Consider the following 60,948-nt stretch of genomic DNA (forward strand, 5'->3'; position numbering starts at 1 on the left):
TTACATTGATTGATTTTCATATATTGAAACCTCTTTCCAATCCTGGAATAAATCCTCTATGGTAATAGTTTATAATTAGGTTAATATGCTTATAGATCTGGTTTGTTAGCATTTTCTTACTTTTGCTGTAGGTAATATTCAAGAGGAGATAGTAGTCTGGTTTCATTTCTTGATGTTTTTGTCTGTCTTTTCTTCCTCCTTCTTTGTAAAATAAAGATTATAAAGTGTCGTCTCCCACATAGTCCACAGAATTTTGTTTTTAAGTAGCAAATAAAGAAAAGTACATAAAACAACTTGCTAACAGGTTACGATTTTGAGGTTACTCAGTGCAATTTTTGGATGTTTTCTTAATGATGGTAATGCTGACTTCACAGAATGAGTTAGAAAGTGTTTCTTAGTATTACATATGTTCAAAAAATGTCTTTAGGGAAATATAAAGTCAGTTTTATTTGAAATCACCAAACAGTGGAAGGGACACAAATATTCATTAACAGAAAAATGAAAACAGAAGATATAAAGTGCATATGATAGAGTATAATTTCACAATAAAAAGATATCACACACATACAGGTATCAATGAAAATAAATCTCAAATGCATTTTTTTCTAAATTCAAGATGCCAGAACAAAAGACATATTCTGAGATTCTAGTTATAAAAAATTACTGCAAATCTAAAATTATATGGACAAAAAGAGCTGAGAGCTTAGTGCTTGCTAGGTGCCAAGGCTGGGAGATGGGCGTGATCACAAATAAACTTGAGAAAAATTTATTACAGGGGATCAGGGTAGTGGTAACATGGATATGCATTGGACTACACTTTTAGAGCCATGTACTAAACAATGCACACATTATTATTTGTAAATTGCACATTAATTAGAAGTGAAAAAAGAAATGACAAGTACCAATTAAAAAAAAAGAAATGACAAGTGACAAAAATAGATATGGCTACACTCAAAATATCCAGCTGAGTCCCAACAGGAAGTGTAATTGCTTCTTCCTGAGGAAAGTGGGATGAGGATGCCTCCTGGGGAACACCCCCAGGGAGCTCATGTCTCTGTAATTCCCCTCTGGGTCAGGAGCATTGCCCTCTGAAGTCCAGCAGGAACCCTGGTGATTTCATTTTAAAAGGATCAGACTGCACAGTGGTCAGCTTTGGTCATCACTTATTCATATGAATGTTCATATTTGTTAGTGCAGGAAGGTCTTCTTTTGACCTGAAGATTCAGTGGGAATCTGCCACATCATCAAAGAAAATGTCCAAAATAAAAATCGCACTGAGTGACCTCAAAATAATAACCTGTTAGCACGTTGTTTTGTGTACTTTCCTTTATTTGCTACTTGCAAACACAACTCTGTGGACTATGTGGGAGACGACATTTTATAATCTTATTTTACAAATAAGGAGAAAGCAATTGAGTCCTCTAAGAACACAAAGAGAATGTGTGGTAAATCGATGGCCTGAAACCATACGTATGTCTTTGTCCTGTTTTTTTGCTGTCTTGAAAAACTTTGGAACCTCTTGATTGCTATTTGCAATAGAGCTTCTCCAACAGTATCTGTGCATTACTCAAAGGAAGAATTTCTGATTTCAAACACACTATTCAGAACTGACTGCCTCTCATATTCAAGGAACGAGGTAAGCTTCTATATTCAATATATACTTTTAGTGAAAACTATAGTCCATACAAAAGTAATAGTAACATAAATCCTGAATTTTTTGAGCACAAAGATAAGGGTTTTGAATGTTTTTCTAAAGCACTTTAGTGAAAATGTTATATATATTAATATTCCATTACTGGGGAGTTTAATGAGATTTATGAAACATTAGCATGCTGCCATCTAAAAATATTAACAATAAATTATATAGATGAGGCTTTGGATAGGTGGGCCTTTAAATTTGTTTATCATCAGGTAGCCTCTTATATAAGGCAATAAATGAACAGAGCAAAAAGACCTTTCTTTAAACTAAATGGGCATCTTTGGTCACCAATGTTAATATTTTTCATGTATGCAGGTCTTTTTCTGACCTGAAGATTTGATAGGAATCGCAACCATGGTCGAGGAAAACCCCCAAGATAAAAATTGTAAGACTTTTAGCAAGATTAGAATTTCATTTTAACATCCCCCAATCCCATAATCTGATTTTTATATTATTGGCCCATCTGCCCATGTAGACAGTGATGCAGGTAAAAGGAATGGCTTCTGATTAGGAATGAAACAGGGTTTAAATATCAAATCTTGAATCTTCTCCAGACTAGCTTTGAAATTATAGAATATCACTGACTTCATAAATAATCCATTGCCTTCATTGGCAAATAATAAATTATAAAAATACCTACTTTACACACACACACACACACACACACAGAGTCACATGCATATTTATATACAAAGCTCTTTTCATATGTTGTGATACTAGAAGTGGTTTGGCAAACATTAGCCCTTATGGTCTAGGTTTGTCAGGTGTAATTGTGCATGAAGCAGGAGGAGAATAATGGGAAATAGAAGTTGGCAGAGGATGGAGATACTTCTAAAGGCTCAAAATTCAAATAAAAAGATTTAAAAGTACTCTTGCTATTTTATAAAACATTCAAATAAAAATCTTCAAGCATAGACTTTCCACCAAAACACAACTTCAGGCTAAAGGAAATCCAAAAACTATGAATTCTTGGCTCTCAAAATGTGCAGTTTAATCATGACATGGCAGAAATGAGAAAGAGAAAGACTCAGGCTGGAATACAGATTTCAAGGAAAAAGAAGAGCTCACATGGAATCAACAGAGCAGCCAATCAGAAAGCCAGACCACCAAGGGAGTGCCTCTTACTGGAGGGTGCATAAAATCCATGAGGTTTTGAGACTTTAGACTGTGTCCAAAGGTGAAGCCCCATGTGTTGCCACCCTCATTTCTCAAACCACACACAGGCCAGTGTTCCTTCTGCACAAGAATAGTACAGCTAGCAGCTGGCCAGCTGTGCCAAACACATCACATTTCACTCATTTTTTTAAAAAATGGATTATTTCACTATAACATCTTGAAGGAGGACTAATGTGTGTGTGTGTGTGTGTGTGTGTGTGTGTGTGTGTGTGTAGATAATGAAAATCTGTCTCAGGAAAGTTAGGTTAGTACCAGGATTCTGAGCTTGTAAATGTAGGTGGGACACATGCCTCTGTACCAGGCTCTGTACCTGATGCTATGTCCTCCCCTGCCAGAATCATCAATGCTGCTTATACACACCTCTGTGGCCCCAGATATCTCGTGACATCCACTACATATATTGCTTATTTAATTCATAGTGAAATTCCAAATTCTAAGCTTGCAGCAATGGAAACATAGAATCATTGTAAATTGCAACTTAATTTTATATGAATTAACTGGATAAACATTCTGTCAGAGTCTAAAATTGGTTTGAAAATTAATACTTCTATAAATATGAAGGTATTACCCTATCTCTGGTGTGTCACAATCTAAATAAAAGTAACAACTATTCAACTTAATAAACTTGTGGAGAAATCAGGGAATATAGATGTAAAAGCATCTGGAGCAATTACTGGCACATTAGCTGCACAGCAGTCTATGAATTTACTAGGACAAGAAAAGATAAACTGGTTAAATTAATAATTTCAGAATTGTCATGTTGGCTAATTCATTGAATTTACAAAATTTCAGTTTATATATATATAAGATTTTTTAGATGGAGAGATGATTTCTGGTGACCCTTAATTCAACATCTTGAAGCTCTATAGACAGTGGATACACATAATATATTTTAAAACAACTAATAAATTTAATGGTAAAGTTCATGCTTTAGATATGGAGAATGTTGTAAAAAATATTATTGTGATGTGTAATTCCTATAGTACAAAAACAGGTCAATCTCACTGAAATCTCTACTGCATTTTATGCTCTGTTCCTTCATTCTTCTTGCTTCAGGGTGTCCCCTGATTCTCAAAGAACTCTGATGGAGAACAGGACAGAAGTGACCGAGTTCATCCTCCTAGGACTCACCAATGCCCCAGAACTACAGGTGGCCCTCTTTATCATGATCACCCTCATCTACCTCATCAATGTGTCTGGGAACCTGGGCATGATCCTGCTGATCCTCCTGGACTCCCGTCTCCACACTCCCATGTACTTTTTCCTGGGTAACCTGTCTCTGGTGGACATCTGCTACTCTTCAGCTGTCACTCCCACGGTCTTGGCTGGGCTCCTTCTAGGAGACACAGTCATCTCCTACAATGCGTGTGCAGCTCAGATGTTCTTGTTTGCTGCCTTTGTCACTGCAGAAAATTTCCTCTTGGCCTCGATGGCCTATGACAGCTATGCTGCAGTGTGCAAGCCCCTGCACTACACCACCACCATGACGACAAGTGTGTGTGTGTGTGTCTGACTACAGCCTGCTACCTTGGAGGTTTCCTAAATTCCTCCATCCACACTGGGGACACGTTCAGTCTCTCCTTCTGTAAGTCCAATGTGGTCCATGATTTTTTCTGTGATGTTCCAGCAGTCATGGTTCTCTCTTGCTCTGATAGACACATTAGTGAGATGGTACTTGTTTATGGAGCCAGCCTGGTGATCTCTTCTGCTCTCCTTGTTATCTTGATATCTTACATGTTCATTTTTCTCACCATTCTAAAGATGCGCTCAGGCGCAGGATACCAGAAGGCTCTGTCCACTTGTGTTTCTCACTTCACTGCAGTCTCCATTTTCTATGGGACTCTTGTCTTCATGTACTTGCAGCCCAGCTCCAGACACTCTCTGGACACAGACAAAATCGTATCTGTGTTTTATACCATGGTCATCCCCATGTTGAACCCTGTGGTCTACAGCCTCAGGAACAAAGAAGTGAAGAGTGCATTCAAGAAAGTCGTGGAGAAGGTGAAATATTCCCTAGGACTGTGAGCTGAACCTGGTAGCATGCATGGTAACCTAGCTCCAATCCTCTCTGATGTTCTCCAGGCACCCAGTGAGGTTGTAAAGCCCACACTCAGGTTAAATTCCAGATCTGATACCCTTCACTCTCAATCCTTTGTTTTTAAGAGAAAGGAAACAAATGTTGGAAATATAATACCTGAATGAGGTTGGCTAAAAGGAAATATACAATGTTTTTGTTATGCTTGTTAAAATGATGATTAAGGAGAATTGACTTATTTACTTTCCATATTCATCTCCTCTGTCATATTCCTCTACTAAAATACATAAAAAACAGGGCAAAACAACCCAATAACACAAGTGCCTCATGCAACTCATCTTGGCAGATACACATGAGAGTAAACTGTTATCTAGAGGTAACTGGTTGCTAGTGTTTACTTCAAATAATTTAATTACTTGGGATATTAAAATATCAACTTATGACTAATGTTACTTTCTTGATTAGTTGAGTAACTGTTTCAATGTAAATATGTGCTCATCTTATATTTTATTGAGAGACACAGAGCTAAAATATCTTAAATGAATTAATATTTCTGCCTTGACTGAGTCATCTTATAGAACCTATAGTTTTTCATAACACCTTTCAAAGGGATAAAGTATTCAGACTATAAAATAAAAGTAGAAAAAATACAAGTATTTAAAATGTATAATATGACTCCCAACATCCACATTGTTTTATAAATGCTTTGAGGTATTGATGATGTTAGGTCTTTTTCTCTCTGTAAGTGCTTTGGGATGCTGCTCATTAACTCTTAATTCAGTGGAGTCACATCAATGCCTGTCACTCTCACTCTTTGTCCCCAGGTCATTTACAGAGTCTCCTTGATATTTCTCCACCACCCCTGGCATGCTCACCTCAGGGTACTTGGGCTTGCTCTTCCCACTGTGTAGAAGTTCCCTTCACTACATTTGGGTCTCTGCCTAATTCCTGCATTATTCTTCCTAGTCCACACCACACTTTCCTATTGTAGAAGCAGAAGCATATAATTCAAGGAGAATGAAACACATAAGAGGTAAGGGTATAAAAATAAGCAAGAAGAAAAAATATAGAAATAATAAATTCATTTGTGGCATTGAAACCTTAAAAGAAATACATGTAATTGGAATGTGATATCAAATGATGGTGGTAACCTATCCAATCAACACAGAGAATAATGCCATGATGCCATGGATATTATAGCAAAATTGATGTTAGGGAGCCTTAAATTATTCTTGCCAAGCTAGTTGAGATGGAGGTATTTCTTAACAGGCATTCTCTATCCCTCTCTGCTCCATTATTCACATCTCTGGGTTTGTCCAAAGTCTCTCTGTCCACCATTGAACCCCAACCTTCTCCCATGGTCACTCATCTCAATGAGCAGCTACATTTCAGCTGTTTTAGGTCTTTCTTGTAGAGATGCCAGTGGGTCCTGGGTGCTCCTTGTATACCATCTTTGACATTTTTCCAAATATTTTTGATCCAGTTTTTTAAATCTGTAGATATGGAACCCACAGATACATAGGGCTGAAAGTATACTTTAATAATATAATTCAATAGCAAGAAAACAACCCAATTAAAAAGTGGGTAAAAAAATTAACTACAAACTTCTCATGAGAAGAGAAATGATCAATAGGTGCATAAAATATGCTCAACATAAGTAGCTATCAGGGAAATACAAGTCCAAAATCACAGTGAGATACCACCTTACTCCTGTTAAAATGGCTTTGTGCAAAAAGACAAAAGATAACAAGTTCTTGAGAGGAAGTGAAGAAGGTTGGCCTTTGTGTACTGATGGTAGGAATGTAGCTTAGCACAGCCATTATGGAAAACAGTATAAATAAGTCCTCAGAAAACTACAAAAAGAACTACCACATGATTTAAGAATACCATTACAGGAGATAAAGAAAAAAAATATCCATCAGTATGCTAAGGAGACATCTGTACTCCCATGTTTCCTGTATCAATATTCACAACAGCCAAAACAGGGAATAACCTATGTGTCCCTCAACAGATGAATGGATAAAGGAAATATGTTGTATACACATGATGGTATCCTATTAAGCCACAAAATGGAAGGAAATCCTTCCTTTGTGACATAGATGAACCTGGAGAACATGATGGTAAGTGAAATGAGTCAGACACAGAAAAGCAAATACTGCGAGATTTGCTCACCTGTCAAATAGCAGGCAGTTAATTCCACAGAAGTTGAGACTTGACTAGTGGCTCCAGGGGCTTTGGAAGCATGAGGCAAGGACAGGTTGGGGGTGACTGGCAAACAAGTCTTATCTATAGTTAGATAAGAGGAGTAAGTTCTAATTTCTAATGCACAGTAGGGTGACTATAATTAACAGCAACATAGCCCATTAAAAAAAAAAAAGCTAGATGAGCATTTTGCCACAAATAAATGATCAGTGTTTAAAGTGATAGAAATGTTAATTACACTGATCTGAGCATTACACAATACTGCAATATCACATTTTACACCATAAAAAGTATACAATTATTATGTGTCAATCAAATATAAAGGTTTTTAAAAAATGTGAATTGGAATTCTCAAACTCAAAAAAGAAAAGACAAGTAGGAATCTTTTAAATTATAATTTTAACTGTGCATTACAGGAAACACTATATTAATTTGACATGTGTATACAATGTACAAAGATCAAATCACAAATGAGAAAACATGCTTTTCCCTTTCTCCTTGCCTTCCAAGATCTGAAAATTTTAAATATTTGCGTTTAATGTCATACTCAGTCTTGAAATCTCTTTTCTTTTCTTTCTTTCCTTCTTTTTTTGGTTTCTTTTTCCCCCTTTTTGGCCTGACCATGATATTTCCCTCTTCAAATGAGAAATTCTTTCTTCTGCTTGATCTAACCTATTATGAGGTTCTCAACTGTATTTTAAATTTGATTTATTGAGTTCCTCATTTCCAAGGTTATGTTTGATTCTTTTTCATGATCTCGATCTCTCTTAAATTTCCTATTTATCATGAATTGCTTTCCTAGTTTGGTCACATTTTCTCTGTATTCTCTTGTATGTCATTGAATTTCCTTAAAGTCGTTCTTTTGAATCCTTTATCGGACACTTCACCAATGTCCTTTCCTTGGGGCTGTGGATGGAGAGCTATCATATTCCTTGGAAGGCATCATGTCACCTTGCTTTTTAAAATACTTTTTGTGCCCTTATATTGCTATTTGCACATGTGGCAGATCATCAGTCTCTACCAGTTTTATACAGTGACCTTGGTAGCAGGCTTTCTCCTGAAGATGTGTCTTAGGGTGTCTGTCAGTTTGGAAGAATCCATGGGCTTTGCCTCAGGTGAATGCCATGGTACGGTCTCCCTATAGTTTTCCTCTGCTGTAGCTGTTGGATTTGGGTGCAGTGCACTGGTAGTGAGGACTCCAGCAGCCCAAGTGCAAGTGGGTGTGAAGCATCACCCATGAGTAGCTAGCCATGTGGGGAGGCATCACTGGTGGAGCCTGTGATACCCACCCTCAGTGCCATTGGTGGTATGGATACACCCACAGGTGGACAGCCCTGGGGAGAGCGCAGCACCCTCTCTCAGACACAGCGCCTGCGTGTGCTTAGGTTTAGAGATGGGGAAAGGGCCACTGAATCTCTTTTAACTATCACTTGGTAAAAAACAAAAGAATAATGACGTTTTAATCTATCAAAATATTTGAAGTCATTGAAATGACTACATCAGAAAGGAAACTTCAAAATCATATGAAATCTATACCACTGTTTTGCACATACAAAGAAATAATTTAGTTCTTTCTAGGTGCTATTTTTTAGTTATATACAGGCTTTATTTCCATGCTTAAATTATGAGCTTTTATATCTACTAAAGTTTAGTGTAAGCTCACAAATAATTGCCCAAAGAATTGACCAAGGTTAGTTTTTTAGAATCAAAACAGAGAGCAGAAATAATACAAATGGGTTTGATATCATGGAATTGTGTTTGTTACTTACACAATTTCTCCCTGTCTGGTGTTGGAGATGGAAGCACACTTGGGGAAGCAGTTGGGGAGGGAGTGGGATTTAAAATGGGAGAGGGCACCGGAAGAGCTGCCCAGGACAGAGGAAAACTGCCAGTTTTTGTTGCTCTGCTCTTGTAGTAGGGGCAGCCTTGTAACTGAATATGAAATGAACTTGACCAGGATAACAGAGAAGTGAATGGTAGATCTGGGGGAGAGTAAATCCAGCTCAGGTGCTGTCTTGTGTCAAGAGGTGAGCTATAAAAATGATTGTTACTGTAATTCTCCCTCCAAACCTCCCATAAAAATTTTGTAGCCCTTCCCAACAGGAACATGGACAAAAGGAAATCCAGGAAATGTCACTGTGAGCTGAGCGGACTTACAAAACCACTCCAGTGAGTTCCCATTCCAGATGAATTAGAAAAATTTTAAATTAAAAAAAATGAAAAGAGAAAAAATGATTTGTAGGAAAAAAAAAAGATTTATTGAATGAACAAATGGATTAATACTCATGTTTCCAGGCTAGTCACACAGCCAAATTTAATTCTAACGAAGCGCTTCCAAAATATTTTTAAAGAAAAACCAACTCCAGATTTGGAAAAGGAGAAGTTTCATTTAAAGGACTATGGAAAGAAGGAGCAAGGAACAATTATAACAGGGAGAGGGAGACCATTCCTATAAGATGTCTCAGAACAGGACATCTGTATAATGTCTGAAAGGTGAGGAAGAAAGGGTCATTTTTGTATACAGAAAGGAATACACACATTTATGGATAGGCCTCTTCAAATTAAGAATTTGTGCAAGTCACTGCTGGTTCAGGGTGAAGGTGTGTCAAAGTTTAGCTGAACTGAAGTTAGGTCAAGTTGGCTCAAACACTTTGTTCTGGATGGATCAGCGAGGATGAGCAGCTCAGTTAACCATGTATGAGGGTTAGGATGGCAGTGTGAACAGGATCAGAGGACATTTTACCTTCAGTTGAAGTTGAACCTATTCTTGGCAGGGGCTGTTAGAGAAGGTTGTATACTGACTCAGCCAGGGAGAAGGAGAGAAATTTGGCCAAAGTCTGGTTATTAAGTAGATTTCTTCTCCTCTATCATTGAGGACTAGCAGGTCAATACATCATTTATAAGGCAAAGTGTTCCTGTTTAGCCTGTCCTTGGTACAGGACATCTGGAGTCCTCTCCAAGTCAGACAGGGAAGGATGGGTTCTCTCAGTGGGCCATTTCCAGAGCACAAAGGTCATAGTGGAATTTTTTTAACCACTAGGGTTTTGCTGAATCATAGGGCTTGAGTAAAGTTCAACACTGTGGGTCTCTCAGAGAATCACATCTGTTGAATTACACTTTGATCTTAGCCTTTTGGCCTACCTTGGACTTGGCTCTGTGGATATTCTTACATAATGATATAAAGGGTGTTGTTTGAGGATTTTATCTATTGCATCAAGGATTCCTGTTAAGGGTGACTTTGTTCAGAATTACTTGAAACCAAAACAACCCAAGTGTCCTTTAATAGGTTAATTGATAAACTCATGCACTCACTCAACAAACTATTATTCAGCAATAAAAAGGAATGAGTTATACAACTTAGATTTGCAAAATGTAAGAAACCAGTCTCAAAAAGTTACATGCTAAATAATTCCATTTATTTGACATCTGTCAGAGGAAAACTACAGAATCAGTAATCAGGTTAGTATTTGCTTGACACTGAAAGTCAGAGAAGGCAATGGCAGAGGAACACGTGGACTTTGGGGGAGGGTTGATAATGGTCTGCATCATTATTATGGTACCAGCCACATGGATATTACACATTTATCAATACTCATAAAATTGACCACCTAAAGTTGATGATTTTTTTTGTATATTTGCTGTGAGATGATTCAAGAATACCCTCTTGAATCCTTCCAAGAATTGTGTTATGTAAAACTGAACGTTTGACCAGAATTGCAGATTGAATGAAACTAACCATTAATGTTTGTTTTCCTGAATAAGTATGTGCCTTATTTAAAAAAAAAAACAAATATTAGGCATATGTTTCTTCTTTGAAATTAATAATAGATCAACTCTTAGTATGTCAAACCTCAAAGGATTATGTATAATTTTAGTTGATACAGAAATTTTGTTTTAGAAAGGGATAAATGATCTTTTATCGTTGAAGTATTTTCATTTTTTTCATAATAGTATTTGTTGCAAAGGGAGTAGAAAATTATCAGGGATAGAGAACGTTCTTTTTTTAGATGTTAATTCATCAAGAAGAAAGAAAAACTGCTCTGATGTACACACATACCAATACAGAATCAAGTTACATGAGATATAAACTATGTAATTCAAAGGAAAAAATAGATAAACCCATATGTATAGTTAAAGACTTCTGTACTCTTCTAACTTAGAGAGTAGTTGGAAAAATGAGTAGCTGGAGACCCAAGCAAGACCGTGAATCAACTTGACTAACATTTGAAGAGTATTTTCCTCAACAACAGCAGAACACAGATTCTGCTGAAGTGCAGATGGAACATAGCTAAGACAGGCCATAATCTTCAAATTTTTAAGGAACTGGAATCATATGAGGTGTGTTCTTAAACAAGAACGAAATTAATTTTTAAAACTCCAAATGTATCTGGAAACTCCCCAAAACCGCCATGCTTCAAAGCCAAAAGGAAAACTTAAACAATGTTTGAATGGAATGACAATGAAAATGCAAACTATCCAAATGCGTGGGATGGAACTAACACAGGGTGAATCTGGAAATTCATAGCATTGAGCGCTTATACCAGAAAAAAGGAACAGTCTCAGATCAATGCTCTTTGTTTCTGCTTAAGAATTAGGAAAGCCACAGTAACTTATTCCCAAAGTGAACACAATAAAAGAAACCCTTAAAAAGAGAAGAAATCAATGAATGTGTGCCACAGTCTGGCTGGGCACAAATCACGAGCCACTCAAGCAGACACAAACTTTATTTCTGAACTCCACCAGCACACTCCACACACGCTCCCCGGGAACCCTTCCGAACGCCACTGCGGCTCCTCCAGGAACCACCAACCAGAAAATCCCTCCTCCAGCACTTCCCCAACCAATGCGAACTCTTCAGGAATCCCCTCGAGAGCTCAAGCGGAACTCAACGGGAACTCCTCGAGAACTCAAAAGTCATCATCTTAATGGCTCGCTGGCGTCACCTCCCAACCACTACTTCTGGCAAAAATGCCATGCGTCATCCTGACTCAGCTGTGGCCCTCAATAAATGCGAGTAGAGAAAAATAAAGAAAATCAATGTATGAAAAATCTGGTTCTTTGAAAAGAAAGATCAACAACATCAATAAACTTGTAATCAAATTGGCCATGAAATAAAAAAGAGAAGACCTAGTTTACCATACCAGGAAGGAAAGAGAGGACATTACTGCAAAGCCAGTAGGCACTAAAAGCATGAAAAGAACAAACTATCGTCAACACTGAACTCATAAATTTCACAATTCATCCTGTGACAAGTCTTAGTGACCAAAGGACCCTAAAGAAGAGTTTGCAACCTGCGTTGTCCTTTTTCAATGAAATTGTCCAATTTCAAAGAAATTCATTTTTTTAACATAAAGCTTTCCAACGAGAGAAACTCCTTCCCCAGATGGCTTCACTAACCTTTTCTACAACACACGGAAGGAGGAAATATTAACAATTTTACACCAGCTCCTTCAGAATTGAGAGGAAGAGGTAACACTTCCTAGCTTATTTATGAGATTAGAATGACACTGATATCAAAACGAGATGTAGACATTACATGAAGGATGTCATGGGAAGACACAGGAATGTCACAGGTCCTTCAGTTCTTGTATTCCCATCAGGCAGGATTAATGTTGGTTCACTCATGCACATATGTGCATGCGCACCTACACACGCTCATGCACACACACACACACACACACACACACACACACAAACTGCTACACACATCAAGGTTTATGGAAAACAAAAGTACCTTGGGAATGGACACCCATCTCTTATGTCCTGTCTTCCCTGGGAGTCCTGTCTGTATACCCCATTAGTTCTTGATTTTATTAGGCCTGATGACCTAATTGAGAATAACCAAAGTGTTGTGGTGTGTTGATGGGTCCCTTTTTGCACACTCCATTGGCATGGGGGTATCTGCTGATGGGTTTATGTTTTAAGGTATGTTCTGCAGGTGGAGAGGATGGGAGTAGTGGATCTTGTGCTGCCCTTGTGGTTTGTAGGCTGCCCTGTGATCAAGGGTAAGACATTCTGTTCTCTTGATACAGCTGATTCCACATCCTACTTTCTTAAGAAAGCTGATTTTATTCCCTGCTGTGATTATTTCCCTGTGACCTCCCCTCTCATCATTCCTGCTCACCCCATCTATCCTACTTGTCAAAAACTATAGAACTATACCTTATATGGATGCAGATCCAAAAAAATTCTCAGAAAAACACTATCAAGTCAAATCCAGTAATATGTAAAAAGAATGATACAGTATAAGCAAGAAGGATTTATCTTGCAAATGCAAGGCAGGATAACATTCACACATTCATCGAAATAATTCATCATATGTCAACAATTTAAAGAAGAAAAACTATATGATCTCTTCTACATGGGTGAAGAAAATGTGCTTGACAAAACATAATATTTCTGATAAACATAAAACTCTCAGCAAGCTAGCAACAGAAGGGAATATCTTTAACCTGTTGGAAAGTTTATTGGAAATGTCTACACCTAACATCACACTAAAGAGCAAAGACTGAATTTGCCCTGCATGATGGACATCAAGGCAAGATATTCACACTTACCATTCCTATTCAATATGGTAATCCATGTCCTTATCCGTACAAAAAGCAAGAAAAAGAAATACATACTAGAAAGAAAGAAAAAAAAATGGAGTTTATTCACAGATGGTAGATTGTCTAACATAGAAATTCATAAATCTATAGAAAAGTCTTCCAGATGCAATAAAGTAAGTTTAGAAAGGTAACAGAATTCAAGGTAAATATCCAAAGTACAAAATCTAATTGTATTTATATAAACAGTAATGAACTTGGAACTCAAATTGAAAAAAACAAACAAAAAAAAACAAAACAGTACCATTGATCATAGTTCTCTTCCCCCAACAAAGACCGCCTCTTTAGGGTTAGAATCCTGTCAGCTAGTGTTTTCCCTTGTTAATGATTCATCTGGACTCCTCAGGGCAACATGAGGATGGTGTAACTAGTAGTTATGACACTGATCACACTGATGGGAAATCTGGTAGGAATGGATCATATTCTAACTTTTGTTATTTTTCCTGGTTTTCTGACACCCTGTATGAGGATCCTTCATGGATCAAGCCATAAGAGATTCATGTAACCCTAGTTACTGATCCTTCTGACTGAGGTGTTGTGGCCCAGGTGTGAAGGAAGTAGGGTGCAGAGACAGACTTCTCTGACCCAACAAATTCCCTGTTTGTTGGGTAACATAGCAAAAGTCCAATGACTCTCATTCTCAGCATTCTTGCATGTAAAATGAATAAAACCAGAAAAGTCAACATTTTGGTGTACATTCCCATTCAATCCCCACTAATGTCTCAGGTGAAATAAAGATTTGTACATCATGACCTGAAGGAGAGCCCATGAACATCCCCACTTATGGGGTACTGAATACAGGGTTATCCACATCACTACTACTTCACTCGATTTATAGTGGCATGTATATATGATAGAAAAATATATATGCATGGGTATATGATAGAAAAATCTTTCTGTGGCAGTTGACTTTTGACCCAGAAATTTTCCTGCTAAAATTTATAAGTCACTATTCAAATATTTATAAAAAGAAAGTTTCTTCAAGGATCACCTTAAGTTAGAAAGTCTGAAAAAAAACCTGAAATGACCAATAATAAGAGGCAGGAAAAATGAATAGGCCTTTCCAGATAATGCAGGAATGAAGCATGATTATATAGATTTGGACTTGTTGCCAAACACATAATGCCCATACTATAGAGAATATGAGAAAAATAGATGTTACACTAATATTAGTTAATTTCATTGTTTATAAAAATGCATATATAAAGAGAGAAAATGGAACAAAACAATATAATGCTAAATTCTACAAGTGAGAGTAGATAATTTTTAATTCATTAAATTTTATTTATCTGGATATTTAACCATATATATAATATTTTTCATGTTTAGATCCCCAAAATCTACTTCCATCTGGTGTAATGAAATAGAACCCAAAGACTGAACTAGATGCCCTATTAGTTACTTGCCCTCATTTAGTAGAAACAAGCCTTGTCTTGGTTGAACACAAGGCATTTTGCCATCCCTTTGTATTGAGCTGAACTTCCCACTTTGTTTAAGTGCCATAGGTTCATCGACTGCCTTTCACAGAAGCCTGATCAAGTTCAAGGCTTGAATCAGGTCACAAGGTAGATAAGTACCTTGATTTTAATCAAGGTATGATTGTCCGTCCCCTAGAAGCAGGTATCGTTCCAAATGTGGAATGGATATGCTTCTGTGTTCATATCTTCCAGGTGCCTAGTATGTGTCTGGAAATAGAAAAGACCCAGGGAAACAAATTAATCAGTGATGACAAGTCTCTGTCCTTAAGAAGCTCTGTCTGGAGGAGAACCCAGATTGGCAAATAGGTCCCAACAGGGTGTAAAAATGTGCAAGAAAATACAAACACATTTATGTTTTAAGTGGTGGTTCTTATTTGAAGAGAATGCATGTTCTCATTTTATAGATTTTGCTTTAAGGTAACAGAAAGGGCACTGGCAGAGAGATGGTTAAAGCTAGCGATGTCAAAGAATGGAAAGAAAATCAGAGACTCTTTCTAGAGATGTCAGAGAATGGAAAGAAAATCAGAGAATCTTTCCAGTAGGTTTCCCCAAAACCGGATTTTGAATAAATAATTCTTGACAAACTGACAAGAGCTGGGGACACTTCTAGCCAATAATACAACAGTGAAAAATATGTGATGGTAAAGGTAAAGAACATTAGGTAAATGTAACTGTTAATCCTCACATGATAACCATTTGGCTATTTATATATATCCTGTAACGTCACATTGTAAATCATAAATACATATAATAAAGTATCAAAAATGGAATACAAAATGCAGATATTTTAAGAAATAGGGGAGTGTGATAAGTGGTAGTCAGTGGGACACCTCCTAATTATTGCAATTGGCTGTCTCAGGGTGGTCATCCATCATTGTACCATTGTATTGACTGTCATGTAAAATAACACACTTCAAGCTCTGCAGCCTTATCACATAAACTCATCTTCTTTAATAGAGCTGAGGTTAATGAAACAGTCTTACATTTTCTTCAGTCAACTGATGGAAATTTGTACCATTGCAACCACATCAAAATGTACATGGGTCACCTGGGTTTGATGCCCAGCACTGCCAAAATAATAATAATAATAATAATAATAATAATAATAATAATAATATACATGGGTTAACACCATTTAAAATCAGTAAGATTCAAAATGGGACCTATACTTTTAAAAACAGGAAAACTATTTCTTCCTCTCCTAATTTAGTTCCCTGGTAAGATAGAGGTAACTTACTGCAATATTTTAATCTATGCTTGTAAGATACATTACATGTGTTAAGCCATCTGGCTATATTTTGGTAATGTTATAACATAATTTTCTTTCTTGAATAAGATATTCAAGTTAAGTCAAAATCTTGTTTATGACTGTCACTGAAGCAATATCCAATAATGTGTAATAAGCTAGTTAGGGTGACCACCTTGAGTCAACATAAATGAAAAATTTCATGAGAGTGTTTACAGGAACCGTACGCATGGATTGGTAGAGGCCTGTTGAGTAGGACAATGTGTCTTCTTTTTGACATTGTTCTCTCTGTTGTGTCTTATTAGTATCAGAATGGGCTTGATCCAGATCAATAAGGAAATAGTATTGAGAGACTCTGTTTTAGTCAGCTTTATTTCATTGCTGAGACCAAAACAACTGAAAAGAACACTGTGTAAGAGGAAAAGTGTATTTAAGGCTCATAGTTTCAAAGGTCTCAGTCCATAGATGGCCAAATCCATTGTTCTGTTCCCAAGTGGGGCAAAACATCAGGGCAGAAGAGTGTGGCAGAGAAGAGCAGCTCAGGACATGACAATCAGGGAGCAGAGAGAGACTAAGTTAGGTTCACGGGGGACAAGTGTATATTCCCCAAAGGCAAGCCTCCAGCAACCCACCCACTCCAGCTACACACTATCTGCCTACACTTACCACCTAGTTAATCCCTGTCAGTGGATTAGTGCACTGATTAAGTTAAGACTCTCTAAATACAATCATTTCATCTCTAAACCTTCTTGCATTGTCTCAAACATGAGCTTTTTTGGCACACCTCATATCTAAACCATAACAGACATATTTACATGTATGAAACTTTCCTAAATCAGGGTCATGTTTGTTTTGTCTCATTTAAGAAACATTGATATGTATTTTCTATTTTTCAGGTACTAAACAAAGTATTCCACATATGTTAACCTGTCTAACCTTAAAAAAAATCTTAATATTAACATAAAATAACAACCTACCTTTAAAGGAAAAAGAAACAATTTATTCTGAACCAAATATGAGTGATCACATCCCTGGAACACAGACTCGAGTTACCCTGAATGATGTGTTCTACAGATTATATAATTTTTTATAGCCAAAGAACAAAGTAAGTCAAATCAATATATTCAATAAACACAATGGTGGGTGTGTTAGGTAGGCAGGTTATAGAAAGGTGAGGAAATCTCTTCTATGGGTTTCAGACGTGGTCTTAGCATTCTTAGCTTTAGGGTTGGTGGAGTCTAGTGATCTGGCAGATGTAAATAAGCATTGTAATATATTCTGCAAGGTTGATTTAATTATCATGAAAATTTTAGATCACATATAAAGGTTAAAAATAAATGGCTATTTTTCTGAAAGGCCTAGGATATCCCAAGTTCATTTTGGCTCTGGACATGTAATATTCTGTGTCTCTATGATTGCAATGTTCTTTTTACTTGACCAAGATCAAATAGTCTGCAGGATTTTTAATACAGTTGTGGCTCCTTCAGGGAATTTCAGATTCATACTAGCAATAGTTGATACCATTATTTACCCAACGACAGAGGAGAAAACTGCAGTACAGAGAGATTAGATGTGGTAGTTCTGCATGTAAGGCTGAGAATTTGATCTGAGAGTCCATGTGCAGGGTACTCTGCTGAGCCACCTCTATCAATTCCTGTCTGCACCACAGCTCTGCCTGAGGACAATGGTTTTTCTGAGACTGAGAGCTCTTACAGTAGAGAAGTTGAAGCTTCCCTGAGATACCTATACCTGTTTGAGTCTAAAACCAAATAGTGATGGAAGTTCTACTTTCATTATTTATCTCATTTTCCATAGGAACAAAAATAATCATAGAATCAAAGCATGTCAGAGCGAGAAAAACATTTTAAAGATTGAGACGTTGTCAGACACAAAAATCTCTTCTCAGAGATGGGGAGCCACCCTGGAGAAGTTAAATGATTTGTTCAACACAAAAGGGAGGTAGACTCCTGAATCCAGATCTTCATACAGCAAGCCCAGAGGAGTTTCCTCCAATTTATAATGGAGCATGGCAAGTGTGGGGAGGATTAGTGAAGAAGCAGTGGTCAGATGTCCCAGATCAGGAAAATAAGAGAATCTCAGCCTATTGCAGAGAATCAGCCCTTTGTGTGGCAGAAGCTCTGACAAAGCAAGTGAATTCTAGTGGAAGCACTGTCTCACAGTTCTTTTTCTTAGGAAAAAAAAAAGTTAATTTATAGCAAGCTGTAAGTTTAAGAGTTAATGTTTCAGAGCAGGAATAGGAAAATAATTTTTTAAGATTTAGGTGGTAAATATTTTAGGCTTATAAATAAATCAAAGTGTCTCGGTGAGAAGCAACCACATCTACAATATGTAACTAAGTAGTGTGGCTATTTTCCAGGAAACTTTCATTTGTGGAAATATACTGCCCTTTTGCTGACCACTGTTATAGAACTCCGGCTGTATGGGACTATGGAAAAAACCCTCTGGAATGTTGTGCCCAGCTATTGTATGTGGGCACAATGGAGCTTGCTAGGTCTCTCTTCTTCTAATAAAATATCTCTTTGGGGGCTGGGGATGTGGCTCAAGCGGTAGCGCGCTCCCCTGGCATGTGTGCGGTCCGGGTTCGATCCTCAGCACCACATACAAACAAAGATGGTGTCCTCCGAAAACTAAAAAAAATAAATATTAAAACTCTCTCTCTCTCTCTCTCTCTCTCTCTCTCTTAAAAAAAAAAGAATATAATTTCTCATCTGTCAGGCTGTGGGTCACTGATAGCAATACTAATTTAGTAATCTGACCTCCCAACTTTAAGATAAAAGTATACAGACTTGGTGGCTTTAAAAAAAATATATCTCATTAATCCCAAAAGAGATTATTAACTGCTTTAGAAAACAAAACAAAAAAAGAATTGGCACATTGAAAGATAACGACAGTGACACACCTCCCCTCTTGCTTATTTTTGAGCAAAAGATTTGGAATTGAAATCCTGTTCCATGAACTCATCTATTCCAGGTAAGAAAGTGCATTCTTGTTTCAGGATAGTGTGAGTGTAGGGAGTGCTTTGGATGAAAGTGCTCTGAGATCAAGTCTTCTCTCTACCATTCAGTACTTTATGTGTCCAACAGGGAGGCATTGGACCTCTCTGAGCTGCACTTTCCTTGGTATTAACATGTGACTGAAAATTGCCTATGGTGAATCACTGTTGTGATATTTAATTGAATAACCAAAAGGCCCAGGGAGAGCACAGTTTTTGGAAATGATGGAGAAACCTTCAGGCAGTCCATATTAGCAGGTTTCCTGCTCTACATATGTATAAATAAGGAGCTTTGGTTTTATGCAAATAATTTCCCCCAATGCCTCTGGTTCCCATCTTGCTTCTGTGGCTGGAAAAAGAAAAGGAAGGAATGAGAAAAGGTGTGTCACCTTACAATCCCATCTTTCTTCCAGTCCCTGGCCTGCTGGTCTTCTGGAAGCAGAACAGAGAAAACTGATGTTCTGGAAAGAAAGGCTGAGAGACCTACAGTCAGCCTACTAAATTTGCATCATCAGCTCCCTGAACAGAAGACCTATGGGGAAGAGCCAATGCTCCTGAATCCCACACCAACCAACATTTTGTTTTTTCAATTTAGAAGAACAAAGTCCACAAAAAATCTTCAGGTTAGCAATTTCGTTCCTGAGAATCGTGCTGTGTAGACTCTGCTTTCCAGGTAAGGATTCAGCTAACAAGGAAAAGCTGCTGCTCTCCAGTTTCTTACTTCAGGGTTGTGCAACTTTTACTTCCTAAGTTAGGCTTATTTCTAGGTCCTTTACACTTGTGTGACTACTGTGATTGGGATGACTTTCCTGATTTCTTTCTCAGAGAGTTCAGTACTGGTACATAGAAAAGTTACTGAGTTTTGAATGTTGATTTTTGTATCCTGCTACTTTACTGAATTTGCTTATCAGTTCTAAGTTACTTATTTATTTTCATGGAATCTTTAGGATTTTCTATGTATAGAATCACATAATTAACAAACATAATTAACTGGGATACTTTGGTGTCCTTCTTCTTTATATCCCTTTTCTTTCTTTCTCTTGCCTAATTGCTCTGGCTAGAATTTCTAGAACTATATTGAATAAGAGTAGTGAGAGTAGACAGCTTTGTCTCAGTTCTGATCTTAGAAGAAATGCTGTTTTCTTCCACTCAGTATGATATAGGCTATGGGTTTGTCTTATTTAGCATTCACTATACCTAATCCTTCTATACTTAATTTATGTAGGGCTTTTATCATAAAGAGGTGTTGAATTTTACCAAAGACCATTTCTACATGTATTGAGATGATTATGCAACTTTTTATCCTTGTTTCTATTTACCTGCAGTGTTATGTTTATTGATTCGCATTTGTCTAACATCTTTGCATTCCCGTCATGAAAGCAACTTGATCATGGTATATGATCTTTTTATTATGTTGTTGAATTCACTTGCAAGTATTTTATTGAGAGTTTTTGCATCACTGTTCCTCAGGGACATTGGCCTACTGTTTTTTGTTGTATCTTGAACAGATTCTGGTAATTTAATGCTGGGTTTGAATGAGTTTTGAAGGGTTCCTTTAATTTCTTTTTAATAGCTCGGAGAAGGATTGGTGTTAATTCTTGAAAAGTCTGGTAAAATTAGCAGTGAATCCATTCAGTCCTCAATTTTAATTGTTTGGACACTTTTTTTTTTACTGTTTCAATCTCATGACTTGTTGACAAATTTAGGTTTTTCATATCCTTTTGGTTAAATTTTGGTAGGTCCTATATGTCCAGAAATTTGTTCATTTCTTCCAAATTTTACAATTCATTGGCATATGGTTTGTCAAAATATTCCCTAATTATCCTTTGAATTTCAGTGGTTTCTATTTCTCTCTTCATCTATTATTTTATTTATCTGACTCTACTCTCTCTTCAAGCTAGTTTAGCTGTTGAGAGCCAAGGCCAGGTCAAGATGGTGCCTGGCATTTTGCCAGAAGGGGCGGTTCCTGCTGCCTCCGGTGCCCGCTATTTTTGAGTTCTCACGGAGTTCCCATTGAGTTCCTGGAAAGTTCGCGTGGGTGGCTTTCGTGTGAGTTCGAAAATAAAGCTTGTTCCTGCTTGAATCTACAAGTGGCTCAACCTCCCCGGTTATTGGTGCCCAGCCAGACTGTGGCATTTAGCTAAGAGTTTGTCAATTTTATCTTTCAAAGAACCAACTCTTTGTTTCATTGACTCTTTGTGTTATTCTTTTAATCACTATTTTTTTAAATTTATGCTCTATTATTATGTTTTTCTTCTGCAGATTTTGGCTCAGGTTCTACTGATTTCTTGTTTTTCTAAGATCTTGAGATGCATAATTAGATTATTTGCTTGAGATGTCTTTCTCTCTCCCTTTCTCCTGCCTGCCTGACCCCCCACCTCTCTCTCCCTTCTCTCTCTCTCTCTCTCTCTCTCTCTCTCTCTCTCTCTCTCTCTCTCTGGTGTAGCCATCATTGCTACAGTACTACTTTTGCTGTGTCCTGCAGTTTGACTCAAGGAATTTTTGTTTCCCTTCTGATTTCCTCAGTGACCCATTGTTCATTCAGTAGTGTCTTGATCCATACCCATGTGTCTATGTAAATTCTGAGATTTATTCTTGCTGTAGATTCATAGTTTCATTCCACTGTGATCAGATAAAAGAAATTACTTCATAGTTTTCAATTTGATAAAACTTGCTTTGTGGCCTAATATATGGTCTATTGGGGCAAAAACTCCATGTACTGATGAAAAGAATGTGTATCTGCAGCTGTCAGATGGGATGTTCTGTAGATGTCTATTGAGTTGATCTAATCTACCATATAATTTAACTCATATATTTCTTGGTTGACTTTTTGTTCTGATGCTATCTATTGGTAATAGTAGGGTATTGAAGTTTTACACTATTAGTGTATTGGGGCCTGTTAGAGTCTGTAAACAAGTCAGGATGGCGCCTGCCAAATGTTAGAGTCTGTAAACAAGTCAGGATGGCACCTGGCAAATGTTAGAGTCTGTAAACAAGTCTGGATGGTGCCTGGCAAAATGCTAGAGGGAGTGGTTTGTGAAGTAACTCCAGCAAGCCATTAAGTGTGGAGATTCCTTATTAGTTGACTGCTGTATCTATTTTATGTTAATTAAGACAAGCTGTGTGGAATGTATAAATATCGTTCCTGTCCTACAATAAAAGGCTCCTACTCCTGCTGTATCAATCTACACAAGTTGTTCGTCACCCCCTGGCTATTTTGCTGCAGCCGGACTGCGGCAGGGGCCTATCTCCCTTCATATCTAATAGTATTTGTTTTGTAAAATTGGATACATACACACATGCAAATATACAAGTATATGAATATATGTGTGTGCGTATATAGTGGTTTGTGCATATATATGTATGATCACTGTATTTCTTGATAAATTGTTCTCTCAATGAATACATGGTACCTTCTTTGTCTCTTCTGATTTTTGCCTGAAAGTCTATTTTGTCAGAAATAATAACCTCTCCTGCTTGCTTTGAATTCCACTTGCTTGGAATACTGATTTCAGTCCTCTCACTTGTACTCTTGTGTTATGGTTTGGATATCAGGCAACCCCCCCCCAAAGCTCCTGTGTTAATGAGAAAAGTTTGGAGGTGAAATGATTGGATTGTGGGAGCTGGAACCTAATCAGTTTATCCTAGTTTGAATGGGCTGAGTGGTAACTTTAAGCAGTTGGGGTGTGACTGGAGGAGGTGGGACATGCTCACACGTTAGGGGTGTGCCCTAGAGGGGTTCATCTGTGTCTCTTCCCCTCTCTCTCTGTGGTTTCCAGCCGCCCTGTCCTGATCAGCTTGCCTCTCCCATGTCCTTCCACCATCATGTGCTCCTTCACCTTGAGCCCAGAGCAGTGGAGTTAACGTACTATGAACTCAATCTTTCAAACCATGAGCCAAAATAAACTTTCTCTCCCCTAAATTTTTCTTTTCAGGCATTTGGTCACAATGACATAAAAATGATGTCTGTTTGTCATTGCAGTTGGGGTTAGTTTCTTATAGGCAGCACATTGTTTGGACCATATTTTCTAGATTAATTTAGCCAGTCTGTGTAAGTAGAGATTAAGACCATTTACATGCAGGGTTAAGGTATGTACTTATTATTGTTATTTGGGATTTTTTTCCTTTTTGTATATTCTATGTTCATTTCTTACTTTCTTATTCATCTTAAAAGTTTGATTTACATTGGCAAGTTGGATTCTTCCTATTTCTTATTGTATGTCTACACTTCTTGTGGAATTTATTTTTTCATGTGCTCTTCTGATTGTGTTACTCTTTCTCTCTTTATGAATTTCCTTCAAGTATCTTTTGTAATGCTAGTCAGGGGTTCTCGAATTTCCTTAGTTTATGCTTATCTTGCAAGGTCATTGTTTCTCCTCCAATTATGATATAGCAATTTTGGCTGGGGTTATTTTTTTTCAGGACTCAAAATACATCATTCCCTTCCCTTCTGATCTTTAGGTTTTCTGCTGAGTAATTTGCTGTTAGTCTAATTGTTTTGATTTTAAATGTGAGTTGTTGCTTCTCCCTTCCAAATTTTAATATCTTTTTCTGTATCCTGTACTTTTGGCAACTTCACTATAACATGCTGTGGAGAGTTTCTTTTCTAGTCATGTCTATTTGGGGTTCAAATGCCATTTTTACTTGGATATTTATGTCTTTCCCAAGATTTGAAAAAAAAATGTTCTGATATGATTTAGTTGGATAGGTTTTCAGAACTCTCAGACTGTAGTTTTTCTCTATCAAAGATGCCAAAGATGCAGACATTTGATCTTCTAATAGTTTCCCAGAGATCTTATATGTTCTGGCCATTCATGTATTGATTGGTTTTGTTCTTTCTATTGATATTGACTCTGTTACTTGAAAGAGATTCCAAATATAGCTAAGGGCCTGAAGCTCTCATGCTCTATTTAGAAACTGGTGAAATTCCTTGTGTTCCATGTGGGAAGGTGAGGGCAGGTCCACGGTTCCTGCTCTTTATCATGACTCACCTAAAGTGGTCAGTGATGTACAATCTACAAGCTGTGACACTGACCCGTGAGGAAGACCCTTATAGGCATGGTGCCCCAACAGTCGTGTTATTTCTGCCTGAGGTTTTTTGAGGGTTTTGTGGGTGTAACTGCCCTCAAAAACAGTTATGGGGGCGGTCAAACTCCTCTAGCTGTGCCCACTGAAGACAAGGTTTGGCCCCCTGGGCTTTCTGCGTTTCAGTTGAAGTGTGTGCGGGCGTTCAAGCAGGGGTAGGTCATGACTGGAGCAAAGGGTACTGGGCGTGTCGCTCCGTGGCAGAGCACCCATCCGATATTTGTGAATCTCGAGCTCAGTTTCTGGCACTTTAAAAAAAAAAAAAAAAGCGTTGAAAAATAAGATGAAGAACAACAAAAGACTAACAACAGTAAAGAAAGGGGGAATGAAATAAAATGAAAAGATAAAAAAAAATTTAAAATTGAAATTGAAGGAGAAATAAAAGAAAGTAGAAACATGAAAAGGGGGAAATGGATAAAAAGAGAAAAAAATGACAAAGAGGAAAAAAAAGAAAAAGGTATAAATAATAATTTCCTCCCCACCAGAGTGCTTGATTGAGGTGGGGGAGGAAGAGAATGAATAATAACCACCTATCCTGATAAAAGCTTCTCTCTGTGTCTTCCTAAGCTGTGTCGCCCATGGACAGAGCAAAGGCTAGAGGTCACTCAACCCCCAGTTTTTTTTCTGTTGTGGTGCTTTCCAGGTGACTGGTGGCACTGATTTTTGACTGAACATTAATTGGAATTTCTCTCAGCTTATATAGAGAAGGAAGCCAAGGATTCCAAAGATTGAGGATTGCAAGTTGAGGCCAACCTGGACAATTTGGCAAAATCCTATCTCAAAATATGTGCTTACCCCATCAAAGTAACAACGACCTTCTTCATAGAACTAGGGAAAAAAAATCAGTCCTAAAATTCATTTGAAAGAATTAAAGACCCAGAACAGCCAAAAGCAATTTCTAAGTTAAGAAAGTAAAGCTGAAGGCTTCACAATACCTGACTTCAAATTATACTACATAGCTATAGTAACAAAAACTGCATGATATTGACATAAAAACAGACACATAGATGAGTGCTACAGAATATAAGGCACAAAGACAAACCCACACCCTTACAATCATCTGATCCTTGACAAAGATGCCAAAAACACATATTGGAGAAAAGCAACTTAATCCCAAAAGATTCACCTGAATATTTTTTTTTAAATGTTAGTTAAAGTAAATGTACCTTTAATGGATGAAATTTACAATAGCATGTAAAAGTGAAAAGGAAAAAAAATTCAGAAAGAGAGCTCTTAGCTTTTGGCCAATCTCATCCTTCCTGGTGGGTTGATGAGGATTTTGGTTAAATAACACCAATAAAAGGCCCTGAACAAGGTCTTAGGTTCGATAGGAGCCCAGACCTTGATATTCTTGTCTCATCGGCCTTCTAAGAATTGGAACCTCAGAACCTTCATGGTGCTTTTTCAAACTCCTGTGCTTCACAGCAAAGCTAGGAATCTGAAGTGACTGTACCATGATACAGTCATATCAATGTGTATAGCAGCTCAATTCACAATAGCTAAACTGGAAGCAACCTAGATGCTCTTAATAGATGAATGGATAAAGAAACTGTGGTACATAGACACAATGGAATATCACTCAGCATTAAAAGAGAATAAAATTATGGTATTTCCAGGTAAATGGATGGAGTTCAAGAACATCATGCTAAATGAAGTAAACCAATCCCAAAAGACCAAAGGCCAAATTTTTTCTCTTGATACGTGGATGCTGATCCAGATTGGGGGTTGGGAGCTACAAGGGAAGGGAAGAATAGAGAGACTTTGGATTGGGTGGAGGGGAATAAGGGAAGGGGAGGGGCATGGGAGTCGGAAACATGGTGGAATGAGAAGGACATCATTACCCTATGTATGTATATGATTGCACACGAATGATGTGACTGTACATTGTATATAACCAGAGAAATGAAAAGTTGTGCTCCATATGTGTACAATGATTTGAAATCATTCTGCTGTCGTGTATAACTAATGAGAACAAATATAAATAAATAAATAAAGTGACTGTCACTTCTCTCAAGGCAGTCATTTTAAAAATGGGAAGATTCATCTTACTGTGACTTACTAAGTTTCAGGTAAAGTTGTGCGGATCTAGAACCTTTTGGTTTAGCATGGCCAAGGTCTGAAAGTCTGTGTATCCACCACATTCATATGTTGAAAGCTAGCCTCCAAGTTCATAGTATTAGGAATTGGGGACCTTTAGGTAAGGCCCTCGTGAACATGAATTGTGTCTCTTATAAGGGATTAGTGTCCTTTTAAGAGAAACCCCTGAGAGCGAATTTGTTCCTTTAGCCATGGCATGACACAGCTAGAAGGTGCCAGAAAGCAGGTACTCACCAGACACTGAATCCACTTGGGTCTTTGTCTTGGGCTTCCAGGGATCCTGAAGTGTAAGAAATGAGTTCCTGTTGTTTATAAGCCATCTGTTTGTGGTGCTCTGTTGCGGCAGTCCAGATAGATGGCAACAAGCATTTTCCCATTTGTGACTTTTCTTGTTGTAGTGGCTGTCTCTTGAGGCTAAGATTCCTGCCAAGATGCTCCACTTGCAGGGTCCACAGATGCTGCAGCTGCTGGAGAAGTCCTTGCTGAAGCACCTCCCTGAGTCCTTAAAGGTGAGAGTGGGACATTCTCTGGGAAACAGAGAGCTGCATCTTAGGATGACAGAGGTGGGAAAGAACACAGCTTTTACTGAGCACCTACGCAGTGTCAGGAATGCATTTGTGTTGTACCTCAGGAAGTTCCTATCACCCCTTTGAAGAGACCCACATTACACTCATATCCAAGAAGAGGAAACAGGTTTCACTAAGGTTAAGTCAATATTAAAAAAATATATATATTGCTCAGCATACTACAGGGACACAGCCACATCAATGTTTACAGCAGCACAATTCTCAATAGCTAAATGATGAAACCAACCTAGATGCCCTTCAGTTGATGAATAATTAATGAAAATGTGCATATATATACAAAGGAATACTATTCGGCATTAAAAGAGAATAAAATCAGGGCATTTGCAGGTAAATGGCTGGAGTTGGAGAATATAATGCTAAATGAAGTTAGCCAATCCCCAAAAAAAACAAATGCCAAATGTTTTCTCTGATTTAAGAATGCTGATTCATAGTGGGGGAGAGGAGCATTGGAGGATTAGATGAACTATAGGTAAGGCAAAGGGATGGAAGAGGAAGGAAGGGTGTATGGGGGTAGAAAAGATAGTAGAATGAGATGGACAGATTACCCTAAGTACAAGTATGAAGACACAAATGGTGTGACTCTACTTTGTATACAACCAGAGATATGAAAATTTGTGCTCTATATGTGTACTATGAATTGTAATGTATTCTGCTGTCATACATAACAAATTAGAATTTTTAAAAGAATAGGCCTATTGATCAAAACTGTTACCCATATAATATAGCCATATTGAATACTTTCAATCATTTGAAGTCACTGTGGTCATAAAATGTAATGAGGTAAAAAGAAAATTCAAAACTATATTCTACAGTAACAGAGGCTATGTCAATAAAAAATATACCTTTAGATCATATTTTGGAAAGGTTTTTAATTTTATTAATTTTTAAAAGCTATCAATTTTCTCTCATTCTTAGCTAATCAGAAGGTTTATCTGGTTTAAATATATCTGCTAGTAGACCTTTGAATGAAAGGTCTTTACCCTTGCATTATGATGATATTATTTCAATTGTTTTCTGACAGAGAAGTTTGCTATTATTCTAATTAACATTTATTGGTTGGAAATCTGGTTTTAAAAATTTTGTTTATTCTCTTCATATTTAATATTTTGCAATTTTGTCAAAATCTTTCCGTTTATATATATATATATATATATATATATATATATATTAAACACAATATATACATATATATACGTATATATCTTTGCTAACTAAAAATACTGGGGTTCAGTAGCGCACACCTGTAATTCCAGCAGCTGGGGAGGCTGAGGCAGGAAGATGGAAGTTCAAAGCCAGCCTCTGCAAGTTAGTGAGGCCTTAAGCAACTTAGTGAGACCCTATCTCTAAATAAAATATTAAAAAGGGCTGGGAATGCGGCTCAGTGGTTAAGCACCCCTGAATTCAATCCCCAGTAACAAAACACAAACAACAACAACAACAAACAAAACAAAACAAAAAAAACCAACACCAAAAAAATTTCACTGTTGGGCTGGAGATATAGCTCAGTTGGAAGAGTGCTTGCACAAGGCCCTGGGTTCACTCACTGCCCCCCCCAATGTCATTGTTTACTTTCAAAGAATCTTTCACAACGACACCGGAAATTTCCCGATTCTTCTTTAAAAGGTTGACATAAGTACATAATAATTTTTAGATATTTGTGTCAGATGAGAAGCTAACTACCATGTATTTTCTTGGAATAGGTCACATCTTATTTCATTAAAATGAAAAAATAAAAATAAATAAATAAAAGAGGGAGACCTAGAAATGATTACACAATGCAACAAATTTGTTGCAAAAGGGTTTGATTATGCACCTTTTACTTATTTTACATTTTCTAACATTTGGTCAATTATGAAAGTAGTAACTTATTAAAAAAATCTCTTTCTTCCAATTAAAATTGGAGCTAAATTTATTCAGAACAGGCCAGCATCAGAGCCAACTGGGACCCCCAGAGACAGCAGCAGTGGTAACAACAGCAAGCTCTTACTTGGCATTACCATATACCATCCACTGGGCTTTATTTATGAATTCATATGAACTTAAAAACACTCCCAGGAAAAGGATATTGCTGTTCTCCCTATGTTGAACAGGATGGGTTTAAGGCAGCGAGAACTTGAATCACTTGCCCAGCTGGGGCTAGAAATAGAATTCACACAGTCCATTTCAACTCCCCTTAGCCCATTTCAACTCTCATTTGAGCAAAACAGGAGTCCAAATCCCAAATTCTGGCCAAGAATTTAGAGAAAAATGGATCACTAATTTGTTGCTAATGGAAATTTGAAGTGGTACAGCCATACCAGAAAAAGGGTTTGCAAGTTTCTTTAAAAACTAAACATGTAACTATTATGCAGCCAGCAATTACACTCCTGAGCCTTTGCCCCAGAGAAATGCAAGTTAATATTCACACAAACATAAATACATGAATGTCTATAAGAGCTTGATTTGAAATAGCAAAAACTGGAAACAACTCAGATGTTCTCCAGTGGGTGGAGGATTAAACAAACTATGATACATCCATACTCGGCATAAATACAGAGCAATAAATAGAAATCCACTGTTGATACTTGCATAATTCTCTAGATGAATTAAGCCAATCCCAAAAGCTTATGGGAAAAGCCAATTCCAAAAGTTTGCACTGATTCCACTTATATAAAATTCTTGAAGTGAAAAAATTGCAGAAATGGAGCATAGGTTAATGGTCACCAGTGAGTGAGGAGTAGGTGAGGCGTAGAGAAGTAACAGAATTGATTATAAAAGGGCCACAGGAAGGATCCTTGTGGAAATTGGATCAAAATTTCCTTGATCCAAGGAAATTAGTGAGTCCTTGTCTCACTAATGTATTTTGTGAGCATGTATTTTGACACATAGTATTTTGTAGATAGATATTTTGACATACCATACATACATAGAGTAAAACTTACCATTTTTGTGGTTATACAGGATGTGGAGTTACAATGATCACGTATGTATTGGTCGTATTTTACTATATGGATATCTTTTAAAGATATTTTTATTCCAACAAACAAGTAGAACCAAAGAGCCATTTGACAGAGACATATGTTAGGTACCTTCCAATCTTAAAAAAATTCATGATTTCATAGGAGAAGCAAGCCTCCTTCTGGTCAAACACATGCTCTTCACTATCTCTGTGTAACGTGCTGATACTCCTATTTTGTTGAAATGTGTAGGTGTATGGAACTGTCTTCCACATAAACCAGGGGAACCCATTCAAGCTTAAGGCCCTGGTGGACAAATGGCCTGATTTTAATACTCTGGTTATTCGTCCTGAGGAGCAGGTAAGTTGCCCAGTGAGAAATGAATATGGCTCTGTGTTCATGTCTGCCATATGTGTATCAGGAGCCTGGCAAAAGGGTAGACCCCAGGGAAACTGAAAGGAACTACAGTGATGCCAACTCAAGAAGCTCACACGCTGGAGAACAGAAGCTCCTAAGTGAATTCACCCTGGTGTGAAATGGGCAGAGGTAATAAACAAAACTCAGTAGTAGCACAGGGAGAAAGTCTGTGATTCACTTTCATCCTTTCTTCATTATTTTATTTTGTTTACAAGCCAGTCCCCCAAAGAGAATAAAATCATGGCATTTGCAGGTAAATGGATGGTAATGCTAAGTGAAGTTAGCCAATCCCAAAGAACGGAATGCCAAATGTTTTCTCTGATTTAAGGATGCTGATTCATAATGGGGTGGGGAGGGTAGAAGGGCATGGGAAGACTAGATGAACTCTAGATAGGGCAAAGGGGAGGGAGATGAAGAGAGTGGGCATGGGGTAGAAAAGACGTGGAATGAGATGGACATCATTATCCTAAGTGTGACTCTACTTTGTGTACAACCAGAGATAGGAAAGTTGTGCTCTGAATGTGTAATATGAATTGCAATACATTCTGCTGCTGTCATATCTAACAAATTAAAATTTAAAAAAAATAAATTTAAAAAAAAGATGTAGTAAATTTAATCAGTTGGAGAAGCTGCTGCTACTGATGATTTGAGAAGTAAAAGCTTTTTATTAAAATACATTGTATGATTTTTTTTTTCTTTTTTTTTTTGTTTTAAGTTTTTTTTTTTTTATTGGTCGTTCATAACATTACATAGTTCTTAATACATCATATTACACGGTTTGATTCACGTGGATTATGAACTCCCCCTTTTACCCCGTATACAAATTGCTGTATCACATCAGTTTCCCTTCCATTGATTGACATATTGCCTTTCTAGTGTCTGATGTATTCTGATGTCTGTCCTATTCTCTACTATCCCCCCTCCCCTCCCCTCCCCTCCCCTCCCCTCCCCTTTTCTCTCTCTACCCCTTCTACTGTAAATCATTTCTTCCATTTGTATTATCTTGTCTTACCCCTCCTTTGATTAAAAAAGAGAGAGAGAGCATTTCCTAGGCTAGATTTCTATATTGCAATAAATCAGATCCTGATTTCATTTTCAACTGTTAGCCTAAGATGAAAAATATTTCCTGTCTTTGAAAACCACCAGTCCTGGAGTCATACCAACTCATTCATACTAAATCACAAACTCTCACTGAAAGGCTCTTCCTACTGAGATGCAGGACTGCCTTGTAACCAAGTGTCCACAGTGAAGTCAGTGAAACAAAAGAAAAAGTACTACCTGTGGTAGATGTTACAGAGAGAGAGTCAGAGTTGCTTCCTAGTGAAATTTTTACTAAAACACAGTGTTGAACACAAATTTTTAAAAACTTTTAAGGGAAGGCAGGAAAATTGCTAGTGTGATCCATGGTGTTATAGCTGAATAGCAAGTGTATTTTTATTTAATATTTCTTGATATTGGAAGATTAAAAGGACTTATAAATGAGGCTACACTGGTTGAAGTAATTTTTTTTCTTTTTTCTGTTCCTTCATATCCAAATAATCCTATCCTGGTTTCAATAAATTTGCTAGATGTGTTTGAATATCTATGTTTATGAATGCAGTTGTTCATTTGCTTGATGGACTTGGAGTTTGTTTAATAATGTCTTTTCCTTTTTTAAAGAAGGCATATGGAGTTCAACATCTTTTTATTTGGTTTCATCATTTATAGATAGTTAATCTATCCTGTTACCTGTATGAATTATAATAAGGACGTGTGCATAGTCCAAAGCAAAACTTATTCTTTCAACTAGAGATTTTTCTTTCTTCTCGGCTGTTATTTTAGCTCTTCTACATGAGTTTTATGGAGGGATAGAAAAATATTTTTGATTGGATCACTTTGAAATTTCAAAGCAACAGTAGAGTTAGGATATTTTTCATTTTTAACTGAATAAGGGAGTCCTTGACTTGATCCTAAATAATTTATAAGGCAAAAAAAAAAAACCAGAAAATGCTAATTTTTGTATTTTAAAATATCATAATAGGGAGTACTGACAATCATCAACTACAAACATTTTGGCTGATTCTTCTTTTCTTAACCCCAACAGGAAATGACAGATGACCTTGATCACTACACTAATACTTACCAGATCTATTCCAAGGATCCCAAGAACTGTCAGGAATTCCTTAGCTCACCGGAAGTCATCAACTGGAAACAACACTTGCAGATTCAAAGTAAGAACTGGCATTGTGCTGGCTGCTGGAATCTCCTGCCTGAATACACTTGTGGGGTCACTTTTTATTTTGAATAAGCACCTTGCACACCACAATTTTTCCTCCAGGATCCAGACACTCATTCTTCTGTCCATTCCTGAAGCCACTCCCTCCGTAGTGAAACATGTTGATGCAGTATATAAGGTTTAAAAAGGAAATTTTGAGTAATACGTTTTCCTAGGAGCTAAGGACTCATGATTTACTCTCCGGAGTGTCAAGGACCTATTAAAGAACATGGGTATGGGAGCAAAACTTCTTTCTGTTCCGTTTTTGGTTTTTCACACTATCAAATTCACAAAGGAGTATCTTGGTAAGTAAGAATATGCTCTCTGGAGTCAGATTATCAAGACTGCAACCTTGCTGGTGCTGTTATTAGCTGAATGATGTAAGGTAAGTAACAACCTCTCTGTGAGTCAGTTTCCTTATGCATAAAATATTAACATAAAATATTTATTGAGTATAAAATAAAACTGAAAAATAGAGTCCTTGAGGGTTAAATGAGACCTTGACTGGGAAATGCTTAGCAGTTAGATTTTTCAGACCTTCTCAAAGTAGCAATTTAAGGCCACCATCATTTATTAGCTCACAATTGTGGGAGTTAGCACTTTGGGCTAGGTTCAACTAGGTTGTTCGCTAGTCTCACCTAGAGTCACCGTGTGGCCATAGTCAGCTGGAGGGTCATCCATGAGCTGGTAGGACCAGGTTAGTCATGGTCCCAAGCCTGGCTGTGACACTAGCTTTGTTTGCACTGTTTTTTTACTACAGTGATAGAAATAGGCTGGGCAACATGTAAAGTTAAAAGGGTACTGTATTAGTCAGGGTTCTCTAGGGGAACGGAATCAACAGGAAGTATAATTATAAAAAGCAGACTTATTAAGTTGGCTTCATGCCCAGAAGCTGGGTAGTCCATAATGGGAAGAACCAGTGGCTGCACAGTCCAAGAGGCTGAAGCTCCAGAAAAGAAGGATCTTAGTCTGAGACCAAAGGTTTCTGGAGAATCCACTTTGCAAGAGTGAAAAAGCGAGAGCCGACATCCTCAGAATCCCAGAAGTAATCAAGAACCTGTTGAAGAAGAATGGAGCTTGCATCTGCTTCCTTGTTCTTCCAACTTTTATTCTATCCAAGACATCATCTTATTGGTGGGTGCTGCCCACGCTTAGAGAGGGTCTCCATTTCAGTTGGGTATCCCACATGCCAATCATTCCTGGACACGCCCTCATCAACACACCCATAATCCTCTTCATCCTTGGCATCTCTTAATTCAATCAATTTGACAATTCAAATTAACCATTACAGGTACTGAGGGGCCAGAAGACAACATTGTAAAGCTTCTTACTAAATCACATTTGCTTTCATTGCATTGGCCAAGCCGTATTAGCTGGCTATGTTCAAAGTCATTTTAGAGAGAAAATCAGATTAGTTAGGTAGGAATAATCTGGGACCATTATAGCAACAATTGATTGCACTGTGCCTAGAAACTGACCAGTAAATTTTAGTTAATATCTCTACATCTCATCTCCTTTGGTCACCTTTATTGTCCCGTGATGTATTCAAGACCTGTGATATTATGCTAATTTTAAATTTTAAAATATATGGGAGTGATGTAACTGTTTTCATCTAACGCCTATATCATGACTGAACATGTGATTTGTTAATTCTGTCCACATACCTTCCGACTCCTTTGGGCAGTTTTTCCCAAACATTAATGGAGGATGAAATCTCATATGATGCCTTGCTTTCCCCCATCTAGGCTTACAGGCCAGCCTGGATAAGGTGATAAAAAACCTTGTAGCCATTCATTCGGGCCAAGTCAAGCACACACAATGCTTTCTCTACATGATACATGACACAGCAAAGAAACTGGCTCCTTCGCTGCTGGATGGAAAGAACGCATCTCCCGATGGTGACAAACTCAAGTCCCTGTAAGTCTGAGAGGAGCCAAGCTGCACCACTCAGTTGTCACCACTGAAGTTGTCTCCTGTGTTAGGGTTCCAGGACTGTCAAAAATATTAACACAAACTGGAAGGGGCTTCAAACAACAGAATTTCATTCTCTCGTGGCTTTGAAATCTAGAAGTCCCAAATCAAGGTGTGAGCAGGGCCATTCCCCCTCTCAGGTCCACAGAAGAGAGTCCTTCCTTTCGTCCACCAACTTCTGATGCCTCTGTCTAGATGTTGCATCGCTGTGGTCACGAAACAATCACTGTCGCTTGGCATTCTCCTCTGTGTGTCTTCTCCTCTTTTGTCTAAGGACACTTGCCATTGGATTGATAATCCACAGGATAATCAGGGCGATTTCATATTGAGATTCTCAATTTAAGGATCCTTATATCTTCAAAGATGACTTTTCTAAACAAGATCACAGGCACAAGTGCCAGGTGAAGGTACCTTTTTGAGGGACTACCATTTAACCTGCTATCCTTTCCAACTTCTCTCCCAGCTTTTGTTCTGACCCCCTTGGGATCTGTTTTCTGCAAAGTAGCCCAAGTGATCTTTTTTAAAATTTAAATAAAACCACGTGCCTCTCCTGCTTAAAAGATTCCCAATACTTTCCATCTCACCTTGAAATACTTCTGAACTCTTTCTCAGCCCTGTAAGAGCCAGTATCCATTTCCTTTCAGAGATGGCCTCTTGTTTATTTCCTCCAACAACCCTGGCCTTCCTCTTGTCAAAAAACAAAATTGCAACACATTTAGTTTAAAGATATTAACTGACCTTTATATGTGGTTCTGGAATCAAGCAACCTCTTGTTCCACAAAACAGTGTTCCAAGGGGGTAGACTGAAGAGGTTGGTTTTCTAGACAGAGAAGATTTCAAGAAAGCAGATAACAATTTGTTCTAGGTTTGGTGACCTGGAACTTTAGTACTAGCGATCATATTTTTGGTTTTTAATCTGATCTGTGGAGCCCAGTGCAAAACTTAATTCATAATAATGATCTCCTGTAATTTTTATTGAACTCTTCCTACTTGATCATCACAAGCTCAGGCCCTTTGAATTAGCTCTTCTGTCTAAAATGTCTCTCTCTCACCCACCGAATATTTGCACCCAGGATTTCTTTCATTATCCAAGAGTATTCACCGCTCTCCCCACCCCCGTTAGTCAAGTCACTTCCCAGTTATTCTGCACACGTGACCCAGTTTTGTTTTCTTCGTTGTGCTTGTGATTATCTAATATTGGCTAGTTTACTTATTTGCTGTTTAAATCCTACCCCAACAATATTGCAAATCCTATAGGAGCAGGGATCTCGCCCTCTGTTGTTCACTGATAGATTCTCATGTAGTCACCTGGCACATAGTGGGTGCTTAGTGTGTTTAATGAATTCACTTCATGAAACAAATGGGTTCCAATAAGAATCATTTGAACAAATTATCTATTCTTTCCCACTGAATTTTTCATGTAATTGAGAACAGAATTAAAAGTTTTGAGTGGAGATTTGATCTCGAGATGCTCAGCCCTATGGCCTTCTGAGCTTTTGTGTCAGGAAAAGTTTTATTCACGTAGTAAAGGACATTACAACCTAGAAAGCACCTCCATGTCTAAAGTCTCAAAGGATCCTCGTGACCCTTTGAGATAGACAGAAAGGAGGCATAACTTTCATTTTCTCCATGGAAAGCAGGTGCTGATGATGGAGTGGTTGCTCAACATGTGGACCGTGAAGGACATAACTGGAGCTTGAGAATAGATCTTCTAGTCCCTCATCCAGGGCTCTTTCCAGCATGTTCCCCTGGCCCCTTTACACACTGTAGAAATCTTCAGACTTACATGTTCTGTCACATGGTGTCCTTCTCTGGACTACACTTTCTCATTTGTTCAACACAATGGCCCAGGTCCTCAGACACCAACATTCTAAGGTTCCACAATTCTAAACAGGGACTTTCCTGCTTGCTAGCAAATTTTCTATGCAACTTCTCTATGTCAAATGGGGATAATCACACCTGAGCTAACTACCTTGCAGGGTTATAGACAAAACCAAATGAAACACTGTAAATAATTTTTATCTGCCTGGTGCTGGATCTAATCACCAATAAACATTGGCTCATTGAAGCCTAATAGTGATTTTCTAAGGAGGTGTGTTTATCATCTCTAGTCATCAGATGAGGAAAAGGAGAAAGTGAGAGATTAATTTATCAAGCCAAGCCACACAAGTGTTGATAGGAACCAGCAGTCTGGCTATGACTTAGATAGGCTTCTGTTTGCCTCTCAGGACAATTTGGGGGAAAATGAAATATTTCACAATGTGTGTGATAATAAGGATGGGTCTTTTCCCTTGTTCCCAATAGCGACCAAGAGATGTTTAAACACTCATCCCTGGATATTACCCATGCTGCCTTGGTGAATAAATTCTGGTATTTTGGTGGCAATCAAAGAAGTCAGAGATTCATTGAGCGCTGTATCCGGACCTTCCCCAGCTTCTGTCTGCTGGGGCCTGAGGGGACCCCTGTGAGCTGGTCCATGATGGACCAGACTGGAGAGCTGCGAATAGGAGCTACTGTGCCTGAGTACCGAGGTCAAAATCTCATTTATCACATCGCCAGATGCCAGACCCAGACTCTGGGAAAACGTGGCTTCCCCATGTATGCTCATGTGGATAAGGCCAACCACACCATACAACGAGTGACCCTCAGGCTGGGTAATATCCCCATGCCCTTTGACTGGAACCAGTGGAACTATGTGCCTCTGTGAAAGTGGCCCTGGACATAAGACAGTATTCAGTGACTTTGCATGTGGCTGGAGAAGAGGATGTGTAAACGGGGGGAAGGAATACATTGTAATGGAGTGGACTGTGAGTTCGAGGAAATGGGGATGAGTGGTGAACAGCAGAACCGGGGTCCCTGCCCTCAAATGGCTAATGAACTTTGCTTTGCTTCCTCAGCATGAAATTGAACCAGTACCCTACTCCCAGGCTGGCTCAGCTCCCACATTCTCAGGGTCCCTGCAGGCATTTCTATGTTGCTCTCCTAACTCATTGACCAGTGTGCATTTGCCAGGAAGTGGGTTCTATGATTTCCCCCTCTGGCTTCCTATAGCTTTTCTTTTATTGGCTGGAGAATAGCCTGTTTCCTGAACAGGTCTTTTGAAAAATCATTCTTTTCCAGACTTCCTAGGCCTTGAAATATATTACAGACATGCACAATATACACAAATACATTACACATGAAATATATTACACATAGGCACAATATACACAAAGCAATAATGAGAATAATTAAGAAGACACTCAGAATATTTTTGCAACGAGTATTAATATCTTTTGCAATGAGTTATCTTTTGCAGTTCATACCCCAGGAAGGGTAATCTGACATTGCTTCTAGAGGCTGAGCTTCCTTAATCCCCCACCCTCGGTGATCCTGTCATAATAAAGAGATTCTAAAAACAGAAAGATTATTTGATTCTTTGGTTGTGGAAGCTTCATCTACATGGTTCATGAGGGGAGATGGATGTAGGGAGAGGAGAAAGTGAGAAGACTCAGACCAGGGAGATGGATATTTATTATCAGGCACAGGCCTGTGGGAGGCTTTGTACAGGATTGAGACCGGGTTCCACCTGGTAGCAGCACACTGCTTTGGAGATACCTGAACCCTGTGCAATACAAGCGAGGGCCATGTAGGAATCTGGTGGATACAGGAGGCCACCAGAAAAGTCCTCTCTGAGTCTCCCTAGAAGACTGTCCAACAGTGCTAGAGAAATAACACCCACTGAAAGGAGAAAAGAGAGAGACCCTCACCAAGTTGGGACTTGAGCGCCTCACAGCCCAATTCCTCCACACTTGAGCACCAGCGAAAACACCACCCCAGAACTGTCCTGGAGTCACTGAGAGAAGAAGGGCTTTGTGACATGGATGTAAAGAGAGGAGAGCCTCATGATGTGGAGCAACAGAATCCACAATACTAGAGAGAGAGAGATCCCATCACTTCCAGCCTACAGATACCATATCTTTAATCTCAGTAGGGAATGCTGGCTTTGCATTATCCGTCAGTTAACAGTCAAATAAAGTGATCTGAAAACACTGCAAATATAGGCATGGAAAGCCTCCTGTAGCAGGGAGTAGGCCATTAGTTCCTCCAGTCCAAAACTTAAAGCCTGAGGCTATTGGTCCTGTGGCTCCAAGCAATTATTTAAGAATTTCTTCAAAGTCTGCTCTCAGTTTGCTGTGAATGACAGAATATCTGCTTTCTCCCCCAGGCTAAAGCTGCCAGAGGAGGATAAAAATACAAGGATGCTTTCTACTCCTTTAAATTCATTTTCAAAAGTTCATTTTGATAGAGGCTTTCTTATTCTATTCCCAAATCTGAAACTTTTAACAATTTCTTTTAAGAACCTGTAGGTTGTGTGTAGATTCACTTATAAATTTAGTTTTCATTAAGTAATTTTAAATGTTCCGAATGGTATTTATAGATTTTGTTTTCCTTATAAAGATTTTGATTCTCTGGTCATAAACAGCACCATCCTAAAAGACAAATAATTCTTAAAAGTCTATTAAGCAAATAAAAATAAATCAAGATTCCAATAATGGTGGGAGCTGGGAATTCTTTCGAGAATCTCCACTGCAACTCCGCCACCATGGCTCCACTAGGCATTGGCCCCACTGAAGCCACCTCTGTCCTTTGTCAAACCTCTTTCTGACCTTCCAGACTTTCCTTTGAAATTTCGGTGAAAGCTGCCGCGACCCCACAGCTCTTGCCTTCTGCAAACCTGCAAAACCAGCATCCCGTGGCTGCCGAGGTAGACTTCAGGCATGAGGTGTACCTGGGCCCACTTGAACCATGACTGTGAGCTGAGAAACAAATCCCAAGTCCATGGAAAGTGGCCTGGACTCAATTCCTGAACAGCTTTGTCCAAGAAGGCCTCTGGGTGTCTGATGGAATGGGCAGCCTTAAAGATTTCTAAGATACCCTCAAGGGCTTTTCCAGATGGTCCTGATTCTCAGCATTCCTGTTGATCTCTTTAGGAGGCTGATGCATGGCCACGCCATCCTCTTATGTGCATCTTTACCAGGCTGCAAAGTTTCTGAATCTTTCTGCTCTGTATTCACTCTCAAGTCTCTCTGTAAATGCCGTTAATAGCAAATATACCCATGCCACAGCCTGAATGCTTTGCCATTCAGACATTTCTTTCACACATATCTAAGATCATATCCTTTAAATTTGGCCTTCCATAAAGCTCTAGAGCATGGAAACGATGCAGCTATGTTCTTTGTAATGGTGTAACTGGGATGACCTACTTTCTAACTACCAATTGATCCTCATTCCCATCTGAGACAAGTTCCTTCGTCTCCTCATCTTCTGACTTCTCCATAGAATTGCCTGTAATATTCTGCATACAGCCTTACAAGCCTTTTCTAGCCTACTACTCCAAATTCTTCCGACTTCTATTATCCCATTCCAAAGCTGCCTTCATGTTCTTGAAGAGTTATGGTAAGGACTTCACTCCTCTGAACCAATTTTCTGTATTAGTCTGTTTTGTGTTGCTGATAATACAATACTATAAACTAGATTATAAAGAAAAGAGCTCATTTTGGTTCACGATTCTGGTTGAAGCTCAAGAGGCAGCATGAACAAGGGGTGATTATGGAAAAAGGGAGACGTGAGACTGAAAAGGCAAGTGGGGATGGTTGTGGCAGGCGTGGATACAAGGGGGGAGGGGGGAGTGGCTTTTGTAAGTATATAAAGTAAATAAATTTCACTTATATTAATTGAGGGGGATGGTGGGAAGCATGAGACAGATGCTGGGGGTTAGGTAGACATCTGATGGGAATCCGTGGAAGTTCTTTTTAAGGGATGAGAAAGAAATGACTTGCAGATAAAATATGCAGAGGAGCCAGGGTCTCCCAGAAGGCCTAGCCTAAATTTGCTTAGCCAGAGTGATGACCCAGCTGCAGGTGCCCATTTGAAACTCCATGACCACTTCTTTGCTCAGACACCAGAGGCCACACCCCACCATCTCTGAAGGGTACTATCAAGTGCTGCTACTAGAACCACAGCTCCTGCCCCCACTGCCACCAGTCTGCTTAGCTGAAGACCAGAATGTGCTTATGTTTGAGGTAGTCTATGTCTTGTTCCTGTACCCTAACTGCAAATGGAGGAGGGTCTGTAGCCAGTATTTTCAACTACTTCAGTATGGGAAACCACCTTGGCATGGTAAGGCAGAGACTCTCCAAACATAAACAGGGCCTTCAAATATTGAATATCTGCAAAAGAATTATAATTTCTGGGAGACAGTATTCCTTATCCTCACTCCCCCAACCCCCCACCACCTAACAAACACCACAAATTATTATATTGAAATGAATCCTAGGTAGCACATCATTTTGCCTGTCGATACTTCATTAGTATCTTTAAAAGATGACTTTAAAAAGTATACCCAATATAATTAACACAGTTAAAATGAATAATTATTCCTTAATGTTATAGACTGTCCAGTCAGTGTTGAATTTCCCCACCCATGTCTCTTTATAATTGACTCGTTTGAACCAAAATTTGAATAAGTGTTCTAACTTACTCTTTTGTTTTTATCACCGTTCAGTTTATTTGTTGAAGGTATCATGTTGCTTGCCTTCTAGACAAACTTTCTAGATTTGTTTAACCTGTTTTTATGCATCATAGATGTTGCTTAGATTTTTTACATTCTAGATGTAAAAGTTTGCATTCAGATTTAATTTTTTAGGAAGAATATTTCATAACTGTGACTTCCTACTGCATCACATCAGTGAGCCGCATAAATTCTTTTGAGCATGTTCAGACTTCTATGTTTGGTCCAGCTGTTGTCAGACTTTTCCAGTCATTATAAATTTCCTTGTCAGCTATTCACCTTTTTGTTTTAGCAGCCACCGATGAAATTTACCTACATGCATTGAGTTATAAAATGTTCACTGGTTCTAGATTAATAAATTCAATATTTAGAGCAATCTTAGCTGGAGCCTAAGAATTCCCCAGTACTGTTAAAGAGGTTGTTTGGAGAACCAAACTTTAAGAATCACTTCTCCAAGTCAAAGTCTGGGTCTGGGCTAGGTAGACCATGTGGCCTCCAAGCAATTTGGGCCCCACATACGGTTTCCCTCAAATCCATACATAGTAGGAACATACACTAAATCACTGTAAAGTCAATTGCAATAATTTATTTCCATTTGTTTCAGCTACCAACTTAAAAAAACATTTTTGTTTCATTTTGATGTTAAAGGATTGATTTTTAATTTGCTTATATTGTATTTAAGAAAACTATTTACATGAGTTCAAAGTCAAATACACAAGATAGGCACATTCAAAGATGTCTAGCCTTCATTTCTATTTTCTATATTCTTTCACACCCCAAGCCCATGATAAGCATATTTATTCATTTTTGGCTTATCCTTTCACTTTTTAAAATGGAGCAAAATACACTCTTTTCTGAACTTTTTTTTCCCTGAGATTTATATTCCTGAAATATATCTCTGTTGGCGGGTAAGGGTACTGGGGATTGAACTCAAGGATGCTGTACCACTGAGATACATCCCCAACTCTTTTTATTTTGAGACAGGATCTCACTAAATTGTCCAGATTGGCTTGAACTTAGGAACCTCCTGCCTCAGTCTCCTGAATTGCCATGATTACAGGCATGCACCACTGTGCCTGGCCTAATATATATCTTAACAGCAAATATATTTCTCCTCAACCTCTTTTCTTTTCTGTTTTTTAAATGAGACATAATTATTTCACTGATCACTTATTGGATTAGTCAAGGTTTTCCAAAGAAACAAAATCAGTAAGAGGCAGATGTAGATGACATCAATACATAGATAGATTATGAGGAATTGGTTCACATGATTATGGAGGCTGAAAAGTCCCAAGATCTGTAGACTGCAAGCTGGAGTCACACCCAGGACTCCGACTGAGTTCCAGTCCACAATCAAAAGGCAATGTCTCAGCTCAGCCAGATAGGCGCATAGATAACATAACTGCCTGAAGTAACATAGCCTTTGGAGCAAACCAGAAGTGTACAAAACAATTAAAAGGAAAAATGGGATAGTTCAAAGGGGGCTTTTTAAGCTTTGACTATTTCTAGGACTCTAGAAAGCTCCATGTTTTCATACACTCTCTAGCATTGTGGACATGCTCAGGAAAGAGCAAAGAATACTCTCAGCTCTCTCCTCTGGCTGACCTTGAGACTCCAAGCTTCACACGGGAAGTGAAGGTTAAGGCTTCACTTAAACCACTTCCCTAAGCATCAAGGCAGGATCTAAAACAAACAAAAGCCCTCAGCAAAGGCTGGGAGATGGGTGGTCCTAGGCGGTTAAGGAAGCCATGCAGTTGATCGCTGAGCTAACCAATCAGAGACATCATGGCCACAGGTGACAAACTCAAAACCACCAAATTTTATACTTTACAAGGGCAATATTTATAACGTGGATTATGCCACAATAGAAACTGAACATTAAAAACTAATGTCATAAGGTACATAACATAAGGTACGGCAAAATGGGCAAAGGTATGATAGGTAATTCACAGGAAGCTATCAGTGGTCAAGAAGCTCACGTAAAGTATAATTGTGCAATCATCATCAATCTTATGTAAAATTATTTATTTCCCATTAAATGATATCTAAAAGAAAAGAAAAAAAATAGAATCTGTCCTTGAACTAAGCCAGTAGTTTTACTTCTCCCTGGTTAAGGAAGGTCACATCTTGTATTTTTGTATAATGTCTGCACTTGATCATTGTTGACTTGGGTAAATACCACACAAAGGCCAGCTTGATACCAGAATTTCACTACCTCTCATTAGGTATTGAGGGTGTATTTGTGATAGGCCCCACTTTCCCTCCACGATCCCTGGTAAGTCAAGGACCTCTTGTTAATTTCCTGCATTCTGGGAATAGATTTAGTGAGTGGTCACGGTCATCTGCCATCCTTTGGATTGGTTGGAAAAAGAAAAGGCATGGACTTTGAATGCTGGCAGGTCCACGAAAATAGGAAGATTTTTCATTCCAACCCTAACACAAATTTTGCAGGAGGATGGGCTCTTTCCAAATAAGAGAACAATCACATAGCCGAGGGAAAACAAATATATCCTCTAGCTTCACTTGTTTTCAATTGATTTAAAAATTACTAATTTTGGAGGGCATGCAGCTGAGCATTCAGTAGCTAACCTTTGAGTCAGATCTCTGCTCCATGGACAGTGCACACAGATATGTTAATCATTTACAGATGTTTGAAACTGGCAATACAAGATTGATTACCTCTAAACTTATCTGATCTCTCTCTTCCCCTTCAAAGATGAAGATGCCAAGATAAAAGTTACGGAGATGTTTTCAAGATTTAAGATTTGCAAGGTTGGGGAGAGAAAATTTGGTGGACAAGAAGCACTCAGCATTTACTGGTTCCTTCCAAAGATTGAACCAAAATAACAGGTTGGTGGCTGCATGAGCAAGTGGGATGGGGGCGCTGGAAAGCACTAGAGGGCAACTTGACCAGAGAGTCAATGACTAGGTAAAACTCAGAAATAGTGTGTTTTTTTGTTTGTTTGTTTAGAATAATAAGAGAAATAGAGCTCACTAGCACTAAACTCTTGGCAACAGAGTGGGGAAGGGGAGGCTTCCTTCCTACAGGTTGATAGGAAGGCACACTCCATTATCAGGATTCCAAATAGCAAAAAAAAAGTGCAGGAAAAGATGTTCCCTGTGTTCCTCTGTAGATTCAGACCCTGAAGTGAAGGAAGTCATCTTAAGAAGGGTTTCATTGTCCTGGCTTGAAGAATGGAAGATCAAAAACTCCTGCACTTTTTTTTATGTCTCCAAGACTAACAGCCACTCTTCTTCGCTGGGTCAGCAGGTGCCCACCCTGAGAGTCAACTGGGCCCTAAAGCGTGACACTGATACCAATCTGCTGAGAACTCTAGGATGTGGGAGGCACCCTCTGACAATCTGCCAGGTGGATGGAAATGGAAGCGTACTTCATCTAAAATTGATAGTTGGAACTTTGCACTAGGGAGCAAGGCCAGCTGTGGGTAGGTTCACAGCGGGGCTGGGGCTGAGAGCACCATGGCTGGCACTGGACCAAAGTGTGATGCCTGCAGTTCCCTGCCCCAGTGCTGATTCTAGAATCCTGGTTGCCTCTTCCATGCTCAAGGTATTTGGAGGATACATCACAATGGCTTGGACACTTGCCATACTGAGACAAGTGCACTGACTGAGGGTCTCAGGACCCGAGGTCCTCAGTGTAGATCAGTTCAAAGCCTCCATGGACAAGAGGGTTGGCAGGTGGCTCCTACTATAGCCAGTGTCCCCCCCCCATCCTGGGGTACCAAGAACAGAGGTCCTAGGTATGAATCCAGCCTTGCAGTGGACAGGTTTCCATAGCAATCTCAGTGAACAAGCAGGGCAGAGCTCAGTCCTAACTAAAGTGGCTTATTTATCTGGAGCTGAGAAAAAACACACTGGACCATATTTACAACCCCCATCACCCATACCTGGTGGATTCCTAAATTAGAATCCTTAAAAGAAGCATCTTCATTTTAATCTTCTTAGGAAGGAGGAATCTTAGCCCTTTTGGTGTGTTTGTTAGATTTTGGTTTTGTTTTTATTGTATGTTGTTTTGTTTTCCATGATGTGTTTGTTTGTGCTTTATCTCATTTTGTGTTTTTTAATTCTTTAATTGGATGTTTATATATAGATATATCTTCTTTCTCATTTTTATTCCTTTCTCTTTTTTCTTTCCCTTGTCATTTCTTATTCTGTCTCTCCCCTTGCCCCATTTTTATATTTTAGTATTAATATCACTTTCATTGGTCTTTAATTTTTTAGCCAATTCTATATTAATCGTCCCCCTTTCTTCTCTTTGGTTAGTGAGAAAAACTGAAAGCATTCCCTGTAGAATCAGGGAGGAGAAAAGGTCGTTCATCCTTACCACTCCTACTCACTATGGTATTTGAAATTTTAACCAGATCAATTAGGCAAGAGGGAGAAATAAAAGGGGTATGAGTCAGAAAGGAAGAAGTCAAATTAGCCCTGTTGGCAGAGGATAAGATCCTATACTAGAAGACCCTAAAAATTTCGCAAGAAGACACTGAGATCTAATAGACAAGTTCAGCAAAGTAGCAGGAAACAAAATCAACATACAAAAATCAATCATTTTTCTAGACACTAACAGTGAGCTCACTGAGAAAGAAATTAGGAAAACAATTTCATTTACTATAGGTTTAAAATTTCCTAGGAATAAAAATAACCAAAGAGATTAAAAATAAAAATAAACAATAAAAAAACATGGAGCACTGAAAAAAGAAATTAAAAAGACACCAGAGGAGGGAAAGACCTTCTATGCTCATAGATTGGCAGAATTAATATAGTGAAAATGGCCATATCTCTATAGAGTGACCTATAGATTTAATCATTCTCCATCAAACTACCAATGACATCCTTTACAGCACTAGGAAAAAAAATCCCAAGGCTACTCTCAGTAGCCCAAACAATGCTGAGCAAAAGAGCATTGCTGGAGGGATTCCATTACCCACTGTCCAAATATATTTCAGAGCCATAATAATAACATCAGCAAGGTATTGGCATAAAGACAGACATGTAGACCAACAGAATAGAATAGAAGGCACAGAAATAAACCCAGGCAGCTACAGCCATATGATTCTTGACAAAGGTGCCAAGAACAAATGTTGGGGAAGACAGCCTCTTTAGCAAATGGAGCTGGAAAAACTAGATAGCCATATGGAGAAAAATCAAACTGAATTCTTACCTCTTATCCTGCACAAAAATCAATTCAAAATTGATCAGAGACCTAAATATAAGACCTGAAACTTTGAAACTACTAAAAGAAAATAGGGGAAACACTTCAAGACATCGGTACTGGCAATGAATTCCTAAATACGACTCCTAAAGCTCAGTAAATAATATCAAGAATCAAAAAAATGAGGCTGCATCAAATTAAAATCTTCTGCCCAGCCAAGGAAACAAGTAACAGAGTGAAGAGAGAGCCTACAGAAATAGAGATATCTTTGTCAGCGCTTTTCAAATAGAAGATTAATATCCAGAATATATAAAGCAGTTAAAAACCACCAAAAAAGCACCCCAAACAAATAACCCAATATATAAATGAGTAAATGAACTGAACAGACACTTCACAAAAGAGGAAGTATAAATGACCATTTTTTATATTTTAAAAAATTGTTCAATATCTTCAGCCATCATAGAAATACAAGTCAAAACTACATTTAGATGCCATCTCACTCTAGTCAGGATGGTTAACATCATAAGGAATACAAAAAACAGTAAATACTGGTGAGTATGTGGGGACAAGGAACACTTACATAATCTATAAGTGTAAATTATCAAAGCCCCCATGGAAATCAGTCCTGAGGTTTCTCAGAAACCTAAAAGTAGAACTACTGTATGATCCAGCTATACCACTTTTCCATGTATATGACAGAACTAAAGTCAGCACACTATAGAGACACCTGCATACCCTTGTTCATCGAAGCACAATTCACAATAGCCAACTTAAGGAATCAGTCTAAGTGCCCATCAACAGGCGAACGGATAAATAAAATGTGCTATGGATCTGGGGCTGTAATGTAGTGGCAGAGCATTTGCCTAGCATGTGTGGGGCACTGAGTTTGATCCTCAGCACACATATAAAAATAAACAAATAAGATAAAGGCATTCTGTCCACCTACAGCCACAAAAAAAAAAAAGATGTGGTACGTATACACCACGGAGTATATTGAACCATAAAAAAGAACAAAATCATGTTATTTGTGGGAAAATGGATGGAACTGTGATAAGGTCTTGAAGTCAGAGAAAGGTACAAGGAGAGAATAGTGAAAGCAAAGGGAATAGGAAGTATTCTTTTTGGCCTGAGGCAAAAAAATATTCAGGATATGGAAAAAGAACAAAGTGCAATAACTTGAAGCACAAACAAAGGGAAGAGAATGGTGAGAAGGGAGGCTGGCGGCTGCCCAGGGGGCAAATCACCAAAAGGCTACAAGTGATATTGGACTCCTAAAGCTGAGGGAGGCTGTAGAAAGTCATCACATAAAGTATCTTCATCAGGACAGTCTGGACTGTGTTGCAGTAACACCAAAATCCTAGTGTCTCCAAATGACAAACAGGATCTCTCACTTAATGACTTCTGAGGTTTAGATGGAGAGTCTATCCTAAGTCTCCCCAAACTGGGCGGGTTTCACCTGCAGCTGGCCTGCGTTGTACACAGATCCTGCAGGCTTCTACCCGGAAGTGGCACACATTCCTCCTGAAGGTGTTTTGTGGGCCAACTTGAGTCACACAGCCACACCCTACTTTAAAAGAGGCAGGAAAGTGCAATCCCATATAGAGAGAAGGAGAACTGTTAGCAATGTTTGGAGTCTACTAAAGTCTGCCTTCTGGTCATCAGATATTGATCCCCATTCTTGCCTGCATGAGGACCACACACAACCCCAGCCCAGGGGTGACAACCTGAAAGTCTCACCCAGTTGCTACTTGAGATGAGAAGCTTTCTGCCAATTTGACTAGGCTATCGTGACCTGTTACTTAATCAGACACTAATTCAGCTGTTGCTGTGAGAGTACTTTACAAATGTTGTTACTAACTGTAGACGTTACCCACATCCTTGATAATGTGGTTGGGGGTCTCATTCAATCAACTAAAGGCCTTAAGAGGAAAAAAAAAAAAGAGGTTTCCTAGAAAGTAAGAGGTTCTGCTTCAAAACTGTATCATTAATTTCTGAGTTGCTATAGCCTGCTGGTTGGTCTTAGCATGCCAGACTCACTAACCCTCCAATAATGTAAGCCAGTTACTTAAAAATACACACACACACACACACACACACACACACACACACACATACACACATATACACACATATATTTAAACTGTATATAATTACATATTTATATTTTATATCTATATCTAGACAAAGATCAATCCATTGGTTCTGTCTCTCTGGAGAGCCATGACTGATTATCCTCTCTAATCTTGGACACCTTAGAAAGTTTCTTTCAAGTCTTTTATGGCTTCTCTTGGCCTTCCCATGAACTGAGAAAAACAAGCTGTTTGCTCTCACAAACCTAATATATTATAGAGGAACAAAATAACCATAATAAAAGCCTATAATTAAGAAGGGGGAAGTTGCAGATGTGGGAGTGCTGGTTCTACCTAGGGCAGGCATTGCACGGCCCCCTACTCTGGGGGTGAGGAATATTTCCTTGCTATGACCCTGACTTAGAAGTAACTTCAACATCCACAGCTTTTTTTCTTTTCTGCTATTCTCTTTGGCTACATCTTAAGTAGAAAAAAATGGTCACTTTAAAATTCATACAAATCACAGCGTATTTTTTTTTTCAAGAGAGAATCTTTTTTAATATTTATTTTTTAGTTTTCAGCGGACACAACACCTTTGTTTGCATGTGGTGCTGAGGATCGAACCCGGGTCGCACGCATGTCAGCGTGCTACCGCTTGAGCCACATCCCCAGCCCTCACAGTACATTTTTAAACCAGTCTTTATAGAAAGCCCTTCACACCTTCAGGACAGAGGGCTTGCATATACGGAGGCAGTCCCTTGCTGGACGTTGAGGACTCTGGTTAGCCAACAGAGGGCAGCAGAGGAAGCCATGGCTGGTAGACAGGCTCCCAGGCCTCTGACTGTTGAAAGATGCTGAGCACCTCCCCGCTTGAGTTGTCAAAGTATCAAGTGACCTTAACCTACTACATCGTACCTAATAGGTCTTTCCTATCACTTATTACAAGTAAATTCTGAAAAGCTGTGATGTCAGACATGAGAGAATTACAAGGAGAGGTGACATCCTGTCCAAGGAAGAGGTCTCAAAGTGGGCACGGCAAGAAAGTAAACTGTCCTTCCTTAAAGATGAGCTCCTTGTGCCACAGGCATCTCTAACCAAGGACTCACAACCCTGACAACCCAGGGACTAAAGAGGAGGTTTTGATAATGAGTCCGTTGGGGAGTGGAAATGTATGCTAATGCAGAAAATGGAAATGCATGAAATTATAGCTTGGGGTCGCTGCTCCCATCTTGCAACTACCAAGCTTTCTGATTGGAGACTGGGGATGGCATGTTAAGGCTGGATAGCAACTGGGTGAGACTTTCAGGTTGTCACCCCTGGGGTGGAGTTTTGTATGTCTTCTTGCAGGCAAGACTAGGAATCAACGTTCAAGGATTAGAGGCCAGATGTTGGTAGGTTGCAAACATTTCTAACATATAGTTGTAGTTCCCTTTCTCTGCCATCATAAGATTGCACTTTCCTGGCTCTTTAGAAGTTGGGAGTGGCTGAGAGACTCAATTCGGCCTATCGAATGCATTCAGGAGTAATGTGTGTCATTTTCTGTGTAGAAGCCTTGGGAGAGGTTGTTTTTTGTTTTGTTTGTTTTGTTTTGTTTTTGTTTTGCATGCAGACAAGAATATTCGGTAATCACTGAGCAAAGATAAATATTTACAAAAGAAACAAATGCATGAAATTAATATGAAGTATTCTTTTGGTTTTCTGGGTTTTTTTTAAACATTTTGTATGAAAATGTATTTAGTATATAAAAAAACTTAGTGTCTGTGGAATGTGAGAGTTTTCAATGACACATGTTGTAATAAAGTTTTTCTGTGATTAAGAAATTATTGGGAGAGGAAGATGGCGGCTGGGAATGAGTGAGCCGCTCTGTGCTCCGCGCCACCGCCGCCGCAGCGTATGTTGCTGCTTCTTAAAAGAAGAAGTAAAGATCATCAAAGGACATCTGTCGACAAGGATTCAGCACCGTGTCAAGAAAAGGGCCTAGATGGAGTGAATCCGCCACGACTTCAGCTCGAGCAGTAAGGCTGCAGCCCCCGAGCTGCCGGGCTCCCTGGGCCCCTTCTCACTCCCCTCTCCGCCTCTCCGCTTCGCTTCTCCCCCGCCATCTCTCCTCCCACGCTCACTCCCTAAATCTAGATCTCAATCTCTTTCCCCCACCCCACCCGCTCTCTCGCGTGCCCAGTACCCGGCCCACGCGGGCCCCGAGGCGCTGCCTCCCCTCCCCCAGCCCGCACCCCCTCCACGGGGGTCCCGAAGGCCACAGCTTTGCCGCCACCACCGCCGCCGCTGTAGCCACCGCCGCTGCCGCCACCACTTTCCGCGGAGCACCTTAGAACAGACTCTTAACCGAGTAAAATGGAACAGCTGATAAGATGAGTGACAATTTAAAATCTAAATGATCCAACATGGCGGCGGACGCCGAGAGATCAAGTCTCTAACCCCTTCAGCTGCACGGGCATAGGGAGAAGTAAACTGTCAAAATACTGTTCGCTCAGGACCACTAGGCACGGTTGAGCTGAAGTGGACCCCGGGCGAACGGTCTAGCCTTCTCAGAACACACCGAGCCCGAATTGGCTGCATTCTAGCTCAGGTTCGCCTGCTTCATGGACTCAACACTAATGATCCCACTGAAATAACTAGTCGGCCCGCCTGAACTCAAAGAGGTAAAAGCCAACTGAGCACCACAGCCAGACCCAGGGAATCAGGAGTGACGCAGGACTAGCGGTGCAGGACTCCCAGCTATTGCTATCACCAGTGCTGACAACAGGTCCCCTGCACCAGCTATCAGGGGAGTTGCTGCTACCTGAGGGCAAACAAATTCGCTGGGGGCCCTCAGCCCCAAGCCCTACAAACTTAGGGTCTGAGGGAGGCAAACAGAAAGGGTGTGCCCAGGCACCCATGAAAACAGGGCTCCCAGGAGCAGCAGACCTGGCGTGTAGTCAGTATTGTGGTGAGTGTCACAGGTGAGCGGGGCCTGGCTTGAGGAACCACAAGAGAAGGCCCTAGGCACTCAGGATTAGAGACCCACACAGTCTGGGAAGAAGAGCTGAGGCACAGTGATTGGTTCCCACCTATCAAGAAGAGAAGCCTGGCCCAGTGGGCATAGCTCCACCAACTGGATGAGAAGTTAATCGAGCTATATGACTGCATTTATTATTATTATTATTTTTTTAATGATTATTATTAGTATTTTTTTTTTATTTTCACTTTTTGTTGTTGATGTAGTTGTTGTTCTTTAACGTTCCTATTAATGGTTTCAATTTTTTTAAATTCTTTTTATTTTATTAGTATTACTATTATTTTTTAAACTTTAATTTCCATTTTTTTTACTATCATTATAAAATTTTTTCTTTTTTTCTTTTTTTTTTTGTTGGTTTTAAATTTTTATTTTTTTTCGTTTCTTCTTTCTTTCTTTTCACTTTTTTTTTTGTCTTCTCACTTCTTTCAATTTTCCTATTCCACCTTCCTTGAATTCTACCTGCCTACACTCATTCTCTTTAGTGACTTCTTCCCTCCCCTTCTAATATCTCTCCTCCCCAGTATCACACTAATTGGAGGAGGATCACAGCCACTACCTGCCCTGAAAGGGTGATTTTTCAACTATACAAGAGCAATATAATTAAATAGAGGGGGAAAATATCAAAGACACAACAATTTCACCAAGCAGAAAGAAACGCCAGCAGTATGAAACGACAAGGAAAGAAAGGACCACAGGCAATGCAGGTCAACTCAACTTTAGAAGAGGTAATAGCTGCAACAGATGGAATGTCAGATAGAGAGCACAGGACATACATGCTTCAGATGATCTGGAGTCTCAAGGAAGACATGAGACAGCAAAATCAGACAATGAAAGATCATATTGACAAGCAAATCCAGGAAATAAAAGATCAATTTCACAGGGAGATAGAGGTAATAAAAAACAAACAAATAGAAATACTAGAGATGCAGGAATCAATAAACCAACTTAAAAACTCAATTGAGAATACTACCAGCAGAGTTGATCACTTAGAAGATAGAACATCAGACAATGAAGACAGAATATTTCAACTTGAAAAGAACATAGATAGCTCAGCAAGTCTACTAAGAAACCATGAGCAGAACATTCAAGAGCTATGGGATAATATCAAAAGACCAAACTTAAGAGTCATTGGGATACAGGAAGGCACAGAGCTCCAATCCAAAGGATTAAGCAATCTATTCAGTGAAATAATACAAGAAAACTTCCCAGACTTGAAGAATGAGACAGAATCCCAAATCCTAGAAGCCTACAGGACGCCGAATGTGCAAAATCATAAGAGATCCACACCTAGACACATTATAATGAAGATGTCCAACATACAGAATAAGGAGAGAATTTTAAAAGCTACAAGGGAAAGGAAGCAGATTACATTTAGGGGTAAACCAATCAGGATAACAGCTGATCTCTCAACACAGACTCTAAAAGCTAGAAGATCCTGGAATAACATATTTCAAACGCTTAAAGAAAATGGATTCCAACCAAGAATCGTGTATCCGGCGAAATTAAGCTTCAGATTAGAAGATGAAATGAAAACCTTCCACGATAAACAAAAGTTAAAAGAATTCGCAGCTAGAAAACCATCTCTTCAAAAAATCCTTGGCAAAACATTACAGGAAGAGGAAATGGAAAATAACATTGATAACCAACAATGGGAGGTAGGACAGTAAAGGGGGGAAAGTAGTCAAAGAGGATAACAAATCAGGTATAGTAACATCAATAAACAAATATGGATAGAAGAACAAACCATATCTCAATAATAACCCTAAATGTTAATGGCTTAAACTCACCAATTAAGAGACACAGGCTAGTAGAATGGATCACAAAACAAGACCCAACAATATGCTGTCTACAGGAGACGCATTTGATAGGAAAAGATGTACATAGACTGAAGGTGAAAGGTTGGGAAAAATCATATCACTCATATGGACCACGGAAACAAGCAGGAGTGTCCATACTCATATCTAATAAAATAGATTTCAAGCCAAAGCTAATCAAAAGGGATAAAGAAGGACACTTCATACTGCTCAAGGGAACCATACACCAACAAGACATAACAATCATAAATATATATGCCCCAAATAATGGTGCAGCCGTGTTTATCAAGCAAACTCTTCTCAAGTTCAAGAGTCTAATAGACCACCATACAATAATCATGGGAGACTTCAACACACCTCTCTCACTACTGGACAGATCTTCCAAACAAAAGTTAAATAAGGAAACTATAGAACTCAATAACACAATTAACAACCTAGACTTAATTGACATATATAGACTATACCACCCAACATCAAGTTGCTACACTTTTTTCTCAGCAGCACATGGAACCTTCTCAAAAATAGACCATATACTATGTCACAGGGCAACTCTTAGACAATACAAAGAGGTAGAGATAATACCATGCATCTTGTCTGATCATAATGGAATGAAACTGAAAATCAATGATAAAAGAAGAAAGGAAAAATCAAGCATCACCTGGAGAATGAACAATAGGTTGCTGAGTGATCAATGGGTTTTAGAAGACATCAAGGAGGAAATTAAAAAATTCCTAGAGTTAAATGAAAACACAGACACAACATATCGGAATCTATGGGACACATTGAAAGCAGTTCTAAGAGGAAAATTCATTGCTTGGAGTTCATTCCTCAAAAAAAGAAAAAACCAACAAATAAATGATCTCATACTTCATCTCAAAATCCTAGAAAAAGAAGAGCAAAACAACAGCAAAAGAAGTAGAAGGCAAGAAATTATTAAAATCAGAGCTGAAATTAATGAAATTGAAACAAAAGAAACAATTGAAAAAATTGACAAAACTAAAAGCTGGTTCTTTGAAAAAATAAATAAAATTGACAGACCCTTAGCCATGCTAACGAAGAGAAGAAGAGAGAGAACCCAAATTACTAGCATACGGGATGAAAAAGGCAATATCACAACAGACACTTCAGAAATACAGAAGATAATAAGAAAGTACTTTGAATCCTTATACTCCAATAAAATAGAAGATAGTGAAGGCATAGATAAATTCCTTGAGTCTTATGATCTGCCCAGATTGAGCCAGGAGGATATAGACAACCTAAACAGACCAATAACAATAGAGGAAATAGAATAAACCATCAAAAGACTACCAACTAAGAAAAGCCCAGGACCGGATGGGTATACAGCAGAGTTTTACAAAACCTTTCAAGAGGAACTAACACCAATACTTTTCAAGCTATTTCAGGAAATAGAAAAAGAGGGAGAACTTCCAAATTCATTCTACGAGGCCAACATCACCCTGATTCCGAAACCAGACAAAGACACTTCAAAGAAAGAAAACTACAGACCAATATCTCTAATGAACCTTGATGCAAAAATCCTCAATAAAATTCTGGCGAATCGGATTCAAATACATATCAAAAAAATTATACACCATGATCAAGTAGGATTCATCCCTGGTATGCAAGGTTGGTTCAATATACGGAAATCAATAAATGTTATCCACCACATCAATAGACTTAAAAACAAGAACCATATGATCATCTTGATAGATGCAGAAAAAGCTTTCGACAAAGTACAGCATCCCTTTATGTTCAAAACGCTAGAAAAATTAGGGATAACTGGATCATACCTCAACATTGTAAAAGCAATCTATGATAAGCCACAGGCCAGCATCATTCTGAATGGAGAAAAATTGAAGGCATTCCCTCTAAGATCTGGTACAAGACAGGGATGCCCTCTCTCGCCACTTCTGTTCAACATAGTCCTCGAAACACTGGCCAGAGCAATTAGGCAGACGAAAGAAATTAAAGGCATAAAAATAGGAAAAGAAGAACTTAAATTATCACTATTTGCAGATGATATGATTCTATACCTAGCAGACCCAAAAGGGTCCACAAAGAAGCTATTAGAGCTAATAAATGAATTCAGCAAAGTGGCAGGATATAAGATCAACACGCATAAATCAAAGGCATTCCTGTATATGAGCGACAAATCCTCTGAAATGGAAATGAGGACAACTACTCCATTCACAATATCCCCCCAAAAAATAAAATACTTGGGAATCAACCTAACAAAAGAGGTGAAAGATTTATACAATGAAAATTACAGAACCCTAAAGAAAGACATAGAAGAAGACCTTAGAAGATGGAAAAATATACCCTGCTCATGGATAGGCAGAACTAACATCATCAAAATGGCGATATTACCAAAAGTCCTATATAAGTTCAATGCAATGCCAATCAAAATCCCAACAGCATATCTTATAGAAATCGATAAAAGAATCATGAAATTCATATGGAATAATAAAAGACCCAGAATAGCAAAAACAATACTAAGCAGGAAGTGTGAATCAGGCGGTATAGCGATACCAGACTTCAAACTATACTACAGAGCAATAGTAACAAAAACAGCATGGTACTGGTACCAAAACAGGCGGGTGGACCAATGGTACAGAATAGAGGACACAGTAACCAATCCACAAAACTACAACTATCTTATTTTTGATAAAGGGGCTAAAAGCATGCAATGGAGGAAGGATAGCATCTTCAACAAATGGTGCTGGGAAAACTGGAAATCCATTTGCACCAAAATGAATCTGAATCCCTATCTCTCCCCGTGCACAAAAGTTAACTCAAAATGGATCAAGGAGCTTGATATTAAATCAGAGACATGGCATCTGATAGAAGAAAACGTTGGTTATGATCTACACGCTGTGGGATCGGGCTCCAAATTCCTCAATAGGACACCCATAGCGCTAGAGTTAACAAATAGAATCAACAAATGGGACTTACTCAAACTAAAAAGTTTTTTCTCAGCAAAAGAAACAATAAGAGAGATAAACAGGGAGCCTACATCCTGGGAACAAATCTTTACTCCACACACTTCAGATAGAGCCCTAATAACCAGAATATACAAAGAACTCAAAAAATTAGACAATAAGATAACAAATAACCCAATCAATAAATGGGCCAAGGACCTGAACAGACACTTCTCAGAGGAGGACATACAATCAATCAACACGTACATGAAAAAATGCTCACCATCGCTAGCAGTCAGAGAAATGCAAATCAAAACTACCCTAAGATACCATCTCACTCCAGTAAGACTGGCAGCCATTAGGAAGTCAAACAACAATAAGTGCTGGAGAGGATGCGGGGAAAAGGGCACTCTTGTTCATTGCTGGTGGGACTGCAAATTGGTGCAGCCAATTTGGAAAGCAGTATGGAGATTTCTCGGAAAGCTGGGAATGGAACCACCATTCGACCCAGCTATTCCCCTTCTCGGTCTATTCCCTAAAGCCCTAACAAGAGCATGCTACAGGGACACTGCTACATCGATGTTCATAGCAGCTCAATTCACGATAGCAAGACTGTGGAACCAGCCTAGATGCCCTTCAATAGATGAATGGATAAAAAAAATGTGGCATTTATATACTATGGAGTATTATTCTGCATTAAAAAATGACAAAATCATAGAATTTGGAGGGAAATGGATGGCATTAGAGCAGATTATGCTAAGTGAAGCTAGTCAATCTTTAAAAAACAAATACCAAATGACTCCTTTGATATAAGGGGAGTAAACAAGGACAGGGTAGGGACGAAGAGCTTGAGAAGAAGATTTACATTAAACAGGGATGAGAGGTGGGAGGGAAAGGGAGTGAGAAGGGAAATTGCATGGAAATGGAAGGCGATCCTCAGGGATATACAAAATGTCATACAAGAGGAAAGGAGGGGTAAGACAAGATAATACAAATGGAAGAAATGATTTACAGTAGAAGGGGTAGAGAGAGAAAAGGGGAGGGGAGGGGAGGGGAGGGGAGGGGAGGGGAGGGGAGGGGAGGGGAGGGGGGATAGTAGAGAATAGGACAGACATCAGAATACATCAGACACTAGAAAGGCAATATGTCAATCAATGGAAGGGAAACTGATGTGATACAGCAATTTGTATACGGGGTAAAAGGGGGAGTTCATAATCCACGTGAATCAAACCGTGTAATATGATGTATTAAGAACTATGTAATGTTATGAATGACCAATAAAAAAAAAAAGAAAAAAAAAAAAAGAAATTATTGGGGGCTTGGATTGTCGCTCAGCGGTAGAGCACTCGCCTAACACGGGTGGGACCCAGGTTCGATCCTCAGCACCACATAAAAATAAAGGCATTGTGTTGTGTCCATCTATACCTAAAAAAATAAATTTAAAAAATTAAAAAGAAAAGAAAAGAAATTATTGGAGGGCTATAATTCAGTGGTAGAGTGCTCTGCCTAGCACATGTGAGGCCCTGGGTTCAATCCTCAGCACCACATAAAAATAAATAAAATAAAGGTACTATACCTAAAAAATAATTTGTAAAAAAGAAATTATTGGAAACAAAGGAATCAGAATGAGAATTATGGAAAGGCAAAATAAAACTATAATGGGATTATCTTTTACCTCTCCTTTCTTTTAGACTCATAAAGGGTGACTGCATTTGGTCGGATCTGCTGTTGAGAAGAGAGAGAGAATCAGGTCCCCTCTACAATATTGGAAGGAGTGTTCAACCTCGTGGGGGCCAGTTTTAGAAGTCATGTTTTGATGAAAAGAAATTTTGCTGAGGAGAAATGGGGCTTTTTAGTTAGATACTTTTGATCTGGGTTCACAGACTTCCCAGGTGTTCATTTAAATTCAGGGAATCTCTGAAATTGAAGAGGAAAAAAAAATTGCATCTTTGTGTTCATTAACTTCTGCCCATACATCAGCATTTCTTTCAATTATGAATATATGCACCAAACTACAGTAAGTTTATATTACCTCTGACTGTCATGAATGGTGATGAAATTATTTCCTATCTGATTTCAGTTGCTGATGATAACTGAAATATCATTCACTCTTATATTAAAAATGATGACATAATTGATAATTATGTAATGAACATTTACATTCATTATTAGACTTTGCCGCTACATCTTATTTAACTTAATCGCCATTTTGAATTTGAATAACTGTATTTCAATATAATTTTGTTTTCTCCATAATCCATGTGGTTTACTTTATTTATTTGATAATTCATGACTTATGATCCTGAGAAGACATCTGAAGGCTTCCCCAGACTGTCAAGGGCCCTGTTAAGTTTAAAAGCGATGCTTCAGGTGGAGAGGGGCTAGGTAAGCTACTCATGACCAGCTTTTAATTACATAGAGAACGTCTCTGGAAGGAAAAAAACTTAGCAACGGCAGGAAGTGAAAAGAAAAAGACCCCAGTATAATCTCTCCCTAGATTTTTTTTTTTTTTTTTGTCATCAAAGCAGTTTGGAAGTTACAGATTCTATTTTGGATTTAATTAGCACTCTGTAGGTATACAGCTTTACCTGACCACAGTCATCTTGAGTCATAATCTCTGATTGCTCCTGAGTAACTCTGGTCAGTTTTCCCAGCAGTCTATAAATAAAAATGTCCCTTCAAGTGGTATGTGGGGTCCATTCAAGTGGGAGGTGAGACTTTGAGACCAGCCACTGGCATCGGGAATGTGCCTAATATTAGCTTGAGATAAGCCAGGTTTATTACAGCTTGACCCATATGTAGGTCACACTATGAAATGACTGGAGTCAGCGCTCTGTACACTACGGCTCTTATTTTTGAAGTATATATGTCTCTCCTTCTGATCCAAATCAGGGAGATCCACTTGATCTTGCTGTTATCTGGGCCACATTTTTGTCAGAAAGTTCCCCTGTAAATTGCACTTCGTGAAATCCTGAATGTAAGTTTTCTTTCTCTTTCTTTTCTTTTTCTCTACTGAGGATTGAACTCACAGGCACTCTTACCATTGAGCTATACCACCAGCCCTTTTTATTTTTTTTATTTTGAGACAGGGCCTCACTAGGTTGCTGAGACTGGCCTTGGACTTGAGAGCCTCCTGCTTTGGCCCTCAGAGTTGATCAGATTACAGGCATGTGCCACCAAGCCTGGCTTTTTCTAAAAAAGTTATTTTTCTTTCTTTTCTTTCTTCTTCTTTTTTTTTTTTTTTTTTTGGTGTCGGGGGTTGTTGTTGTTGGTGGTGTTGGGGATTGAACCCAGGGTCTTGTGCATGCTAGGCAAGCACTCCACCAACTGAGCTGTATCCCCAGCCAAAAAGATTTTACTTTTTGGTAACAGGAATTGAACCCAGGAATGCTTCACAACTGAACCACATCCCCAGCCAGTATTTTGTGTGTGTGTTTGTCTTGTCTGTTCTTTTGTTTTCTAATTTTGAGACAGAGTCTTGCTATGTTGTTTAGGGCCTGCTAGGTAGCTGAGGTTGGCTTTGAACTCGAAATCCTGCTGCTGCATCCTCCAAGGTCCCTAGGATTACAGGCATGTGCTGCCATGCCCAGCCCCAAGCCTGGCTTTTGACCTGGTCCTTTTCTCACTAGCATCTGTGACACTTAACTAGACTTAATTCTGTATTTTGTTGGTTTTAATGCTCATATTTTCCCCATAATTTGTCTGTTCTTCATCTCTGTGTTTTGACTTACTTCTCATTTAACTAGAGCATGCTTTCACTCAGTTGTTCAATTAGGATAACTAGGTGATCCACTTCCTGAATTCTGTACATATGTAGAAAGTCTTTTGGAAGCCATCACACATCAACAGCATCTTAGCTCTGTGACATTTTTATATTACTTCCTTTCTCCTCAAAATTTTGCATGTAGCTTCCTTCACGTCTAATATTTATTTTGTAAGTGATGTCCAAGAAAGCTACATGTTTTGGTCTCTTTGCAGATAATACTCTGCCCAGATGGTTTGAGGATAGTTTTGTCCCTGAAACTCAAATTTTTCAGTAGGAAATAACTAGATGTCAGTATCTCTTGTTAATATTTTCTGATTTACAGACATTGTCTGCACATTTGTGTCATTCTTCTTTCAATCTTCTTTTTTCTAATTTTCATAATACCTCTGCAATAGAATTTATTAGATTGAATGAAGGCAGAAGAGAATCCTATTTTTAATTGGTTCTTTTTAGTTATACAAGATAGTAGAATCCATTTTGATATAATTGTACAAGCATGGAGTATATCTTATTTTTTAGTTATCACCCCATTCTTATGGATGTAATGATGGTGAGATTCACTGTGGTATATTCATATATGTACACACGGAAAATTATTTCAGATTCATTCCACTGTCTTTTCTTTTCCTATTCCCCTCCCTTCCTTCATTTCCCTTTGTCTAATCTACTGAATATCTATTCTTTCCCTCTCCCCACACCCACTTACTGTAGGTTAGCTTCCACATTTCAGCGAAAACATCCAATCTTTGGTTTTATGAGACTGACTTATTTCATTTTGCATGATAGTCTCCGGGTCCATCCATTTACTTGCAAATGTCATAAAGTCATTCTTTTTTAT

General features: G+C 38.7%; 1 protein-coding gene and 1 pseudogene across 1 annotated transcript; both read left to right on the forward strand.

The window, feature by feature from the left end:
* Positions 1 to 3,959: 3,959 nt before the first annotated feature.
* Positions 3,960 to 4,900, forward strand: LOC113195154 (olfactory receptor 5B3-like; annotated as a pseudogene).
* A 22,167-nt stretch (positions 4,901 to 27,067) lies between these two features.
* LOC113195165 (glycine N-acyltransferase-like protein Keg1) lies at positions 27,068 to 37,508 on the forward strand. Its single transcript, XM_026406588.2, has 5 exons — positions 27,068 to 27,145; positions 30,412 to 30,519; positions 32,660 to 32,786; positions 34,576 to 34,747; positions 37,106 to 37,508. The coding sequence occupies exons 1-5, from the start codon at positions 27,068 to 27,070 to the stop codon at positions 37,506 to 37,508; spliced, it is 888 nt and encodes a 295-aa protein (XP_026262373.2).
* Positions 37,509 to 60,948: the final 23,440 nt, after the last annotated feature.

The sequence above is a fragment of the Urocitellus parryii genome, chromosome 4 (assembly GCF_045843805.1).
Source record: "Urocitellus parryii isolate mUroPar1 chromosome 4, mUroPar1.hap1, whole genome shotgun sequence".
Classification (NCBI taxonomy): Eukaryota; Metazoa; Chordata; class Mammalia; order Rodentia; family Sciuridae; genus Urocitellus; species Urocitellus parryii.

What these genes read in the sequence shown, in the direction of transcription:
- LOC113195165 (XM_026406588.2), top strand. Translation starts at nt 27,068, where the DNA reads ATGCTCCACTTGCAGGGTCCACAGATGCTGCAGCTGCTGGAGAAGTCC. An exon ending in TTATTCGTCCTGAGGAGCAG is followed by an intron (nt 30,520 to 32,659) that starts GTAAGTTGCCCA and finishes TAACCCCAACAG; the next exon opens with GAAATGACAGATGACCTTGA. An exon ending in ACAACACTTGCAGATTCAAA is followed by an intron (nt 32,787 to 34,575) that starts GTAAGAACTGGC and finishes TCCCCCATCTAG; the next exon opens with GCTTACAGGCCAGCCTGGAT.